We start from the raw sequence: 72089 nt of genomic DNA on the forward strand, positions 1-72089 counted from the left end.
AGGCTAACATTAAAAACTAAAAATTTAATTCATATCAGCATGACATACCTTCTTGTAAAATTTAAACAAATTGCAATTTATAAATTTATGTCTTGCTAAACTATATATCTTACCTCTAGTTAATCAAACTTCAGGGAGATAGTGATGAAGTACTGGATAATTTCAGTTATTTTCACCAGGAAGTCTAAAAATGGGATAAAACACATTGATATTATACTGCCTTCCAGGGCCCAGCTCAAAACGTCCTGAAGACTGAGGACTGGGGACTGCATGAAGGGGAGGCCACCTTAGTGGCTGCACCCACCCAGAGGCTGCCACCATCCTGCTCCTACTTCCAATTGCAAGAGTGGGCAAATGTGGGCCTAAATCCTGCCTGCCTTCTGGTGTCCAGATCAGAACCTCCTGAAGAAAGAGGACTGAGGACTGAAGGCAGAGGAGGACTCCCTAGTAGTCTCACCCACCCAGAGGCTACCACAATCCTGTTCCCACCTCCAACCACAAAGGTGGGCCAGTTTGGGCCTGTATCACATCTGCCTTCTGTGCCCTGCTTGGAACCTCCTGAGGAAAGAAGATTAAGGACTGATTGCAGGACAGGCCACCCTAGTGGTCCCACCTCCAATCACTCCAGGGGGCAAGTGTGAGCCTGTATCCTGCCTGTTTTCCGCCTGAGGAAAGAGGACTGAGGACTACAAGCAGGACAGGCCAACCTAGTAGTCCCGCACACCCGGAGGCTGCCAGCATCCTGGTCACACCTCCAACAAATGGAGGTGGCATAGATAGTCCTGTAACCTGCCTGCCTTCTGGTTCTACTCAGAGACACCTGAGGAAAAGGAATGAGGACTCCATGCAGGAGAGGCCACTCTAGTGGTGCTGCCCACCCAGAGGCCGCCAATATCCAGTTCCCACATCCAATCACTCCAGAGAGCAAGTGTGAGCCTGTATCCTGCCTGCTTTCTGGTGCCCATCTCAGAGATTCCTGAGTAAAGAAGACTGAGGACTGCATGGAGGAGAGGCCACAGTGGTAGTCCCGCCCACCCGGAGGCTGGCAGCTTCCTGGTCCCACCTCCAACCACGGGAGGGGGCAAGTATGGGCCTGTATCCTGCCTGCCTTCTGGTTCACTACTCAGAGACACCTAAGGAGAAGAACTGAAGTCTCCATGGGGGAGAGGCCACCTTAGTGGTGCTGCCCACCTGGAGGTGACAGCTTCCTGTTCTCACCTCCAATCCAGTGGGAAAGTGTGAGCCTGTATCCCACCTACTTTCTGTTGGCCTTCTCTGAAACTCCTGAGGAAAGAACACTAAGGACTTCATGTAGGAGGGGCCACCGTGCTAGTCCCGCCCACCTGGAGGCTGCCTGCTTCCTGGTCCCACCTCCAACCATGGGAGGGAGCAAGTGTGGGACTGTATTCTGCCCGCCTTCAGGTGCCCTCCTCAGAGCCACCTGAGGAAAGAGGCCTAAGGACTGCATGCAGGGGAGGCCACCCAATTGGTCCTGCCCACCTGGACACTGCCAGTATCCCCTTCCCACCTCCAAACACTGCAGGGGGCAAGTGTGGGCCTGTACACCTCCTGCATTCTGGTGCCCTTCTCTGAGCCTCCTGAGTCCTGAGGAAAGAGGACTGAGGACTACAAGCAGGAGAGGCCTCACTAGTGGCCCCACCCACCCAGAGGCTGCCATTATCCTCCACCCACCCAGAGGCTGCCATTATCCTGTTCCCACCTCCAGTCACTCCGGGGTGGAAGTGTGAGCCCATATCCCGCCTGTTTTCTGGTGCCCTTCTCTGAGACTCCAGGGGAAAGAGGACTGAGGACTGCATGCAGGGGAGGCTGCCCTAATAGTCCTGCATACCGGGACTCTGGCAGCTTCTGTGTCCCACCTCCAACCACAAGAGTGCACAAGTATGGGCCTGTATGCTGCCTGTCTGAGGGTGCCGTTCTCTTGAGACTCCTGAGGAAAGAAGACTGAGAACTGTATGCTGGAGAGATCACCGTGTAGTCCCGCCTACCCAGGGGCTGCTAGCTTCCGGTTCCCACCTCCAATCACTCTAGGGTGCAAGTGTGAGCCTGTATCCTGCCTGCTTTCTGGTAGCCATCTCTGAGACTCCTGAGGAAAGAGGACTGAGGACTCCATGCAGGAGGGGCCACCGTGCTAGTTCCGCTCACCTGGAGGCACCATGCTTCCTCGTCCCACCTCCAAACAAGGGAGGGGGCAAGTGTGGGACTTTATCCCGCCAGGCTTCAGGTGCTCTGTTGAGAACCACCTGAGGAAAAAGACCTAAGGACTGCATTCAGGGAAGGCCATCCTAGGGGTCCCGCCCACCTGGAGGCTGCCATTATCCAGTTCCCACCTCCAAACACTGCAGAGGGCAAGTGTGAGCCTGTATCCCGCCAGTTTTCTGATGGCCTTCTCTGAGACTCCTGAGGAAAGAGGACTGAGGACTGCATGCCAGAGGAGCCACCATAGTAGTTCGACCCACCAGGAGGCTGCAGCTGCAAGGTTCCTGGTTTCACCTCAACCAAGGGAGGAGGCAAGTGTGGGACTGTATGCCACCTGCCTTAGGGTGCCCTTCTCTGAGACTCCTGAGGAAAGAGGACTGAGGACTCCATGCAGGAGGGGCCACTGTGCTAGCTCTGCCCACCTGGAGGCACCATGCTTCCTTTTTCCACCTCCAAACAAGGGAGGGGGTAAGTGTGGGACTATATCCAGCCAGTCTTTGGGTGCTCTGTTGAGAGCCACCTGAGGAAAAAGACCTAAGGACTGCATTCAGGGAAGGCCATCCTAGGGGTCCTGCCCGCCTACCTAGAGGCTGCCAGTATCCTCTCCCAACCACAAAATATTGCAGAGGGCAAGTGTGGGCCTGTACAACTGAATTCTGGTGCCTTCTCTAAGACTCCTGAGTAAAGAGGACTAAGGACAGCATGCATGGGAGGCCACCCTACTTGTCCCACTACCAGGAGGCTGCCATCCATAATCATGTTCCCACCTCCAATCACTCCTGGGGTCAAGTGTGAGCCTCTATCCAACCTGTTTTCTGGTGCCCTTCTCCTGTGGAATGAGGATTGAAAACTGCATGCAGGGGAGGCCACCCTAGTAGTCCCACCCATCTGAAAGTTGGCAACTTCTGTGTCCCACCTCTAACCACAAGAGTGGGCAAGTGTGGGCGTGTATGCCGCCTACCTTAGGGTGACCTTCTCTGAGCCTCCTGAGGAAAGAGGACCGAGGACTGTATGCAGGAGAGTCCAACATAGAAGTTTTGCCCACTGGGAGGCTGGTAGCTTCCTGGTCCCACCTCCATAGATTGGAGGGGGCAAATGTGGGTCTGTGTCCTGCCTGCTTTCAGGTGCCCTGCTCACAGCCACCTCAGGAAAGTGGACTGAGGACTATATGCAGGGGAGCCTGCCCTAGTTGTACTGCCCACCTGGAGGATGCCAGAATCCTGTTCCCACTTCCAACCACAAGTGTGGGCCTGTATTCATCCTGCTTTCTGGTGCCCTTATCTGAGCATCCTGAGGAAAAAGGAGTGGAGACTGCAGGCAGATGAGGCTGCACTAGTGGTCCCACCCACCTGGAGGCTGTTACCATCCTGTTCCCACCTCCAAATACTCCACGGGGCAAGTGTGGGCCTATATCCTGCCTAACTTTGGGTGTCCTGCTCAGAGCCATCTGAGGAAAAAGGACCAAGGACTACACGCAGAGGAGGCTGCCCTGGTGGTCCTGCCTACATGGAGGATGCCAGCATCCTCTTCCCTCCTCCACTCACTCCTGATGACTAAGGACTGCATGCATTGGAGGCCACTCATTGCCCCCCCCAAACCAGGAAGCTTCCAGTGTCTTGGTCCCACCTCCAACCATGGGAGGGGCCAAGTGCAGGCCTTTATCCCTCCTGCCTTTGGTGCCCTGCTTGGAGCCTCCCGAGGAAAGAAAACTGAGGACTGCATGTAGAGGAGGCCACATCAGTGGTCTGCCCACCTGGAGGCTTCCAGTGTCCTGGTCCCACCTCCAACCACTGGAGGGAACAATTGTGGGCCTGGTGGGAGATATCATTCTGTAAATAAGTTGTCTTAATTGGTTAAAGGATAAAGCACTGTTGTCAAATAAGAAGGTTAGTTAGGCGGGACTACAAGACAAGAATTCTGGGAGATGTAGTAGGGAGGAATCAAGATGTAGGGACTTGAGAGAAAACATTCCGACCTTCTCTCCCCTAAGATAAGACAATTTGGTACCACTTAGATTAATAGTAATGGGTTAATATTTAAGACAGAGCTAGCCAATAAGAAACGCTAGTAACAAGCCAACAGTTTTATGTCTTAACACACATTCTGGGACCAGGCTGGTGAGAAACTGCTGGCAATTGTATCATTCCCGGGTCAAGGAAGAAATAAAGAATGAAATTAAAGACTTCTTACAATTCAATGGGAATGAAAATACAACATATCCAAACTTATGAAACACTTTAAAAGGAGTGCTAAAAGGAAAGTTCATTGCACTAAGTGCCCATATGAAGAAAATGGAGGATAGTCACACTAGAAAATGAACAGAACAACTGAAAGTCCTGGAACAAAAAGAAACAAATTCACCCTGGAGGAGTAGACACCAGGAAATAATCTATTTGAGGGCTGAAATCAATTAGGCAGAAACTAGGAAAACAACACAAAGAATCAATGTAACAAAGAGTTGGTTCATGGCAAAAAATCAACAAGATAGAAACACCTTTATCAAAACTAACCAAAAGACAGAGAGAACATGCAAATTAACAATGACAGAAATTAAAAGGGAGGCATAACAACAGAGTCATAAAAAATACAGAGAATCTTCAGGTCCTACTTTTAAAACCTTTGAAAATTCAAAGGAAATGGACAAATTTCTGGATAGCAATCACTTCCCAAAATTTAATCAAGACCAAATAAGCAATTTAAATAGACCTATTAACCTTTATGAAACTGAAGCAATCATCAAAAGTCTCCCAACCAAAAAAACCCAGGGACAGATGGCTTCAGTGTAGAATTCTGCCAGAAATTCAAAGAAAAGCTAATACCAATACTCCTGAAATTGTTTCACACAATAGAATCAGAGGTTTATTGCCAAACTATTTCTACGAGGCTACAAGTACCTTGGTACCAAAGTCACACAAAAACACAACTAAGAAAGAGAATTACAGACCAACATCCCTCATGAACATTTGATGCAAATATACTCAATAAAATATTGGCAAATCGAATACAAGAACACATCAGAGAAATCATCCAGGATGACCAAGTAGGATTCATCCCAGGGATACAAAAATGGTTCAACATATGGAAATCCAACAATGTAATCAACCATATAAGCAAACTGAAAGAGAAAACACACATGATCATCTCACTAGATGTTAAAAAAGCCTTTGACAAAATCTAATACCCACTTCATGATAAAGTTCTTAGAGAGTTCACAGATAACAGTAACATACCTAAATATAATAAAAACAATATACAGCAAATCAACAGCTAACATCAAACTAAATGAAGGGAAACTCAATGTAATTCCTCTAAAATCAGGAACAACACAAGGCTGCCCACTCTCTCCACATCTCTTCAATACTGTACTTGAAGTATTAGCTATAACAATACGTCAACACAAGGAGATCAAGGGGATACAAATTGGAAAGGAAGAAGTCAAACTTTCAAAATTTGCAGATGATATAGTTTACATAAGTGACCCGAACAACTCTACCAGGGAACAACTACAGCCGAGAAACACCTTCAACAAAGTGGCAGGATAAAAGATTAACTAAAAAAATAATAATAATAATAATCAGTAGCCCTATACACAGAAAATAAGGGGGCTGAGAAAACCAGGGAAAAATCACCCTTTACAATAGCCACAAACAACATAAATTATATTGGGGTAATGTTTACCAAGCAAGTGAAAGACCATATAATAAGAACTTTGAGTCTTTAAAGAAAGAAATTAAAGAAGATACCAGAAAATGGAAATATCTCCCATGCTCTTGGATACATAGGATCAACATAGTAAAAATGGCAATTTTGCCAAAAGCAATCTACAGATTCAATACAATCCCCATCAAAGTCCCAGCACAATTCTTCACAGACCATGAAAGAATAATTCTCAACAATATATAGATAAACAAAGACCCAGGATAGCCAAAACAACCCTGTTCAACAAAGGAACTTCTGGGGACATCACCATCCCTAACATCAAACTCTATTATAGTGCTATAGTTCTAAAAACAGCTTGGTATTGGCACAAAAATAAAAATGTAGACCAATCGAATTGAATTAAAAACCCTGATATTAACCCACATGTCTACGAACAAAGAAGCTAAATTCATACAATGGAAAAATGAAAGTATCTTAACAAATAGTTCTGGCATAACAGGATAATGCTGTGTAGAGGACTGCAGATAGATCCATATCTATCAACATGAACAAAACTTAAGTTCAAATGGATCAAAGAACTCAACATAAAACCAGGCACACTGGACCCCTTAGAAGAGAAACTGGGAGGTACCCTTGAACATATTGATAAAGAGGGCTGCTTCCTGAACATATCTACAGTAGCACACACTGAGATGAACAATTAATAAATGGAACCTCCTGAAACTGTAAAGCTTCTATAAGGCAAAGGACACAGTCAAAAGGACAAAACAGCAGCCCATCAACTGGGAAAAGATCTTCAGCAACCTCACATCTGACAGAGGCGTGATTTCCAAAATTTACAAAGAACTCAAGAAGCTAGTTACCAAAACACCAAATAATCCATTTAAAAAGGGAGGTACAAAACTAAATAGAGAATTCTTAGTGGAGGAATCTGAAATGGTTGAAAGACGCTTAAGGAAGTCCTCAGTATCCTTAGCCATTAGGGAAATGTAAATCAAAACAATTCCCAGATACCAACTTACGCCTGTCAGAATGGCTAAAATCAAAAACACCAAAGATAGTTTATGCTGGAGAGGATGTGGGAAAAGGGGCACATTCCTCCACTGCTGGTGGGAGTGCAAAGTCTTTTAGCCTCTTTAAAAATCAGTATGGAACTTCCTTAGGAACAATGGGAATTTGTCTAACTCAAGACCCAGTAATTCCACTCTTAGGCATAAACCCAAATAGATGCACATTCATGCAATAAAATCATCTGCTCAACTATGTTCATAGCAGCATTATTTGTTATAGCCAGAACCTGGAAGCAAGCTACATACACCTTAACTAAAGAATGGATAGAAAAAATGTGACATATTTACACAATGGAGTACTACACAGTGGAAAAAAACACAATTGAATCCTGAAATATGCATGGAAATGGATGTAACTAGATGAAACCATCTTTACTGAAGTAACACAGTAACAAAAAACAAACAAACACGGGATGTACCCACTCATATATGGATTTTAGACACAGAGCAAGGATTACTAACCTACAGTTCACACCACCAGGATAGCTAGGAAATAATTAGGACCCTAAGAGACACATACATGGTCTCCGGGAGAAGGGGAAAGGAACAAATTCTCCTGAGCAAATTAGGAGCATGAGGGAAGGTTAGAGGGAGTTAAGAGAAACAAAAAGGGAGAAGGGGGACATGAGGGAACAGAAAGATTGAGACAGGGAAAGAATAGAGGATAGCAAGAAAAGAGATACCATAATAGAGTGAGCCATTATAGATTTAAAGAGAAATCTGGCATTAAGGAAATGCCCAGAGATCTACAAGGATGAGCACAACTAACATCTAAGCAATAGTGGAGAGGCTGCCTTAAATACCCTTCCACAATAATGAGATTGATGATGCACTTATATGCCACCCTAGAGCCTTCATCTAGTAGCTGATGGAAGCAAAAGCAGACACAGTTAAACAATAGCAGAACTCCTGGAATGCAGTTCCATAGAGGGAAGAGTGATGTGTAAAGGGGTCAAAGCCAGGCTGGAGAGACCCATAGAATCAACTGACCTGAACAAGGGGGAGCTCATACACCCCAGTCTGATAGTGAGGAAACCAGCATAGAACTGACCCAGACCCCCTAAATGTCGAGTCTGTCAGGAGGACTGAGCAATCTATGGGGTCTCTAGTAATTGATCAGTATTTATCCCTAGTATATGATAATATGAATGGACTTTCAGAGCCCATCCCACATAGAGGGATAGTTTCTCAGCCTAGACACATGGGGGAGGGCCTAGACCCTGCCCAAAATGATATGACAAACTTGGAAGACTCTCCATGGAAGCCCTCAACCTCCCTGGGGAGAAGAAAGCAGATGGGCTGGGGTTTGGTGGGGGTAATATGGGAAGATGGCAGGGTATGAAAACTGGGATTGACATGTAAAACAACCTTGTTTCAAATTTAAATAAAAAAGAAAAAAATCAAAAAACAAACAAAAAACCCACATGGATATTACTGTCCCCTGTCTCCTTCCCCCTTCTTCGCTATTCCCTCTCTTTCTCCTCCTCATTCCCCTCTCATTCTTTCTCTTTCCCCATTCCTTCTCCCTCCCATCTGGTGCAAGGGATGGAATCCAGAGGTTTAGATGAGCAGTAAACCACTGAGCAATCAGTAGGACCTAAGGTTTTTCATATATAATGAATCATTGCCTAATTCTTATTAAGTTTTAATTAAGGACTTGCCTTAGAATGCACAATTGAATTTTATTAGCATATAAATTCACATTTTTGTTTTCTAGTAATATAAATACACAATCATTTGGGAAATAAAACTTTAAACCTTTGATGACCAAGTATGGAATTTGAGACATTTTACTGTAAAAGTGACTATCTCAAAATCACTTCTATATAAAACAGATAAATACTATTCAAAGAAATAGCTGCTATTTCTTAAAAAGAATACCTACACCTTAGCTTCTTATATTTCCACATTTTTCATACATTCCTATATTCAAGTTATCATTTAATTGAAAGTATTTTATTACTATGGTAATGTTATTTAACATTTAAGAATACCTATTATAGAAGATAGTGTTGTAAATGGAAATACTAATCTTCGGTAAACCTGTGATAACCTACCAACACAATTTTTAAAACTATATTATTTAAATAGGATGAAAAAATATGACCAAATCTTCATTATCAAGTCCATTTGAATGAAACAGACAATTAAAGTTCATAGGCTTTCACATTACAAACCTCTGTCTAATATATTGTTTCCTAGAGATAATCTTTCTTTTTGACTTAACTAGATCAGAATAAGAGCCGTTCTAGATGAGAACCACAGTTTGTGTGGGCATTCTGTTTCTTATGTGTAAGTTATTCAGTAATGAATATACAGTAGGAAAACATTTCATTTTAGTGTTCCTGAAAAAAGCAGGTATATCTAACTTCTGAGGAAACATTTTGAAATGAAAGTTAGATTTTTCCATCAATTAATGTGAAGTTAACTATTTCCTGAATATTTACTTTTAGTAAAAAATATAATTTTCACAATACATATCTACAAATCCAGCCCTACAGAAAGTTCTGGAAAAACACTCCAATCAAATGAATTTAACTATGCTAACAAAGACATAGGCAATAGATAATGGCACTTAAATAGACCTATAACCCCTACTGAAATAGAAGCAGTCATCTAAAGCCTTACAACCAAAAAAACCCCAGGGCCAGATGGCTTGAGTGCATAATTCTACCAGAAATTCAAGGAACAGCTAATAACAATACTCTTAAAATTGTTCCACACAATACAAACAGAAGGTTCATTATCAAACTCTTTTTATGAGGCCACAATCACCTTGTTACCCAAACCTCACAAAGACACAACTAAGAAAGAAAACTACAGACCAATATACCTGATGAACATCGATGCAAAAATACTCAATAAAATACTGGCAAACCGAATCCAAGAATACATCACAGAAATTATCCACCCTGACCAAGTAGGCTTCATCCCTGGATTGCAGGGATGGTATAACATATGAAACTCTATCAACATGATCCACCATATAAACAAACTGCAAAAGAAAAACCACATGATCATATCCATAGATGCTGAAAAAGTCTTCGACAAAATTCAACACCCTTTCATGATAAAGGTCTTGGAGAGATCAGGGATAACAGGAACATACCTAAACATAATAAGAGCAATATGCAACAAACCAATAGCCAACATCAAACTGAATGGAGAGAAGCTTAAGGCGGTTCCTCTAAAATCAGGAAAAAGACAAGGCTGCCCTATCTCTCCATATCTCTTCAAAATTGTACTTGAAGTTCTAGCTAAAGCTATAAGAAAACAAAAGTAGATCAAGGGGATCCAAATTGGAAAGGAAGAAGTCAAACTGTCTCTATTTGCAGACAATATAATAGTTTACATAAGCGACCCAATAAACTCTACCAGGGAACTCCTACAGCTTATTAATACCTTCAGCAAACTAGCAGGATACAAGATAAACTCAAAAAATCACTACTTTATTCAGACAACAAAGAGGCTGAGAAAGAAATCAGATAAAATCACCCTTTAAAATAGCCACAAACAACACAAAGTATCCTTGTGTAATGCTTACCAAACAAGTGAAAGACCTATATAATAAGAACTTTGTGGCTCTAAAGAAAAAATTAAAGAAGATACCAGAAAATGGAAAGATCTCCCATGTTCTTGGATAGGTAGGATAATTATAGTAAAAATGGCAATCTTGCCAAAAGCAATCTACAGATTCAACGCAATCCCCATTAAAATCCCACCATAATTCTTCACTGAACTTGAAAGGATAATAATCAACTTTATATGGAAAAACAAAAGACCCAGGATAGCCAAAACAACCCTGTACAATAAAAGACCTTCAGGAGGCATCACCATCTATGCCTTTAAGCTCTTCCACAGAGCTATAGTTCTGAAAACAGCCTGGTATTGGCACAAAAATAGACAGGTAGACCAATGGAATCTAATGGAAAACCCTGATATAAACTCACACACCTTATTAACACCTGATTTTTGGCAAAACAGTTAACAGAATACAATTGGGGGGGAGGAAAGCATCTTCAACAAATGGTGCTAGCAAAATTGGATGATGGTGTGTAGAAGACTGTAGATAGACCCATGTCTATCACCATGCACAAAATTCAAGTCCAAATGGACCAAAGATCTTCAACATAAATCCAGCCACATTGAATATCTTAGAAGAGAAATTGGGAGGTACCCTTGAACAAATTTGTATATGAGACCACTTCCTGAACATAACTCCAGAAGCACAGACACTAAGATTGACAAGTAATAAATGGGACCTCCTCAAACTTAGAAGCTTCTGTAAGGCAAAGGATATAGTGGACAAGACCAAATGGCTGCCCACAGACTGGGAAAAGATTTTCACCAATCCTGTATCTGACAAAGGGCTGATCTCCAAAAGATACAAAGAACTCAAGAAACTAGTCAACAAAACACCAAATAACTATTCAAAAATGGTGTACAGAACTGAAGAGAGAATTCTCAATAGAGGAAATCAAAAAGGCTGAAAGACACTTAAGAAAGTGGTCAACATCTTTAGCTATCAGGGAAATGCAAATCAAAACAACTTTGAGATACCATCTTACTCCTGACAGAATGGCTAAAATTAGAAACACCAATGACAACTTATGCTGAGGAGGATGTGGAGAAAGGGGAACACTCCTCCACTGCTGGTGGGAGTGCAAACTCGTACAGCCATTTTGGAGATCAGTATGGCGGTTACTCATTAAAATGGGAATCAGTTTACCACAGGACCCTGCAATCCCCTTCTTAGGCATATACCCAAATGATCCACATCCGTGCAAGAAAGACATGCACTCAACTATGTTCATAGCAGCAGTATCTGTAATAGCAAGAACCTGGAAGCAACCTAGATGTCCCTCAACTGAAGAATGGATAAAGAAAATGTAGCACATCTACACAATGGGATACTACTCTGCAGAAAAAATAAAATGGAATCTTGAAATTTGCAGGCAAGTATGGAACTTGAAGAAACCATCCTGAATGAGGTAACCCAGCCACAAAAAAGGAACATGTTAAGTTTTCGCTCATATATGGCTTTTAGAACCAAATCAAAGGATCACCAGCCTATAATTCACACCGCCAGAGGAACTAGGAAACAACATGGATTCTAAGGCATTCATATAAGGTCCCTCACCGAAGGGGGGAGGGACAAGTTCTCCACAGCACATGGGGAGTGGGGGGGCAGGGAGTGGAGAGGGAACTAGAAGAAAGAGAAGGGGAGGAGAGGAAAGCACATGGGAGTAGGAACATTGAGTCAGGGTAAGAATAGAGTACAGAGAAAAGAGAGAGAGAGAAAGGGAGGAAGAGAGAGAGAGAATATAAAAGAGGGAGCCATTATAGGATTGAAGATAAAACTGAACCTAAAGAAATGTCCAGAGACCTACAAGACTGACTCCAACTAACAAACTGATCAACAGTGGAAAGGCTACCATAAATGCCATTCTCTGATAACGAGATCAATGATTAACTTATCCACCATCATGGAATCCTCATCTGGTACCTTTTGGAAACAGAAGCAAACACCCACAACTAAACACTCAGTCAAACTAGAATCCAGATGCAGAGAGGGAGGACAAGACCAGTTTGCAGAAACGCATAGGAACAGCTGACCTGAACAAGGAGGAGCTAATGGGCCCCCAGACTGATAGCTGGGGATCCAGCATGGGACTGACTCAGACCACCTGAACATGGGTCTCAGCTAGAAGGCCTGAGCAGTCTAAGGGACCAAAGACAGTGGAACCAGGATATATTCCTGGTGTCAAAAGACCTTGCAGGCACATTCCCCCATGGAGTGATAGATCCTTAACCTAGAGACAGGAGAGAAGTCCTAGTCCCTACTTCAAATGACTTGACAGATTTAGATGACCCCTCCTGGATGGCATCACTCTACGTGTGCAGTGGGGGGGATGGGAGGGGAGAGTGGAAGAGGTGAATCTGAGAAAGGGAGAGAGGAAGAGAGGGGAAGAGTGAGAGAGGGTGGGAGGGAGGGAGGGAGAAAGGAGGGAGAAAAAGGGAACTGGGATCAATATGTAAAATAAAAAAAAATATAAAAAAGAATATACTTTACCATACGAAATAGTATTTGTTTTACATAAAGTAGTTATTTTTTACCCTGTATCTAAATATTCAAGTATATAACTCAGAAAATTATTGTATATACATAACGAGACACATGCCACAGTGAGTAACTGCAGCACTATTTATAATTGAAAAAAAGGCATATAACTGATTAATAGCTGGGCAGTGGTGGTGCATTCTTTTAATCTCAGTACTCGGGAGGCAGTCGTATCTCTGTGAGTTTGAGTCCAGCCTGGTCTACAGAACAAATTCCAGGACAGGCTCCAGAGCTACACAGAGAAACTCTGTTTCGAAAAGGCAAACAAAAACAAAAACCATGAAAACATGATAAAAGGAAAACAAGCTAAATGTTTGTGAAAAGATGAACAGATAAATATGAAATTCAGTATTTTATGGCAGATTATATATAAATGTTGATAAATTATATAGGTAGATCTCAAAATAATTTTTAAAAGTTGGTTTGACAACTGCATACCTAAGTGAAATATCCATGTTTTAAACTGCACAAAAGGCATTTTGTTTTAAAATACACACTTGTATACAGAAAATAGTATACAACACTTTATGAAAATAGCTGTTGCAGGAGCAAGTACTGAGAATATTCATAAGTATAGTCAAACAAAACTTAACCTCAGTATGGTGCTTCAATTTTTTTTAATGAAAGTACATGAAATAAAAAAATAACTTTTAATCTCTTGGAAAGAATTAAAATGGCTTATCAATAATTATTCATATTCTCTATATTTTAAATTTTTTTCCAGCGTAGAGAAATGGCTCAGCAGTTAAAAACATTTATTGCTCTTAACGAGGACCTTATTTTGGTTCCCAGAACCCACATCACGTGGCTCAGAATTTCCTGTAATTTCAACTCAGGGGAATCCAGGTCCATCTGGCCTCACAGGAACCTGCACACATGTGGTAAACATAAACTTATGTAGGTACACAAATATATAAAAAGTAAAACTAATAAGTATTTTTAATTATCATAAATTATTACTCATAAATCCAGAATACATGATACATAATAAATTATTACTCATAAATCCTAAAGATAAAATATATAAAGAATATGTTATAAAATGGATGGACTATGTATTCTTTTTTGTGGAGATTATATGAATATAAATTCAAATATGATTTACACAGTCTTACCAATTTTATTTACTTTAACTCAATAAATTTATACCTGTTCTTTCTTTATGTATTATTAATAGTCTATTATATTTGATTAAAGCCTTTTTAGTACTTGTGTAACTGGCATTCTCTACACATTACTTCTTTGTTGAAGCATGATTACCAGAAATGTCTAACTTTTCTACATACTAATGCACCATGTGTTTATATCATGTTTTTCACTTTTCTATACAAGTATCATTCCTAATGATGCATTTCTGTTAGATTTGGAGTGCAAAGATTATTGTGATTTCTCAGATCTTCTAATTTAAGAATTGTAATATGCTAGGTGGTGGTAGTGTATGCCTTTAATCCCAGCACTTGGGAGGCAGAAGCAGGCAGATTTCAGTGAGTTCAAGGCTGCCTGGTCTATAATACTAGTTCCTGGATGGCCAGGGCTGTTACATAGAGAAATCTTGTCTCAAAAACAAAAACAACAACAACAACAAAAATCTATTACTATAATATCTAATTCAAAAAATAAAACTATCAAATTTTTCCATACTTCAGCAAACAAAATCAGAATCTATACCAGTTAAATGAACTATTAAAGATGATTATGTATTAAGTTAAACACAGTCCTGAATGAGTGAGTCCGAATGCCCTGTTCTCTCCATAGTTTTCAAAGGAAACAGAAGTAAGGATGACTACAAAAATCTCTTTCATAGGCTGGGAGATGGCTCCATGGATAATATGCATGCTGTGCAAGTATTGGGACTAGAGTCCGGACTCCCAAAATCCACCTGAAAGCTGGACAGATATAGTAGCTACCTTAAATCCTAGCAAACAGGAAACAAAGACAGAGATCTCCAGGAAAAGCCAGCTAGACTAGCAGAAATTAGTGAGCACTGTTGATATAACAAGAGATTCTGTCTCAGTAAATAAAGAGTGATGAAGAAGACACTGGAGGCCAGCTGGGTCTCCAGAGTAAACATTCACACACAGGCACATGCACACACACACCTCTGTGGATTCTAATTTTACCAACTTGTGTGTGTGTGTGTGTGTGTGTGTGTGTGTGTGTGTGTGTGTGTGTATGTGTTGTGTGTGTGTGTGTAATTTCAAAAGTCAGACCAGGATAAAATGTATTTATATTGCTACTATTGTTGTCAACCTTGATAGCTTAATGTAGAGGCAATGTTACAGAATTGTCAAGTGAGATCACTCAGCTCTTAACTGGGAGTGATTCTGTCCCCAGAAGAAGATATGGTAATTATCTGGAGAAATATTTGGCTATCGTAACTTGGAGGGGGTTTACTGGTATGCATAGACTGAGGACAGAAATGATACTGAGGATTTTATCCTGCATAAGATAGCCCCCTCTCCAAATGCACTGTTCCATCTCAAATGCCTATAGCAACATCTAAGAAACCATTGCCCAGTGATAATATCTCCAAATCACTGAATATAATTACTGAATATATATATACACCCAATTTACTGAAAACAATCAAATACAGGAGGCTCAACAATTTATAAAGGATTTTAGGTATTGTTCTGATCAATTTACTAAATAAACTAATAAGAACCTTGATAATGATTTGATAGAGTTTTTGACTTGAGAATCAATATATGGTGAAGAGTTTTATGGTCAGAGCAAAGTAATAAAGTAATTCATTATCTATAGAATATAAGAATATGAGAGAATTTTAAAGAGCTATCTTTCCTTACTTCTTCTTCATTTGCACTTCCCAAAAAATCCTTTTACTTCTCCACTTAATTTTCTTCATGCGGTGCCTGCATGATAAAATAATAAAGGAAAAAGGTTTATTTAATAATGGGTTTCTCGGCACATCTATGTCTATATTAAACAATTTCTCAATCATGCAATTTCTAAAATTAATGTGGAACCATTCTCAAGTATAAAGTATCCCTAATAACAGCAAATGCTTTTCTCTTTCTTATCATATCATCTTTTAAGAATCAATCAAATCTTTTAGTGATAAAGTGTAATTTATTTTGATTATTCAAGTATTCAAATGGTTTCCTGACAGAGGGAAAATTTAAAGTCTTGATTGCTCTGTGAAAACCAGAGATTACTGAAAAAATATTCTTCTGATGATATATAGATGATCATCAAATATCACCCTTTATTATTTAAGTATGAATAAAATCTTTTGGGGGGGGGTTCAAGACAAGGTTTCTCTATGTAGCTTTGGAACCTGTCCTAGAACTCACTTTGTAGAGCACACTGGCCTTAAACCCGAAGAGATCCACCTGCCTCCACCTCCTAAGTGCTTGGATTAAAGGCATGTGCTACCACCATCCAGCAAGAATGAAATCTTAACACACACACAATAAATACATGCATGTCTTTTTGGGTATTTTTTTTTTGAGACAGGGTTTCTTTGAATAACAACCCTAGCTGTACTGCAACCCTCTGTTTAGAATACACTGGCCTTGAAACTCAGAGATCCACCTGCCTCTCCCTCCCAAGAGCTGGGACTAAGGGCTTTGACCAGAACACTTGGTGTTATTTTAATCCCTTTATATTTACAGTAATCTTACAATCAACTTTTCATTTGTCTCATGAATTCATTTCTCATTTCCTAATCATAAAATGAATGATTCTTTTTAGGTCACCTATGCTAATCAATCAAAGTTATTCCTTTTGTTTGTATTAGTTTTGTTAGTGCCATTTATTTTGAGAAGGTCATTTTTTTTTTTAAATCATCTTGTTATGTCGCCCTGGTTGGCCTAGATCTTACTATGTAGACCAGGCTGACCTCAACCTTGCAGCACTCTGACTCCTGCGTGCTAGCTTTCTAGGCCTGTGACACCATGCCTGACCATATTGCTGAGTGCTAGCTTTCTAGGCCTGTGACACCATGCCTGACCATATTGCTTGTGTTTAAACTATTTTTCATCTGGTCTTCTATTTGCTTTAGCAAATAGAGCTTTATCTCTTCAGTAGCTCTAATCTCTTTCATCAGTTACTTGAATAGTTTTTTGCTAGCACAATTTGCAAATAAAATCTGAAACTGCAGAACAAAATGTTTTTCTATTATGAACAGGAAAACTTCTCAGTTTATACTTCTCTAGCATTTCTAGAACAGAACTTATTTCTCTATAGAGAGTCTGGAAAGGCTACACACCAGCTGAAATAGTTCATTTTACTCTTATAGTAAATGGTTAGCTAGCAGAAAAAGCAATCAGCAGAAGTGGTCTCACTTGTGATTTCTCCTGCACTCCTGTATAGCCAACCTGCTGTAATACTCAAAAGAACTGCATTAGATACCTAGGAGAGGGAGTAGTAGCAACCCTATTTGTTCAAAACTTATTTAATCTTTTTTGAAGTTTTTTTTGGGGGGGTTATTGTTCTTTTTATTTTGTCTTATTTTCTTATTGGTAAATATGTTGATAATACCTTCCCAGGTTACCACACAATATGAACTATCAAATGAAATAATATGAGACACTTTATAAACGTTCAAATTCCATCTAAATTAAGCTATTACATTCAATAAAGAATTTATGATTATATATTAGAATATTCATTTCTACTTTGTAAGTACAGGAAAAGACAGACATTTGGATCCATCTCCAAATTTATTATATCATATAAGTTAGGGTTATCCACCTATAATTTTAACAAGGAAAGGAAAATCTGAGAAATATTGTGTAAAGCTACACTATTCTCATTCCTGGAGCATTCTTTCTTTTTGATTTCAATGGGGATTAGCTGTAAAATGAATCATTAAATTTTCTAGTCACTTCAAAATCATTTTCTAAAATGACACAAAACACTGTCATAATGCAATCAATTCAAATATTTAAATTTTAGTGGTTAAGATTATTTCATAAATATTTTCATTTAAAATGCGTATTCATGTAACTAACTCAATTATAAAACTAACCATGATTAATCATGAAAACCATTCAATTTTCTGATGAATTATTATAATTTCCCACATTGGCTTTGTTTAGGCCCAGTTTTAACTCATACAATAGCTACTGAATCATCTTAAGACACAGTATTCACTGTTTCTTTACATCTCCAATATTCCAGCAGAAAGTCATCTAAATTACAGTGCATCTTTCCAAACACAAGCAAATGAAGTTATCCATAATTTACTTATTCATATGTGACTTAGGTTGCCATATTTAAATCCTTATACTTAGCTTGGCCCCATAAGAAGCTAGGGATAACCATAAAAAAAGAAGCAATCTATTTGATGAAAGAGGGCAGTGGGTTTTGTTACACTTTTACCAGAAAGGTAAAAAACAATATTATCCAAAACAAAAAGAAATATGAATATAATGAGTAAATAAATTTGCCTAAGTTTACAAATTGATTTACAAACATCAATGGGCATTTTGAAAGTTACCCTTCATCAAAATATATGTTAAATGAACACATATATTCATAGAGGTTATATCAACCTAAAACAATCAATATTACCATCATAAGGAAAATGGATAAATTATGGTAAATTCATATAGTGAAATACTCTAGAGCAGCAAAGTGAATCCATCACCACTATACATTTTACTACAACCGAGAAACTTTATGATGAACTCAAAAGCAAGACAGGAGCACAAACAATATTTCATTTATATAAGAAAACACAAAAGCAAGCTACTATAATATATTAGTTGGAAATGCAAATACTATAGCAAAAGTATTTGTAAAACATGGGGAAATTAAACATCAACTCAAACAAGAGTCTGCTTCTGAAAAGAGGCTAAGCGTTAGAAGAGTATACTAAGTGTACACAGGTGAATTCATGGAAAATATGTTTCTTCCCTTAAATTAGATGTCAGGTCACAAATTAATTACTTTGTACGTCATATGCAGAAAATTGTGGTGCGTATAACTTAGAAATACTATTTAAAATGTATCAAACACATAATACAAGGATTCACGCTATAATGTATTTTCTGTATTTTTCTAATATGCTTTATAATCCTAACAGTCATTTTTTTAACAGTAGCCATTCTATCTAAACACACATACACATTAAGAAGTTTAATTTCTCTGGCTAAACTACTTTTAAAAAATAACTCACATAAAAACTCAGATATTCAAGAATACGAGGGTAACTTTGGTATTCAAGACAGCAAAGACCTTACACAAAATAAAAAATCTATTAAGTTTAGTACAGACTATATAACAGGTTTAAAAGATAGCAACAGCAAATGTTGTCTCTAAACATCTTTTAAAAAAATGATCTTATCCCAAGAAGATGCCTCAAGAAATGCTATAATTTGAAAACATTTAAAAGTTTAAGGTTTATTTTTAAATGTAACTCTGACAACTTCACAGCTTTATAAAACCTAGAAATGTTTAAGTTTTGGTGGATTGTTCTATGGTTTTACTGAAGAAAAATAATGTTAAAAATAATAAGTGCTAAGGCAAACTCCTTTAAAACATGTATCTTTACCTTACCTTTATCCTCCAAACTTAGCTTTTCAGCACTGAAACACAATTGTTTAACTGACACGGAAAACTTTATAATCAGTCTTGTTCTTCAACTATAAGCTGAGATACAAACCTATAAATATTCTTTATATTGTTCTGCCTTTTGAAATGATTTCTATACTGTAATTCCTCAGCGCCTTGTACTGAGAAAGTTGTTTTTTTTTTTGTTTGTTTGTTTTTGTTTTTAAAGAAGCCCCGACAGTTCAGTTCATAGATAGAAAACAGTCTGAAACTTATGGCAAACCACCTTAACACAAAACAATAAAATATTCACTTTTACAGCCAGTTTTTGTTTTTGAAAGGAAGTAATCCTGTGTATAAAAAGTGTATGACATTACACACTTTTCCACAGGTTGCATATAAAGATGTAGTAAATGCCGAACTTCTGAGATTGATCAATTATGATAATTACACCAACTTTCAAAGTAGTAGCTTAGTTCATATAATTTCTATGGTATTGAAATTGAAACACAATAATAATGCTTAAGATTCCCTCTTTTCCTAAGTCCAGAGAAGACATCTAATAAATTCACCTCAGCACATTTTCGTAAGCCGTAGAAACGCCAAGCATTATCTACTACTTATAACGCACTCCCACCCATTATAAAGAATTTATATTAATTTTATACCATACATCATCTATGCTGAAGAAAAATAAAACAATCCAACTAGTATGAAAAGGTATTTCATTGCAAATATTAGCTCTTAAGCTGAGCTTACTTTCCCCCCTTCCCCTTGAAGCCTAAAACACTTAGGCTCAGATCTACTTTAAAACCTCAACATTAGCAGCCACACTAACCCCTCAAGCCTCGATTTTACAGTCAGAAATTTTTAAAAGTACTTTAAAAGTCCTATACCTTTGTCTTCATCCTTTAAGACTTTAGCTCTGAGAAAAAGGGTTGGGGGGCGCCAAGGATAGTATAAATCTGAGGGACGAGGTAGGGCGGAAGGTTAAGCAGAGGTCCGCTTGACAAAAGAAAGAACTAGAAGGCTGGTGGGATGCCGGACCAGGTTAAGCGCAGTTATCCTGAGCGCACGTGAAGCATCTGAGGGGGCGGGACCTAAGCTTTCGCTCTCGGCCCTCCACCGCCCCCAAGCGACGGGAGCCCTTCCTAACCGAAGCTACTCACTGCAGCCATTTTGGCATCGTCCCAGTCCCGCCTCCCCGGCTCGCGGGACTCCACCCACCACGGGTTCTAAACCGAAACAGGAAGTGGGCTAGGAAACCCAGAAGCCTGGCACAACCTCGGCCTTCCGCTTGTCCTAGCTACCCACGACCCAGGACCTTCGGCCACCTCTGCCCTGTTCCGAATATTTAGCGAGCTCTCCCTCCCGCTCCCCGGGCCGCGAACTCGTGAGAACATGTCGAACATGGAGAGTATCCTTTGCGACAGTCGAGGTGCTACTGGGGCCCCGGGGGCCGGAGAAAGACGAAGACACGGGCTGGGTACACGCCCAGGGGGTTCGATTTTTTGGCCCACGAGTGGAGTGAGGGCGCTCTAGCGCGGATGGGTAGGCTCCAACGGCTAGGTTTGGCTTTTTTTTTTTTTTTTCCTCAGCGCTGTGGCTGCCACCGCCGCCGCCATCCTAGAATGTGGGGAGGGTCCGGGAAGCTGTGGACAGACGGAGATCGTTGAGCCCTTACCGCCTCTTGTTGAGGACTTCTGTCACCTGCCTTTTCAGTGAATTTTGGCATCTTTGAAATAGACAGGGAATGGTGTCAGAACAGAGGGGAGGCGGCTGAAGTTTGCCTATAATTTAGGGGCGGAGATGTAGGTTTTCAGTGCTCAACATGGATAAATAGCTTTGGGCGAACTGCCCTTTTCTGGATGCAGGTGATTGGTGATGAGGTTAAGCAATTGCTGAGAGCCCTCTGAACTAGCTGTGCTGGTTTTCTGCTCCTGCTGCCTGCTAATTTAACGCTTGAGGAAAGTAAGGCCATTCCTAAAGCCATTAAGTCCATCAGCCATACCTGTGTGGCCACTTAAGTAATTAGTAACAGCTGAGACTAAAGCTGCCTGGTGACGTCATGAAGATGAAATTGTTTTTCACTACTAAAATTCCATCAGCAACTCCATGTTGCTGTAATTCTTACTTCTTCCAGAAGTTGGCCTTAGAGACAATAAAGTAATTTGGTTTTTTTTCCAGTCCAAGGTGGCAAAATGATAAAATGTAGGTAACTGTTCAGTAGTACTTGTTCATTAGTTTATAAACCAGAAATGCAGTTAAACTTTTTGATGGATTAATCCTTATGTCACACAGAAAATATTGGCTCACATAACTTGTATAGAACTTGCTAAAATACTCCGAAAATTCAAATGTTACCCTTTGAGGAAGGGTGCAGATAGGTCATTTCATGACAAGAATAAATGACTAAGACAGGCTCAGTTTCTACTGCCCTTTAAAAACATAATGAATGGAGCGCAGTTTTAATAATATCATAAGGTGAAGAGCATTGAATTATGAGTCAGAAGCTCTGTTTCTCCCCCCAGTTCCAAAGGGAAATAAAACTAAGTTAGGGTATGGCATACATCCTCTGTCACCCTCTTGACTCATTTGGAAAGCTTATTATCTATTATCTGACCTTTCAACTCTACAAAGGTATTTTTAAGGTAAAAGGAAATCATAGTGCCTACCAAATTATATTTTTGTACATACACTGAAGTATGAGATATTTGAATAGCTTGAACATTGTTAGCTCTTTGCCTAGAAATTTTGAAAACATTCAAGTCAGTAGACTAAACTACATGCCTATATATCAGATACATGAGATTAAATATACTACTTCCATCTTTGGGCAGTTTTGGATCTGGTGGCCAGAAGTCACACAAACAAGAAAATAAATATCAATGCAAGGTAACTAATGTGTGGAGTTACTAAATGTTTTAAAAATGTTTGCACATTTTTGATTTTTACTGTGTGCATTTTTTTTTCCTGGCGATACTGTCTGTAGCCATGATTTTTTTCTAGGTGTTCCAACTTGAAGGAGGTTATGGACCAATGGTGTAGATAATAAGTACTGGACATACTCTGAGTTCAAAAAGGGAATTCTGGACTGCTATCACCCGGGGCTGTATTATACATAAAAATAGCTAACTCCTTAAAAATAGCTATTAGTAATTGGAGATTTTATGAATAACTTTAAATCCTAAAGCAAAGAGTTACACACTAGTATCAAACTTACCAGCATTGATAAATACACTATGGTATTTTTTTTTTTTTATCAAAGTACTGGCAATGTAAACAATCATTCTCAGTTTAAAGGGGATGGCATAGTTTATTCTGAAGTTAAATGTGAGTGGCCTAGGAACATAGGTTACCCCACACTCCATAGTATAATTTATTTTTTAAATAGTAAGGTAAGGAAGTTATAAATCAAGGCCCTTTTACAGTACATCAGTCGAGACATCAGCTAGGTGAGTTACAGCAAATTGGGAAAATCTCAGCTTTAGGCCGCAGATCACTCTGAGAACACTTTTGCCTGTTGGCTGGTGGAAGCTGCTGGTCTGTTCATACATTTCAAAAGGTTGTTATCTCTTAGTTACAGGCTGTTAGGTCAGACAGGGGTGGCCAAGGAATGGTTACTAAGGGGGCTAAAGATAGCCCAAGAGAAGTGGTAATTAGGCCCTGGATCTGCAAAATTCCAAGCTGTCTTGAGGTCAAGGGGATTCTAATTAGTTAAATCAGGCTTTCTGAGGATTCAATGGAAGGTAGAGCCACTTTACTTGAATTAACTCCAGGGTTTACAGAATTGTTAAATTGGTTCCTTGCCAGTGCATATGCAATCTATTTATGGCATGTGAAACCAACAGGATGCTGTCTTTTACAAAGAAGTAGTAAATGTTATTTGGGGGGTCTTCCTTTCCATACCATTTAAAAGCCAGTTCTGAACAATTCCCTGTGATAGTTCGAATGCAATATCTGACCTACGATACGTTTGAGTTCTTCTTTGTTTCTGTATTCATTAGTTATTCCATGTGTACCCATCTATAGGTTTATGTTTTTAAATTCATAAAATTATCTCTAAAGTTGATTTTAGTTCAGATGTTCTCACCTGATTCTTTGGTCACAAATTTACCTCCCTAAAACAACACACAGGAGTAATTAACGTGCTGGAAACTTGATAAAAGCATAGTGTCACTTAGCAAATACATGCTCTGTAGTTTGGTACCACTTTTGTATGCTAGGGCAGCTATTAATGGGATTTTTAAAAAGGATTCATTTGTAATTACTTGAATGTGTGTATGTGTATGTCTGGGTATGGTTACATGTGTGTTAGTACTCACAGAGGCCAAAGGAGAGTCAGATCCCCTGGAGCTGAAGTTAGAGATAAGTGTGAGTTACCTGCACAGGTGCTGAGAATTGAACTCTGGTCCTCTGCTGGAGTGGCAAATGATAATAATAACTGAGCCATCTCTCATGAGAACCTAGTATTCTCCCTGAATGTTGAGTCTTTATGGCCCTCCTTTGTATACTCAGATATTTACTTAAGTTTTCCTTACTTGAATGTTAATAAAATGCATGGATAGTTTTAAATTCTTAAAATGTTAACCTGTCTCTGGATCCCATCATGATTATGAAGCACATATATTACCCAACTGTAATGATTGCCAATATTGTGTTTAGTATTATTGAATCTTTGCTGATGAGTGAGTCTGGCCTTTAATTAGTTTCAAGGTTAAAACATGTTCCTTTTTCTAGTCCTTAAGGAAGTTGTTGCATGGTAAGAATTGCTATTTTCTTAAATATTTAACAAAATCCTCCAATGATACCATCACCTCTGTTCTTGTTACTTTTATTTTTTAAGTGTGAAAATATTCTAAAGTTTTGCATCAGAAATTCTGTGAATTCAGACTTTAGTTCATTTATTAATCTAGTACTATTCATTTTACAAGTGTTTTACAAATAGCTTTCAAGTGTTCTGACTTAACATATTATTTTGAAGTATCTTTATAATTATGTTCCTTTTCCTTATTCTATTTATGCCTCCTCTTTTTGGTTGAATAATCACTACACAGCAAATAATGTCAGATTTTAGAGGGAAATCAGTATTGGACATTTTTACCATTTTGTATTTTTGTTTTCCCCTCTTTGATTTTTGTTTTTGCCCTCTTATGGTCTTTAGGAACTTACTATATCTTTTTCCTGATTTTATGTGGTGAATGTTTACATCATTAATTTGCAGTCTTCCTTTGTGGCAGAGAGTCCCAATAAACTATATTTAATATCACATTCCAGTCATTTTGTTGTTACTCAATACTAAATATAGAAGACAGTTTTCCTTTTTAGTTATAGGTAGATAACTACTAAAATTTCAAACACAACTAATTCTTTTGTGTTTTTGAGACAGGGTTTCTCTGGGAAACAGTCCTGGCTATCCTGGACCTCACTCTGTAGACCAAGTTAGCCTTGAACTCACTAAGATCCGCCTGCCTCTGGCTCTGGAGTGCTGGTATGTGACACCACCACTGGGCCAAACACAACTTAAATTTTTTTACTAAACTTTAGATTCTTTCAGAAAAGTATGAAGAAAGCAAATATATTAAATACTAAGTTATGTTTTTTATATTTATTTCAGTTTTCATTTATGGCCCAATGGATAAATTTTCTATGTCTAATATGCTTAAAATGCATATTTAAAAACTGTTGGGGCAAGATTATCTTTTGTTTTACATGTCTTTTTTTTCTTATAAGTTTTGTAAATTTGGTTATGCTACAAAATAATGCATTTCATCATAGCAATACATATATATCATTGTATATTGTTCATATGCTTCCCATTAGCCTCTCTTTTCTCCTTCCTGCCTGGCTTCCTTTCTTCCCCTCAATAGTACCCCTTTCCGTGTTTTATTTTTATATGGTTAAAACCAAATTACACATATGAGTGAAAATATGCAATATTTTCTTGTATCCCATTATTTCTATTCTCCTTTTTAGTTCCCTTTTGACTTTCATGTAATATGTATATGTGTGTATTCTTGTATATTCCACATACAGAGAGAGAGAGAATTTGCAGGTATGCTATAGGTGTATTTCTTATAGCTTTGATTATTAGGCCAGGTTATGAATTTTTATGATGAGCCCTCTTTCTGAATTCTTTATACTTTACTGACTTTATATTGTTTTAATTAATACTAATAAACTCATGGCTCATTTTAGAATAGTGTTTTCTGTTTTTTTCTGTCTTTGCCTTTTAAAGTCCAGACTATAATTTGTTTCATTATTTTTTTTATTCATCATGATAGTTTGAAAATGTTTCTTTGTTGAATTTCCTTTCTTTTTTCATTTATTATTTGTGTGTGCATTACAGTACAAATGTAGCAGTACAGTACAAATAGTTAGTGTTTGAGAGTCAGCCTTTCTTACTGTTTCTGTTGCACTGTGTATTCCAGCCTAGCTGGCCTGAGAAATTCTGGGCAATTCTCTAGTCTTTTCTTCCTATCTCTCAGTGAGAGTTTTGGGATTACAGATGCATACCACCCTGTGCAGCTTTTTAAGGTAGGCTCTGAGAATGGAACTCTTTTTATATGGGCCAGTTTGGGGATGAAACTCAGGTCATCAGACTTGTTAAGCAAGCACTTTCCCTCTGAGCTATTTTGCCAGCCCAAATTTGGGGAAAGTTTCTATTTGGCCTTTTATCTCTAGATTCATTATATTTTGTTGCTTTCCTTTGAGTAGATAAATGGTTCACACTATTTTTCGCATTATTACTTTGGAAGTGGCATACTATTTCTTTAATGGTACCCTTGAAATTTTAACATGCAAAGTTAAATTTAATGAATAATGATTTACTTGTGAATGGTACAAAGGTTTTAACGTATTCAACTGACCCCATTCTTTGTCTTCAATGTTTTCATAATCTGTTTATGTTCTGCATTTTTAAACTTTAAAGTGGACATCACAATTCTCTAATGTAAGCAGCATTTCGTGGATGTAATTCTGAGCTCATCAAACATTTTGTTAGATTTACTTTAGTTTCTTGAGAGGCTAAGTTAATTATTAAAACATTCTGTATTTGCAAATTTGCCCACATGGTAAATTGTGAAAAACTAGCATAAATGATGTTTTATTCCAAAACCTGCCTAGATTAGTAAACACTTGGACTCTATGGTTTCCTATTTCCTACTTAGGAAAGGTAGGAAAGTATCTTCTGCTCTCTGTTTACTACCATATTTTCTGTATTTGTGTGCTTTCTGTTTGTAATTCTACTATTTAAACTTGTCCCCAACTATAGGCCCTGATGTGCTGATTAGTGTTTTTTAGTATGAGAAGGCTGTGTTGTGCCTTGTAGATAAGCTTTTTATATTAGGTAAGTTTTCAATTGTCAATTATAGTACTCTTAACTAAGAATTTGATATTAATGGATCAATAATATGTATTAAATAGGAGTTGTTAAAACAGAAATGCACATAAAATAAAGGTAAATATACATAATTGGTGAAAATGTATCACATAAGAACCAAACCCTAGATTCTCTATAGTGTTTGCTATTGGTATTTATGGAAGTTTGATAAACTATTACCACTTTGAATAGTGTATGACCATAAATCTTTGGTAATTAGTAGTTCTGCTCTGTTTGGCCATATCATTCGTAAATTGAACTTTTACTTGCTCTTTTAGGGTTATTTTAATATTTTTGATGTTTGGATGTTTATTAGATGTGAATTTACATTTATTTGGCCTGTGATCTTTCACACACTTATTTTTTTCCCCTAAGATTCCAGATTTTTAAAGTTTTTATTCTTACCTTATTGTTATATATGTAGAGTATTTTACCTGCATGTATATCTGCATTCATGCTTGTTCTATGGAAGTCAAAGGAAGGCATTGAATCCCATGAAACTGGAGTTACAGACAGTTGTGAGTTCCCATGTAGGTGCTGGGAATTAAACCTGGTTCTTCTGGAAGGGCCAGCAGTGCTCTTAGCCACAGAGCCATCTCTCTAGACCAAATATTCCAGGTAATGTAAGACCATTTTAGGGTACTTCTGTTGCTGTTTCTCTTCTTCTTATTGTAATTCAGATCTGTATTCCAGTTAGGTAATTTTCTCCTCAGTTTTCTTCAGTTTCTGTTTTAGCTTTTATTGTCAAAGTGACACAAGCTAGTCGTCTGGGAAGAGGGAAAGCTTGTAGGCAGCTCTTGCAAGCATTTTCTTGATGAATGATTGATGTGGGAGGGCCCAGCCCACCCTTTGCAGTGCCACCCCTTGGCAGGTTGCCCCAGGTGATAATAAGAAAGCAAGCTCAGCAAGCCTTGGGGAGCAAGCTGGTAAGCAGTGTTACACCATGGTCTCTGCTACAGGTCTCCACATTTTTGCTTTGGCTTCTCTCAGTAAGGGCTGTTGGTATCGTTTCTCAGAGCCTTCCAGTAGTGTGTCATTGAGTCATCCACCTTGTCTTCTGTAGTCGCCAATTGGTGCCAATTATTCAGTTGTTCCTTGCTCTTCAGCTCTTCATGACTTTGACACTCGAGAGTCTATAACAAATGAGGTGTTTTTCTTTTCTTTCTTTTTTCGTTTTTTTTTTTTTTTTTTTTTTTTTTTTTGGCAACAATGCCATGATACTAATGAGGACGTATATTTCTCAAGACATCATACAGAGAGTAAATAATATTGACATGCTGATGACATTAAAATTGGCTAAAATGCTATCTACAAAGATACTTCGGAGTAGTTTTTCTTTGTAATAATATTATATCTTCTTGATCTGGGGTGTAATATTATATCTTCTTGATCTGGGGTGAAATGAAGTTTAAAAGAAATAGCTTGTTCTCTTTCCTTAAAAATTTGGTGATTAATTAACTTAAGTTATAATATTATCTGATCATTTTTGAAATGATTTTAACATGAAGTTTGCAGGTCTTTATGCAAAGACTTTTTCACTAGTTAGCCTTAACCTATGTTTTCAGAACACTTATTTAACTTGAAGTTTGCTGCAAAAGAACTTAATAGGAATGCCAAGAAATGTGATAAAGAAGAAAAAGCTGAAAAGGCCAAGATAAAAAAGGTAGAATACTTTTACTTTCTTAATTCACAGAAGTACAAATAGATATAGGATACTTAATTGTATAGTGTCTCTTTGGAGAAATCATTATCCTACATAGTTGATAATGCCTTCTTTACTATGCTTAAATTTTGCTATGTATATGTGCAAATATAGCTTACAAAATTGTGTAATTCTTATATTACTTGCAAGTAAAAACTGTCCTTAGCTAATTTCATTCTTGAGAAGTCTTTTTAGCTGATTTTAATGTCTATACTTTCTAAACATTGCATATAATTAATGTGTATAGTGCTTCATATTTCCTACAAGTGACACAGGACACAGCAGGTAATTTCCCTCAGAGAAATAGTAAAAAGGATGAAAATAAGACTCAGCAAAAAAACCCCTAGGGTAGTCTTTGGTATTCAGTCTCAAGTGTCCTTTCTCAGTAGATTACATTGGGGGAAGCTTCATTTCTTATACTAGTGGTAACAAACCTGAAGCACTGACTAACAGAGACGCTCTGGACACAGGACTCTGGGGACAGGGTTATTAGTAATCAGTAACATTGGGACATTTTTGCCTAAAATATGCCAGAACTCCAGATCTCTCAAAGGAAATTAGTTGTTTGACACAAAATACCACTGTTTGCACAAACGTTTCAGACATAGTGAAACTTTTTTCATCAGTATATATTCATTGTATGTACTGATGAATTCCACACGTTTTCAAACAGGTATACCATGTATTTTGACAGTATTCATGCCACGACTTTCATTTCCCTTCCAACTCTAGTTCATTACCCTCAAATAGTCTCACTTCTACTTTCATGCCCTATATGCAGTTTTGAATTGTGTATCTATATAAGAGCTAGAAACTGCAAATGAGAAAATAGGCCTACACTGATTCATTAAAATAGTCATTTACTGTTAGGCTCTTCAATTGCATGCACTTTTGTTGTAGTCTTTATGAGACAGAGTTTCTCTATGTAGCCTTGGCTATCCTGTTACTTACTCTGTACAACAGATTGGCCTTGAACTCACAGAGATCCACCTGCCTCTGCCTCCCACATGCTGAGATTAAAGGTGACCACCACCACCACCTGGCTACAAAAATTCATTCTCCTTTATGGCTAAATAAACTCTGGTGAGTGTGTGTGTGTGTGTGTGTGTGTGTGTGTGTGTGTGTGTGTGTAAAATGATAGTGTTTTCCATCTTTTGGTGGATACCTAACCCAATTCAATAACTTGGCAATTTGAATAGAGGTATTCAAGATTTGACAGGGCCACAGGAACTCACAGAAACTACTGACTGCATGTACAATACCTGCACAAGCTCAAGAAAGAAGTCAGGAGTGTGTGGGGGGGAACGCAAAGTCTTATCTCTAGTTGAGGAGCTATATACAACTGATGACTTCTGGTAAAGAGTCAGTTTTCTTTAGGGATGTAGCCCAAGAGGCTATGAGCCAGAAGAGAGCCCTATACTTATGCACATATGAGCATTGTGGAGTAGACTTTGTGGCTTTAAAGAGAAAGAAGAAATTCGCAGGGAATAATGGAGGAAACAGCAGAGGAATTCTCCAACAATAAAATCATGTAAATACATAGGTATAAATCCTAATCAACATAGCATGCTTAAAGATATTATCTTTCAAAAGGTTTACTTTTAAATTTGGTACTGACCTTAGTAATTTGTATTTAGGGATAACATGCAGAACTTCTAAAAATGGCTTATAATCCAAGCAATAAATGGCATAACAAAATAAACAGGTTTCACGAGATAAAACTTTTTTTTACAAAGGTGCAGATAATTAAAAAAAAAAAAGTTCAACATTTCACCTTAGCTGCCCAGAATTGCCAACATTAACTAAACATCATAAATGCTAATGAGGATGTGGAGAAAATGGAATGAACCCTTACATATTGCTGGTAGGAATGTAAATTATTTGAGTCACTATGGAAATGACTCACAGAAGAACCAGCCACTCGATCCCTGTGGATATACTCAAGAACATACAACATTCATTCCTGCATATCTTTTGTGCTACAGCTAGAGTTGAGTAGTTGCTAGTAAGCTCATACTATTACTGCTGAACTGGGACTCTTGCCCTACTATATATTCCCACATAAAAACTAGAAACAGCAAGAAAGGTTTAAGAGAACTTTTCATAAAACCAGAGGTCAGAGAAAGGATTAAATGTCCTGGAAAAGGGAATAAATTGGGCAAACTTACTAAGGAAGAAATCAAGAACCAGTTATCCTCAGCCGTTGTTAATGCTTTTATTAGAAAGGGCATGAAAATTGTGTCCTGACTAGTGTTAGGTGTAAAACCTGCTTACTATTTGGACCAAGTAAGGAAGAAATAATTAACTATATCCATTAAACTTGGTTTTAACTTGTGCTCAATTAATGACTTATCTGTTGTCCAAAACTCATAATGATGTTTGAGATAGGTAATAGCAACCAGATTTAATACTATGAGTTTACCTTTTAGTTTTCATTTGCTTTGCACCAGAAACGAATAAATAATAGCATTTATTTTTGCCTTTTAGTTTTGTGGCCAGTTTTTTTTTTTTTTTTTTTTTTTTTTTTTTTGTGGCCCTAAGCTACTCTTTGGGTTCATTTTTTTTAAATCTTCTATTCATCTTACATACCAACCATTAACAGAACAGTGATGAATATGTTTTAAGTCATGCTTACATGAAAACATTTTTATTTTGTTATTTACTAGTTTATTTATTATTAGCTTAAAATGTATCCTTAGGATTGATTTTTAGCAATAACAGTGCTGCATAAGAGCATGCTTGATTTTTTTTAATCTTTCCAAATTATTACATGTGAAAAGACTTACGAGAATCACAATAATATGGTAATTGGTTATAATATATTTCCTTAATTTTTTTATTCTAATTTTCATTTCAATGATTGCATCATGCCTTCTTTCTTTGTAAACTTTAATTCCCCTTTCTCATTCTCAAATTTGACTGATACTCTTGCTTTCTAACTCATTGAGAAATATTTGATCAATGTAAATAGCTGCCTCAGTTGCCATAGTCTGTCCTTTTCCTCCTTTAAAAATAGATGTACTGGCCATGGTTCTAAGAATTAAAGGGAGTCTGCTCCTCATTTCTGCTAAGGCTTGGTCTAGGTATTATTACTCATATAACACTTTGTTTTACATTACCAGTTTTCTACTGTGTGCCAAATGAACTGTGTTATCACACAACCATCTTTAAACCTTTTGAAGCTCTTGTGTGAGAGCCTTTTCTGCCGCTTGATGCTCTCATGCTTTTAGCTGTTGTTTGTGTGAGGGTTTGTGGGGGAGGATGTTTTGTTTATTTCAGTTTTAGTACTAGGTAAACAATTGGCCACCAGGCTCTGTCCCCGTGCCTTTCTTGCATTTTTCCCCATTACTTGCAAACCCCTTTGAAATAGCTCCCTATTTTTAGGCAATTCCTCCTTCTTCAATTTTTGTTTTGTTCATTTATACTTAAAGCTCTACCTGAATAGAAACCAAGAACATCTATACTGCTCAATCCAATCAGTTCTTTTATTTGTTTTTGTTTTCCAAGACAGGGTTTCTCTATGAAACAGTCGTGGCTGTCCTGGAACTAGCTTTGTAGACCAGGATGGCCCCGAATTTACAGAGATCTGCCTACCTCTACCTCCCAAGTGCTAGGATTTAAGGCATGTGCCACCACCAAACGACTCCAGTCACCTGTTAATCCATATTTCATAAGAGTCATTAATAGTGTTTGTCAGAGTTCATTACTCCTTCCTTTAAACTTTCATGCTGTGGCCTTTAAGAAACCATAGTCACCAATGCCCACTCTAAGTCCATTTTAATATTGTTTTCTTTTGTTACTTTCATATTATGTTGACTCCAGAGGTGAGTTCACATAGTCCTCTAGATTTACGTGAATGGTGATGGGTAACTCTAGTTTAGCCTGTATACTTGAAGTGAAGACTCCTGTTTTCAAGTGCTTTATTGCTTCTACTTGGATGACCAAGGAAAAAAATATCAAACTTGAAATAGGGATCCTTCTGTCACATTCTCCAGTACAGCCTTTCTGGTTTGTCTGTAAGGCAATTTCTGTCCTTCAGACAAAACAAATAGCCTTAGAATAGCTTTGTGCTCAACCTCTTGTTCCATAGACTGCATCCAAGCCTTAGAAAATCTTTCAAAGGTATTTAGAATCTGATTACTTCTCACCAAGTCCAATGTACCTATCTCTTCCCAGGCCATTCTTATCTTAGCTCAGTTATTGCAAACAAGCTTCCAATTAGCCTTTGTCTTGACCCTGTTCCCATAATGCTATTGTTTTCCTCCTGGTGCTAGGAATTGAGCCTAATAACCATTATTCTTGTTAGACAAGGACTCTATGACACTGAGCTCCATCCCTCAACACCCATAAAAGTAATCTTAACACAGCAACCAGAGGAAGTATTTTAAGAGAAGTCATCATGTCAGTGTTCTACTCAAAATTATCTTGATCTGTTACCTCCAAGTAAAATGTCAGAGTTTAAAACTGGTTCCAAAGCCACATCTGATTTATTATGGACTTAATTTCTGATTTCCCTTTTTGTAAACTTCAGTTGTATTAACCTTCCTGCTGTTCATATACACTGTTTACAGTCTCTTCTCACTGGTGTTTTTCTGCCTTTTGTGCTAAATATCCATATGATTGCCTTTCTTTCTTCCTCTAGCTAAGATAGAAACCTTTTTGTATTTCATGTCTACTCACATGTCATTATGTTAAACAACCCTATCAGAGTCTGAAAATGCGAGAATCACAGGCCTAATCTTTTTTTTAATAATTTAAAACCTTTTTGAGATTATATTATCCCTCCCTTTCCTTCTCTCCAAGTCATCGCACATACCTCCTTATTTTCTTTCAAATTCATAGCCCCTTTTCCTTACTGTCAATATCTTCATTTCTCTCCCTGACACCTACTACTCTTTTGTTGAGATGGGGGAAGAGGTGCTGTCTCTCATTCTTATTATGTAGCCTTAAAAGGCCTGGAACTCAGCGATAGCCCTGCTTCTGCCTCCAATCCCAAGAGCTGGGATTAAAGGTATATGCCACATCTTTAACACACCCGTCACCTTTGCCATTTTCTATTTTAATTGTTTTGCTTATTATCAGACTCTGTTTAGATTGTATGTTCCATAAGAACCCAGGGATTTTTTTTTTTTTTTTTTTGGATTCACTAGTAAATCCCCAGTGCCCAAAATACTGTCTTGCATTTGCTAGATGCTAGGCCCTCAGCGGGAGTAACTGAGTTGAAAGACAAAGTCTTTTTAACCAAGATATTATTTTCCACTTCAATGCTGTATTCACATACAGGTGTTTCTTTTGTAGGAATCCTTAATTAGCTAAAATGCACAAATGTAATTAGGCAGCAAACAAGAAATCCTTGAATATATTAAACGAGAAAATGATTCAGTCAAGGAAGCAATTATTGTTGGAAGATAATAGCTACTTATCTCAATGAGAGGCAAACTTTTATGGAGTACATGCCTGCAGTCCCAGCTATTCAGGAGGCTCAGGCAGAAGGATTGAGAGTTCAAGGCCACCCTAGGTAACTTGAGGTGATCCTGTATCAAAATTAAAATATTCTAAAGTAGTAGAAATATATAAATCAATGATTTTTTTTAAAAAACTGGATATTTCAAAACCATAAGAAATTACCTTGAGGTACAAAATTACATTTCAAGCACAGTAAAATAAATAAAGGAGACTTCTATTTAAAAACTATATTCACATATAAAATAAAATACTAATCATTGATATAGGATAAGTTACATTACATGTAAAAAATGCATAGCTATTTAATGAGAAAAGTCTAAAAAGATGAATGCATGCAAAATACTCAGAAAAACTGTAAATCTACTTTATGTTATGTGAAAGATAATGGGTTTCATTATGAATTTTCTTTTTTATTATATGCTTATCTTGTAATGTATTTTGATATTTTCCTCTTCCCAATTTCTCCCAGATACTCCCACCTAACCACTTTCCCAGCATTAATTTAACTCTCCTTCTCTCTCCTCCTTTCTCTGTCTTTAAAAAGAAAAAAATCACAAAATGTTATTCCATGCCTGTATACAACATACTCGGTTATATCATTCCCTTTCTCCTTACTTTCCTCTCTCCTCCTACTGCCCTATTCTACTTCCATGTCTTTAAAAGTAAATCTAGACTCTGCTGTGTTCTCTTTCTGAATGTAGCTCATTAAAATTACCATTATGATGCTCACTTCTGTCCATTTTTGTGCAAATGTCATAACTGTACCCTTGATGGCTGAACATCTCTGTGGGTCTCTCCAGAGTGTGTGTGAAATACCACATTTCCTTTATCCATGTATCTCAGAGTAGGTATCTAAAGTAATTCCATAAGTTGGCTATTGTGAATAATACCATAGTAAGCAGTATTAAATGCTGCCTTTAGGTATGCCCAGGAGTAGTAAAACCAGATCATATGCTAGTTCTATTTTTAATTTTTAAGGAACCTCCTGAAAGGCTGGAGTACTTTACAGTATATGAATTCCTTTTCCCCATATACTCATGAGCATATTCCTAATGCCCTTTTATCAAAGAAATTCAATGAGGTACTGATTTTTCCTTTTTTCTTGTAATTTTTTTTTTCATGCAGTATATCCTGATTATGGATTCCCTTCCCCCAGCTCATCCTAGTTTCTCCCCACTTCCCTTCCCATCCAGATCCACTCCATTTCTGTCTCATTAGAAAACAAGCAAGCATCTAAGGAGTACTAATAAAATAAATTAAGATAAAACAGACAAGCTGGAATAGAACAACACAAACAGGAAAAAAGAACAAGCAGCAGCAGCACAAGAAACACACAGAGATACAGAGACACATGCATTCTCTCATACAGGTATCCCATAAAAACACAAAACGGAAGTCATGCTGTATATGCAAAGCACCTATAAGGTGTTAAAAAAAGTAAAATGCCTCCTCACTACATTATAAGACAAAGAACCTCCAAAGATGCCCTTGAGTTTTGTTTTGTGTTGGCCATCTACTGCTGAGCATGGGGCCTATAGAGTGGTTTGTTTCCCCAATGAGACTCCCTTGGAGAATACTAATTTTTCATTTGCAAGTGGTTATCAATTGGAACTAACTTCTGGTTGGGCCTGGGGGAATGTGTCCACTTCTGTCAGCTGTAGCACCCCATCTGGTACAGACCCATGCAGGCCTTGTATTTGCTGCCACAGTCTCTGAGTTCACATATAAGTCATTCGTATTGTGTTTAGAAGACCTTGATTCCTTGGTTTCCTGCATCTCCTCTGGCTCTTAAACTTTCTGCCTCCTTTTCCAATGGATTCCCTGTGCTCTGAGGGGAGGGATTCTATAGAAATATCCCATTTGGGGCTGAGTGTCCCAAGGTCTCTCATTCTCTGTATAATATCTCTCTGTGGGTCTCTCTTTATTTGTTCCTGGCTGCTACAGGAGGAAGCTTCTCTCATGAAGGCTGGGCAAAGCACTGATCCATGATTATAGCAAAATGTCACTGGGAGACATTTTGTTGTTACATTCCTCCAGTAGAACAATAGTATTTGGTTTTCCCTTAGGTCCCTGGCCTAATCTAGTTACCCAGCAATGTCAGGTATGGCTTCCATATCATTTAAAGGTACTACATTTTACTTCTTAGGCCATGATGGACTGCAACAATACCTGTGAATAAAACAGTAGTACTATTCTAAAAGAGAAAATTGTTATAAGCATCATAGGGAGAATAATTAAATTTGAATACATGTCTTGCATCCAGTAATTCAATAGCCTGGAATTTGTCTTATGAAAACATGTGGAAAGTGTGTAAAGCAAGTGCACGTGTGTGTGTGTGTGTGTGTGTGTGTGTGTGTGTGTGTGTGTGTGTGTACGTGTACGTACTAGGAGAGTTATAAAATTTCTAATTTTTAAGAAATGGGATCTAATTCTTGAATTTCTGTCATATCCGTAGTACCTATTTCACTTTGTTGTCTTATCTGAACTATTTAACATTTTTTTTCTTTAGAACAATTTGGTTTTCTTTTAGCTTTATCCCTGATCCAGGAAAAAGCTGGATTCCTGTTACATAGTCTTTTCATATATATATTCAGTAAAATCACACAGAAACTGCTTACTGTCTGTGTAACATCTAGAACCATTTTATGTATGCTCAGTAATTCACTACAATGACATTTGTATGATACAACCCTAAGAAATAATGGTGTAGTTATGTTTTTAATTTAAAGTGATGTTTCTATCATGAGAGAAAACAAGATTCAAAACAGTATGCTATGTGCCTGCTTTTGTTACAAATTATATAGTAATAAATTTATTTATATATTAAGATAGTATGAACTAAAATATTAACAAGGAAATATGGTGATATAATTAGGAGCAATTTTTAACTTTTAGTTTCTTTCTATTGTTTTTTTGTTTTGTTTTGTTTTGTCTGTGTTTTTGGTTTTCTTGTTTGTTTTGTTTTTTTGCAAGGTCTACGTTTTCCTCAAATTCAAGAGTCAGCTTGCCTCTGCCTCTCGAATGGTGGGATTAAAAGCAGGGGCCATTTCCAGCATATTCTAATTTCTTAAACTGTTTATACATGTATATTTTCTAATCAGGAGATTAAAAGAAAATAGGATTGTAAATTGTTATTTAACTATTATAATAATTAGCTGCCACAAGGCTAATTAAAACCTCTTAAAAGACTATAGTTAATTTGCTCTCATTTAATTTTTAAAAGTAGCTGTACTTATGCTCTTTGTTTTCACCAGTGTCTTAGTTTGCTGTTTTTCTTCAAAACTATTTTACTTCTCTCTAAAACAGGCCATTCAGAAAGGCAATACAGAAGTTGCAAGAATACATGCTGAAAATGCAATCCGTCAGAAAAACCAAGCAATCAATTTCTTGAGAATGAGTGCTAGGATTGATGCTGTGGCAGCTAGAGTTCAAACTGCAGTAACAATGGGCAAGGTATGACTAAGCATCTGGCAATAAAATAAAATTTGAATTTTGATGAGAGTAGGAAGACCTACAAAAATAGCATATCTGGGTGTTGATATAGAACTTCATGGAAAATGAGACTTAATAAGGAAAACTATTCTGGCAGTGGATTTTCCAACCATTTTATTAGCTATCTACTAAGAAATGTCAATAGTAGACAGTACCTAGACCTAGATACAGAATGTGGTTTTACTGTTAAGAAAGTGATAGACAACTTTCCTCAGTTGATATATAAACACATGTAAAAGATTACAACAGTTACATTTTACTAAATCAGTTTTCTGTTCCAAATAGGTGACAAAATCCATGGCAGGTGTAGTTAAATCTATGGATGCTACATTGAGAAGTATGAACCTTGAAAAGGTAAAAACATTTTCCATTATACTATGTTCAGATAGCATATTTTCGGGATACATTTTTCTTATGACCATATCTTTATAGATTTCAGCCTTAATGGACAAATTTGAACATCAGTTTGAAACATTGGATGTTCAAACACAACAAATGGAAGATACAATGAGTAGTACTACAACCCTAACAACACCACAGGTAAGAATAATGTCTTTACTTAGAACGGTTTCTTAAAGATGACTTGATCTGGTCATAGTGACAGATGCTTGTAATTTAAACTCTTAGCTCCCTAGTGCTTGGGAACTAAAGCAAGATTTCTGTGAGATCAAGCCTAGACTGAGTTATATAGTGGAAACCTGTCTCAAAACAAATAACCTGTTTTCAAAATGTAATATTTTATAAATATAAATCATCTTACCTTATAGGAATGCACTGTGTCTCAGATGGAGGTAGGCAGCTTGCTACTGCTGTGCCCTCAGATTCTTGAGAATGTTTTAGAGGATAGTGTTACCTAGCACCCAGCATACTTTGGAATTCTGCTGATTTTATTGGATCACACATGTAGAATCTAGTGCCTTTTTCCACGTGTTTGCTAATGCTCTTATATTAATAACATTAAACTTAAAAGTATGTAATATTTGGGTAACATTTTGCTGCATATACTGTTTAATGTTTAAATCAATGTCCACATATATATTCAGACATTTGATATTAATGGTTTAAAAAATGAAAAATTATTTTAGTGTTTAGAAATACATAATACATTGCTGTTACTATAGTTACTCCTTTGTAGTATAGTACACCAGACATTCTTGTTCCAGTCTTACTGTTAAATAGTACTAATTTGTCAATTTGTCAGCCTTTTCTGTAACCCAATCTGTTGTTGTTGTTGTTATTATTATTATTATTTCTGAGACAGGGTTTCTCTGTGTATCTTTGAAGCCTGTCCTGGAACTCAAGCTGTAGATCAGGCTGGATTCCAACTCACAGAGATCAGCCTACCTCTGCCTCCCAAGTGCTCGAATCAAAGGCATGTGCCACCACTGCCCAGCTTGTAACCCAATCTTATTTAGCCTCTAGTAACCATTATTCTACCCTCAACTTGCATATATAGTTGATATTGTACAGTACTTGACTTTCTCTGCCTACTTTATTTCACTTATCATTTTGTGTTCCACCATGTTGTGACAAATGATAGAATTTTATTCTTTTGATGGATTAAATAATATTTTTTTATATAGGACATGGTCTTTTTCTAGTCATTGGTTACTAGATACCTAATTTATTGCTATTTCATGGCTCTCGTGAATGTTATTGCAATGAGCGTGAGGGTACCTATGTCTCTTTAACATGCTATTTCCATGTCCCTGGAATATGTAACTAATAGATTACTCAGCCAAATAGTAGTTTAAGGAACTATTGTGCTATTTTCCATAATGGTCATATTAATTTGCATTCCACCAATAGTATATATGTCACCTTTTCCCTACATTTTCCTTAGGAAGATGTATTATGCCACTTTGAGTTGGCTTTATGATTTGTCAGATTTCAGAAACGCAATTAATTTAATGATGACTTGGATTGAATAAACATATTTGAATTTCCAGTCCTTTTCTCCTGCTAATTTACTTTGAGAATTGGATTAAGATACTGCCCTAAGGTTCTGAGAATGTAGCTTAGTTGGTAGAATGCATGTGTAACATGCACTATTTGTCCACTATCTTCTTTGATAGCTATCTATCTGTTATGAACAGTGCTTCTTTCTTATGACTTTTAAAACCTAAATTCTTCATATGAGAAAAATGATGTATGTGTCTTTCTGATTCTAATAATATTTCACCTAACATAATGATCTCCAATTCCACAAATTTTCCTGAAAATTAACATAATTTTGTTCTTGGTGTTTTAATATTCCCTGTGGGGTATATTTGCCACATTTGGGGGAGGTGAGACATGTTGATAGAAATAGAGACTTATTCTATAACATAGTTATTGTGGATAGTGTTCAAATAAAATGATGTGCCAGTGATTTTATTGTATGCTGACTTTAAATTCCTTCAGGCATTTATGCAGGAGTGGTATTATATGCTAATTGTATCTTTAAGTTTTGTGAGGAACCTCCTTAGTGGGTGCTATTAACTAATATATATCCTTACCAATGGTGAATAATTTTTTTTCACAAATTCTGGCTAACATTCTTGTTTTCTTTTTTTCTGAAAAAAATTTTTTCCTCACAATATATTCTGATCATGATTCCTCTATCCTCATCTCCTCCCAGATTCCCGCCTCCATTTTTCCCACTCACTCAATTCCATGCCCCTCCTCTTGCTCTCTCTCTCTTTCTCTCTTTAGAAAACGAAAGGCAAATAAAAAAGAACGCAAACCATTACAGAATAAAACAAGCAAATGAACAAAGGCGGGAAGGGAATCATGAGAAGCACATATACATGGAGACACACACAAACAAGTATATCTCCCCAAGCCCACACAATCAGAAACCATAATATAAAATAAAATATATCCTGGCAGAGCATTAGGAGGCAAAAACAATCTATAAAAATACCATTAAATTCATTTAAAATTGTCTGTCTACAGCTGGGCTTTAGGCTACCCTCAAACATTGTCTGTATACTCAGTGAGACTCCATTGGAGAAAACTAATTTTTCCTTTGTACTCAGGATTCAGGACATAGATGTTCAGAATTGAGATGTCATCTTGGTGGATCTTTTCTTTGATGGATATGAAATGTCCTTTCCCATCTCTTTGGTTAATTTTGGTTTGAAGTGTATTTTCTTAGAATATCTGCATGAACTTGCTTCTTGGAACAATTTGCTTGAAAAATGTTTTTCAAACCCTTTAAGGTAATGCCTATCTTTGATGTTGAGATGTGTTTATGATATGCAGCAGAAGGATGAATCTTGTTTTCACATCCATTCTGGTAATCTGTGTCTTTTTATTGGGAAATTGAGTTCATTGATATTGAGAGATATCAATGATGAATGAAGTTAACTGTTATTTAGTTGTAGTTGTTGATGGGTGTGTGTATGTGTGTGTGTATGTGTGTTTTCCTTCTTTGGGTTATGTTGGTGTGAGATTATTTATTGCCTGTTTTTGTGGGTGTAGTTAAACTTGTGTTGGAGTTTTCCTTCTATTATCTACTGTAGAACTGGTTTTATGGCTATATATTGTTTAAATTTAACTTTGTCATGAAATATCATGTTTTCTCCATCTATGGTGATTGAAAGTTTTGCTGGGTATAATAGTCTGAGCTGGCACCCATGGTCTCTTAGAGTCTGCAGCATATCTATCCAGGCCCATCTGGCTTTTAGTGTTCATTAAGAAGTCAGGTATAATTCTAATACATCTGCCTTTATGTGTAATTTGGTTGTTTTCTCTTGCAGCTTTTAATATTCTTTTTTGTTCTATGTGTTTAGTGTTTTAATTACTATGTGGTGAGTGGTCTTTCTTTTCTGGTCCAATATATTTGGTGTTCTGTAAGTTTCTTGTGCCTTTATAGACATGTGCTTCTTTAATTTGGGAAACCTTCTATGATTTTGTTCAAGATACTTTCTGGACCTTTAAGCTGGGAATCTTCTCCCTCTTTTATTTCTAATATTCTTGAATTTTGTTTCTTCATAGTGTCCTAAATTTCCTGGCTGTTTTGTGTCAGGAATTTTTTGTTCTATTTTGTCTTCAGTCTCTTGTATTCTGTTGGTGATGCTTGCATCTATAGTCCCTGTTTGCTTACCTAGATTTTCCATTTCTAGAATTCACTCAGTTTGTGTTTTCTTTATTGCTTCTTTTTCCCTTTTCAGATCTTGAACACTTTTATTTATGTCTGTCAACTATTTGTTTTCTCATGTTTTTCTTGGCATTCTTTAAAAGATTTATTTCCTCCAATTTTTTTGTCTTTTCCACAATTTCTTTTTAAGAAATTTTTATTCATCTCCTCTCTCTCTATATATATATGTGTGTGTGTGTGTGTGTGTGTATACATATGCATGTATACATATATATACATATACATATATGCATACATACATACATACATACATACATATATATATATCTTTCCTAGTATCCTTGAAATATTGGTGAAGTGACATTGAACCTTGTCAAGGTAGTTTCTGCATCTGTTTAGATTATCATGTGATTTATAGTGCTTAATTTGTGTGCTATGTTACATTTGTTGATTTGTATATGTTGAGCTGTCCTTGGCATCTCTGGAATGAAATTTACTTGATTATAGTATACAGTCTTTTTAATAATATTAATTCATTTCAGGAGACATTGGTGGCCACATTTAGCTTTCTGAATGTGTGTCCTTGTTAGGTACTTACCCAAGAGATACCCTAAGACTTCATACGGTGGTACCTAATATCTAGGCCACAAGTTGGCCCACAAGTCCACAGAAAGTGGGAGAAGCAAACAGAGTACAGAAATCTAAACTGGATGTAGAGAACCAAGGGAACCTGACACTTTACCTGTATGTCTCAGTGTTTCATATCCCACCTGGGGCCTAACTATCCTGTGATAGATAAAACTGGAAGTGAAGTAATTCACAGGCCTTAGCCTCAGAGCTCTGGCTCCTGTTTGTCAGCAAATAACACAGCAGGGAAGCCACTTTGGAGTCCCTTAGCCATGAACTCAGACCTAGCCATGTCCACTATGACATTAACTTGAAGGGATTTATACCTTTACTGGTATAAAGATAGCCCTGAGGCCACCATGCTCTTCATAGGCTACATCTTTTACTGCCTACATGTGATTCACAGATTGTTTCTGGGATTTATGAATTGTGATGGTCCCATGTTTTCAGGTCTCCCTAGAATAGTTCAGTCTCAAACAATAACCCATTATATATATTTTTTGAGAGGCCTTCTTACTATTTTTCACAATATCTGTTCAAGGAGTTACTTTTGAACCACAACAGTATTTAGAATTCTTTTTTGATATGTGCCATTCTTACTTGGGTTGTGATGATACCTCATTCTGATTTTGATTTGGTTTTACCATGGTTGGTGACATTGAACTTTTTTTTGTTTTTCATATGCCTATTTGAGATTTGTATGTCTTCTATTGAAAAATGTCTTATTTAGAACTATTGACCATTTTACTTGGTTTATTTGGCTTTATTTGGTGTGTGTGTGTGTGTGTTTTGTTTTTTGTTTTTTTAGTTCCTGGTATATTCTAGTATGGATAAGCAGCCAATGAATGTTTTCTCCTATTCTCCTGTCTCAACACTGCCATTTTTTCCTATATAGACATTTTCAGTGTGATGGAATCCTATGTGTCTATTTCTCTGTGCTTTGGATGTCATACCTAAAATATTTAAGAATTTCTTCTATATTTTCAAGTACTCTCAAAGTTTCATGTCTTATATTTATGTTTTTGTTACACTTTGAGTTGAACTTCATACAGCATGAAAGGAGGTTAAGTTTCTGTATTTTGAATGCATCTTCCCTAGCATCATGTATTGAAGTAGCTAACATTTCTCCAGTGTGTAATTCCAGTGCCTTTGTCAAAAAATCTTTTTAATGTAGTAATTGCATGAGTTTATTTCTATATGCCTATTCTGTTCCATTGGTTTTGGTTTCTTTCTTTTAGGCCAATACCTTACACTACTTTGGTTACTAGGTCTCAGTAGTATTTCTTGCAATCAGATGCTATTATCCTTCCAGCTATGATCTTTGTATACCTTACTTATTTGACTATATATATTGTTTTGCAGTTTTATTGAAATCCATTCATATGAATTTCAGGATTCTTTTTCCGATTCTGTGAATACAGCCATTACAATTTTGAGGAGTGCTACATAATACCTATTCCTCCTCCTCTATGTAAAACTTGTCCCTATCTTTACTTTTTAACTATTTTATAGCACTGCAATTAAATCATCCAGCAATTTTAAAAAAGGTTTTCTGGGCTTAGGGAGATGGCTCAGTATATAAGGTCACATGTCATACAAGCATGAGGATTTGAATTCAAGTACCCTGAGCCAGTGTACAAAGTTGGACATGGCATGAAATATGCATATAACCCATCGATTACAGTAGACAGAGACAGGAGAGATCCCTTGGGCATACTGACCTCCAGTCTACATACAGGTTCAATGAAAAAACCCTGTTTCAAGTGAATAAGGTGGAGAGAGATACAACAGAGCACCTGATGTCCTCCTCTGCCTTTACACTTGTATACAGGTACACATGCTTTACCCTACCCATGTCCTCACAAAGCATATATACACCTTTACACAGGCAATGCACAAAATGCTTTCCTTTTTTTTTTAATTTCCTTCCTGCCTTCTTGTAGAATTAATCTGTTTCTCATCAACAACTTAATAGCATGTACAATAATATTAGCAACTTTTGACCTTCTGTAATATTATTAGACATAGTGTTACACCTAGCCAGTTATGCACCATGAGGATGGAGAGAGACAACACTTATGGGTTCCAAAGATATACATCACCACATAAGCAGGTCACTGATCAATCAGGGCTGCAGGACAAGGAGTTAGGAGCCTTGTTTCCCCTGACAGCCCCAAACAAGGGCAGAAGTGGGGTTTATAAGCAGAAAGATCACAAACATTTGGTGCCAATTTCTATCAATCTAGATTTAGAGAGTAGGGGCTTGCTTGACTGTTCTGTCATTGTCAACTGACATACAATGCAAGCGTTTCAGTCCAACCAATCTGATTGATTTGTTCCTTCTGTGGTTACGAACAGCCATAATGTTTTAAAGAACTAAAGATGCATAACAACTATTTGCATGGTTTAGAGAAGAGGTTGATCAGTCATTGGGAAGTTATCAGCTCCTCTAGGGCTTGAGAACCTGAAATTGATTTCACCCTGCAGGTAAATGGAGTCTAAAGTCTAATGTCAGTACTCAGGCCAAGGTGCTTTGCCTCCTCCCTTCACTAGCTGAGTAAATGAAGAAACATATCCTGTAACCCAGGACTCCCACTTCCAAGTTTATACACTAAGAAGTTCCTGGTGTGTGAACAAACATGTCTCTCTCTCTCTCTCTCTCTCTCTCTCTCTCTCTCTCTCTCTCTCTCTCTCTCTCTCACACACACACACACACACACACACACACACGGATATTTAACCATCGTCTATGATGGAAATTAATAAAACACAAATGCCCAGAAATTGAGTATATATGCTAAATTTAGTATATTTAGATATTGCAAGTGTCCAGCAAATAATTATCTTGAATGGGCTATGTCCCTAGACAGCAATAAAATTAAATCTTAGAAGATTAAGGAAGGTAAGCTATAGAATAATACAATATAATATTTAAATTTCAGGACCCACTGCTACTTTAGATATTGAGTTTTAAAAAGACAATCATGTTTGTGTGTTTTATTATTTTATGAACCTTTTCTACATTTGCAAACGTTCTGAAGCAGGTGGAAATACAAGAGAAAGGAACCTTCCCAACAGGAAGGTTTGTCTCTTGCTTTAAACCATGCATTTGTTACTGGTAGAACTGAGGCCACATTTTAGAATTTCTTCTTGAATGCTCAAAGTTTTTATTATTAAACAGACCATATTTCTTGAGAACTCTTATACCACAGTAAATGTTTCACTATAGGACTGGGTATGATAGTGTGCACCTGTAAGCCTAGGACTTGGAAGCTGGAAAGCAGTTCCATGAATTATAGACCACCCACAATTGCATAGCAAATCAGTGTCCAGAAAGCAGCAACAAGAGCAAAATAACCAGAAATGTGTATGAGATTAATTCTACAATCTCTATAGACATCAAAACCCAAGGTTACTCATTTCCCTGTTTATAGTTCTATTGTCTCTATATAGCATATATACCTCTCATATAATTTAAATTGCCATTAATTACATGTAATGTCTAATACAATGTAAGTGCTATATAAATAGCTTTATGAGTTATAGAAATGATATTAAGGTAAAGTCTATAAGTTACAGGAACAATTTCTTCTCAGAATGTTTTTATTCTGCAATTGGTTAAGTCCATAATTGAAGCCTCATAAGGTTCTGCACCATAGGTACATACATTAGGTATATTTTGTCTATGATATTTCTTTCTAAAAAGTCATTTTGATGTTCTATTTATGTTGATTTACAGAATAATAAATCTAAGCTAAATTTAAATCTATTGCACATAACTAAAAGGATTATTATGGGATTTCTAACTTAGGTCACTCCCTTAGAGTGTTAGATTACTCAGAGATGTAAATTGTATGTGAATCTGACTGCCACTATTTTTCAGATAACTTCAGTGTTAGACTTAAATCTTAACATTCAGAAAATGGTTCTCTGAGATAGTTCAGCGCCCTCTTGTGGCATGAAAAATATTTTTAAAGTTTGCTTTAAAAGGTTTAGGGCAAGGAGTTTTTTGGGGGTGTTTTTTGTTTTTTGTTTTTTGTTTTTTTTAAGATTTATTATTATACCCATAATTGTGTGGAGGAGGCAACCCTGTACTAGTGAGTACATGTGCCTGTGGAGGACAGAGGCATCATATCCCCTAGGTATTAGAATTAAAGGCAGTGTGAGCCTCTGGCCATGGTTACTAGGAACTGAACTGCTGACTATCTCTTTCTAGCCCCCATTTTTATAGTTATAGATCAGGTTCCCATGCCAAACCATACCCAAAACCAACCCCCAAAGGTAATACTACAAAATTATGAATTTGTGTATTTTTTTTTTTTTTTAATTTCAGAACCAAGTGGATATGCTGCTTCAGGAAATGGCAGATGAAGCTGGGTAAGGTGTTGCTATTCCAGTGCTTTTGAATAATCTTGATTTGATATTTACAGGTTCCAAAATTTGATAATATGGAGTTAAGGTGTGGCTAAGATTTTTGCATACTTTATAAGAGGTCCTGGACTGAAGCATAAGCACTACTAGAAATTTGCTATGGATTGAAAAAATTATCTTTAAAACTATTCAGCTTTTGTTTTTGACCCTTTATAGAGTGTTTCAATGGCTTTCCTTTTTCTAGGCATTCTCACAAAAACATGACCTTTCAGACTATAAAACATATTCTTTAAAATCTTAGAGACAGTTCCATTCAGAGTATGATATTAAGAAGTAGATGGATATGATCAAAGGATAAAAGGATATCCATACATTTATTTTCTGTCTCCTATGCACAGCATATGTCAATGTATAGAAATTTTCTAAAGATTTGGGGGGAAAGACAGTGGTCAGGCCATTGACTCATAAGTCCAGTGTGAATCCTACAAACTGAACAATATGTATAAATTGGGCAAAATACAAAATATAAACATAGCAGCTGGTCATTTGTTTTCCTTAAGTAATCAGCACCCTTTTTCACACAGTTATTGCTATGTCTGGTGTCTGATAATGGACAAATTACTTCAGATTTTTCATATTTAGGGAAATAACTTGACCATGATATCTTTGTTACATACATCATGTTTTGTCACTGTTCTCTGTAGTAATATTTAGATAAATACCATAGTAATAAAAATAAAATGTTAGAAATTGAGTTATGGTAATGCCTTAAGAGTTTTCTTTCAAACCTAGTTTAATAAGATAAAATAAGGTTTACCTATTCTGCTTATGTTTTTCTTCAAGAAAGAGAAAACCTTAGTGTCTGAAGTAATTCGTGAGTAGAATGAACAGTGGGTAACATTTATGAATTTTTTTAGAAGAGTGACATATCAGTAAATTATGTCCATAGTAATAATTGCTAAATAAGTTTGCAGTGCTTAAAAATAATCTTTGCTGGGAGGTTGTGTACCATTTTGCTTCATTAGTATCGTGACAAGTCCACAGGCCAGCAGAGGGCGGTAGTACAAAGGGTGATTTTTTTTTTTTAAATTATTGTTATTATCATAAAGTAAACTCTGCACTGTTTGTTATAAGGCTCTGACTCCCTCTTAGGAATAAAAGACTAAGGACTTGGTTTTGTCCTTCCAAAAGACTAAGTGAGGGGATTTGGACTTGGAAAGATAGTGATAGATATTATACAATGAGCATTACCAACTGTCCTTACCTACTGTCTGTATTAAACAAAGATCAGTAGGCAACTTTATATGAGGCTAGAGCACCATTTCTCACCTTTAACAGTGTTGACATTTTGGAGTGATTAATATTAGGATCTGTTGTAAGCAGGATGTTAGCAGCATCCTGACCTCTACTCTCCAAAAGCCAGTAGCACCATTTCTCTCAGTTGTGTCAGCTAAGGCATGTCTCCAGACATTGTTATATATTCCTTGGGAAAATGAGACCAATAAAAGAAAGTAATTAACTCAGTAACTAAAGCAAGAGGAATACATATGGCCACTGATATATGTAAACATTAATGTCCACTATTAAGGATGTTTAGGTGTCTAGTTTTTTTTGAGTTAACTATTCTCATAATAAAATTTTAGTATATGTTTACCTTTCCAACAAAATCTGCCAGTATCATAATGACTTTTAAAATTACTGTCTTTCTTGTAGAGTATTCACACCAGAATGCATTGTTTTAGAGACAGAATAAATAGTTCATATTCTAAAGGAATAGTGCAATAGAGATTTAAGGGCATGGACCTTGGAGGTAAGCAAACAAACAAATCTAGTTCTATGCAGATGCTGTCTCATTCACTGGGAGGAATGAATGGAGGGAAAAGTATACTCAAGATACAGTGTATCAGAAAAGAATATTTTCAATAAACAGAAAATTATACTTAAGACAGTGAACCCCAGTTGTATAATTGGATGAAATTCTCAAGGCCCTCTGAATTGACTGGGCAACGCTTATATAACCTCACAGAGGCTGAAGCAGCAAGAACAGAACCTACTGTGTGTCCACCAGGTCCATTGCGTATATATTATAGCCTCAGCTTAGTAGTTGTATGAGACTCCTAAGTGTGAGAATGAGTGGACCTCCTTTTAGGGCTTTTTTCCTTCTGTTGGTTTGCCTTGTCTAGCCTTGATATGACGGCTCTTACTTTATCTTATTATATCTTATTTTGTTATGTTTTCTTGTTCTCTTGGAAGCCTATTCTTTTCTAATAGAGACAAAAAGGGAGTGGACCCAGAGGAGAGGGGGAGGTTGGGGAGAGAGAAAGACTGGGGGAGGAGTGGAGGGAGAGGAAACTATAACAATGATATATTGTATAAGAAAAGAATCTATTTTTCAATAAGTCGAAAATTATACTTAAGATTTAAAACATAAAAAACTAAATCTAAAATAAATAAAATGAAAAGCATGAAAACACTCCAAAAAGAAGAAGAAATAAATTCCTGGTTTCTACTAAGAGAATTCAGGAGCTGAACATGAAAATGGAAGTTAACACAAATATTACATGTGTGTCCTAAGGCTATATTTATTTTGACTATTTTGAATTTTTTTAACAATTAATTTGCCTTCACAGTGAAGGAGATAAATACTATCCGGGAAATAGAGTACAACAGATGATGATTTTTTTTTGGTCTTCTATTTAGTGCAGTAGATCATTTTGCCGTCTGTAATTAACTTTTTATTCCAATATACCACCTGTATGGATCACTATTTGAACTCAAGAAAAAATACTTCAAAATCATCAGTCAAGTATCCAAAATCAGTTTGAAGACATTCAACTTCTATTCACATGTAAACATGCTCATATTTTTATTTAAGGTGATAAAAGGTTATAGAACTCAAGTTTATAGTACCTATTTGATTATTATAAAATGTCTATATTAACATTTGTTTATTCTGATTGTTTTTAAATTAATCTTTAGCCTTGATCTCAATATGGAGCTTCCACAGGGTCAGACAGGATCTGTTGATGCAAGTGTTGCTTCTACAGAGCAGGTAGGGGTTGAATTTTATTTTGATACATATACTTGATTCATATTTAAATTAATAATTTGAAAAATGTATATTTTATATGAAATATATATATATTTGTATATAAGGAAATATATTCACTTTTTGTAAAGATTATTTTTCTACTATGACACATCATTAAAATGAACAAAACATAAACAGCTACTACTATCTATGTAATAGTGGGCGTTTTCAGTTTGCATGCACACTTCGTTTTTTAGATTGTTTTAGTAACCTTCATATCTGCTATACTACTTGATTCAATTTCTTTTGAGATATTTAAGACAACTAAATACCTAATGTTTATATATAAGTTTTAGAAACAAGTTTTTAAATTATATTTAAAATTTAAAAAGATTAAAAATTGTAGTGGTTTATATTTCTCACAGCCTTTGATGATTTGTCAATTTGGCTTCCTCTAGGATGAGCTGTCACAGAGGCTTGCTCGTCTTCGTGATCAAGTGTAACTTAAACAACTGGTGCTTCTGTTTCCTCAATGTGTGTCTGAAACATCTGTGTGTGTGTATATATATATATATAAAAACTAGAAAAATCACCATACATGACAGACTGAGCATTATTTATATATGATGTTTTCTTTTGCCTTGTGTATTTTGCAGTGCATTAAGAAATTCCGGGGAATTTCTACATTGGCAGATTTTATAGTTCTGTATATTATGTGTAAAGGTGTATGGGACATATTTTTGCAGATGTCTTTGACAAAGCTAGCAGTAGTTTTCTGTTTATACATCTTCCTCAAATATTAGAGCAAATATCTAGCATCAAAGTACTACTAAGTAAAGTAATTTTGTCAGAATAAAGGCTTTTTTTTTAATTGGAGGGAATTTTCAGTCATTGTGATGAAATGTGATTTTGTAAAAATAAAAACAGAAGCATGTTTATTTAATATGTTTACATAGCCCAAACCATCATATTTTAAGTATCATAAAGTAGACTTTTGGTTTCAATGGGATTTTTAAAAAGTATTTTTATTTTGAATGTGTGGTGGTTTTACCTGCATGTATAACTGTATACTACTTGTGTGCTTGGTGGCCACAGAGGCCAGAAGAGAACATTCAATCTCCTAGAGCTAGAGTTACAGACTGCTGTGAGCCAACATGTAGATACTGGATTTTGAACCCAGCTCTTCTGGAATAGCAGCCAGTGCTCTTATCTCTTGAGTCATATACCCAGCCATTTTGCTTAGTTTTGTTGTAGGTTTATTATTACTATTATTACTTTAGAGACAGCATGGGAATCATTGATCCTTCAGCCTTGGTGTCTTGGTGCATACCACCACACCCACCTCATTTTCTATGATTTATGGGTTTTTTTTCATTATGTGCACTAGTTGTTTTTCTATTGCTGTGATAAAACATCATCTCCAAAAGTGGCTGAAGAAGGAGTTCTTTTGGTTTATGATTCTGGAGGGATGAGGGTTCATCATGGTGGGGAGGCACAGCAGCAAGAACAAGAAGCTGAGCTGTCACATCTTCAGTAGCAAACACAAAGCAGAGAGAAGAGACTAGAACTGAGACAGGGCTTACAGCTCGCAAGACCTACCCCAGTGGCATACTTTGTTCAGCAAATTTTCACATTCCCCTAATTTCCCCAAACCTCATCCAACTGGGAAACAAGTATTCAGATGCATGAGCCCATGGACAACACTTCTCATTCATGCCACCACATTCTTCTCACTGTCTCCCATAGGCTTGTGGCCATATCATAATGTAAAATGTGCATAGTTCAACTTTAAAGGTGACCATAGTCTTTCTCAGTCCAAACACCATTTCAGATTCCAAAGTCCAACATCTCTTGTAAGACTCAAGGCAATATCTTAACTGTAGCCACCTATAAAATCTAAAAGCAAATAACATAGTTCCAACATACAATGGGACAAAATAAACATTGCCATTTTTAAAGGGAGGAAAGGGACCATAGTAAGGAAATCCTGGATTTCGGAAAGACTAAAACCTCATGGGGTGAACAAACTAAACCTGTAACACCATGTCTGATATCTGGGACTTGGATGGCTTAACCTTTCCAGCTTTGCTGTCTGCAACTGCCCGCTCTCCAATACCAATGTCTATGTTAGTCACTTTTCTGTTGCTGTGATTAAGCACAGTGGCAGTAAGCAACTTAGAGATGAAAGAGTTTATTTTGGCTTATAGCTACGGATAAGAAAGAGTTCATCAAGGCAGGGGAGGCTTGAAAGCAAGAGATGAGAGATCACATCTTCCATGGCAAATATGAAGCACACAGAGCAACCTAGGAGTGGGATAAGGCTATACACTCTCAATGCCTGTCGCTGGTGGCATATTTCTTCCTGTCAAGTTGCACAGTAATCTGTACCATAACCTTCCCAAACAACACAACCAACTGGTGATCATAGTTTCAAATATGTGAGCTTATGTGGGACCTATCTCATTCTAATCACCACATTATGTAAGGAGAAGCACAGTAAATACTTTGTTTTCAACAGCTGTTAAATTTTAAATTACTACAATTTTATCCAGTAATTTAATGATGAATATTGGTTAAATTTTTAAGACCTTTTTGTTGACAATGTATTATATAACCAGGGAAATTATGCAACATTAATCTGAAGAAATTAAGGCTTGTCTCTTTTAATTTTCTGTTTGCAACATATTATAGTTACACTCCCCAGAAAGTGCTTTTGTCCTGGCACCTCCTAGGCCATTGGGCCTGTCTAGATGAAGCTGAGTATCTCCTTCCTAGCCTCCAGCTGTCAGAAATTCATGAAAATAGACAATGAAAACAAACATTGTACTTTCTATGATAAATGCATGGCCATAGATGTAGCTGTTGAAGCTCTGGGTGAAGAGTGGACAGGTTATGTAGTCTGAATCTGTGATGAGAATGACAAACAAGGTTTTCCAATAAAGCAAGACATCTTAACCTATACCAGTGTTCTGCTGTTGAATAAAGGTCATTCTTGTTGTAGGCCAGGGCGAACTAGGAAGCGAAAGCCCAAATCTGTTCATGGCTACACTGTAAATTGTTGTGGGATATTTTGATTTCACTCTAACACTTCCAAGACTGACAATAAAGTTTACCTTAAATCCGAGGGCAGAACTAGCAACTAGCTGACCAGGATTAGCCATGGAGGTTTTCAAGGACTCAGGACATATAGAAAGACAGGAAGTGGTAGAGAGGGTCTTAGAAAGATTCGTAGGTCCTTTTGGTTTGAGGAGAGAGAGGAGGTCACTGGTAACTTCTCTATTGTTTAATTTGATTGATCATGTTTTTACTCCAATGTATGACTCCTAAGTTTTTAATTGATAAAAAAATAACTTAGATAAATGCTTCATCTGGCACCCATTCAAATGAAATTCTTTAACAGACTTAGTGGTTCATTTATTTAAACCCAATTCCTGTCATGCTGTATTTTAAAGGAGGTTAGTTTACATGATATTAATGTCAGTTTTCCATGTGATTATTGATTCATTTCCCAGAACCATTTTTTAAGACAATAACCTTTAAGAACAACAACAAAATGAGTAGAAGTAGCTGTGATAAAATGTTTTGTTCAGTCAGCCATTCAAACATCTTCCATCCTAGTGGAAGTTGGCTAAGGCACTACAAATGCAACCTTCTGTAACCCTAGTCCCAGGATAGCCCATCCATTCTTTTAATGTCTGGGTTTCTCCACACATGTGGGGTATGATGACCATGTCAGTCAGAATGAATGTGAGTAAATATTTTTGAAGTTATATTAACTCATCCTATTTTTTCATGGCAAGGATTTCTTGTGATTATAATTTCACCATCATAGTCATTTATTCAAAGATCAGACTTTTCTAATACTAATTGAAACAAATATGACAATTTGTTTTTTAAGCTGAAGAGAAAGAAGGGACAGGATATAACCATCTTCATTTTCTAGGTGGCTGAAGTTGAAGACTCTAAGGGATCTCTACAATACCAAGTCCAGCTCACCTTTGGGTTTTTACTACTTTCTCTGTTGCAGAGACTAATGGTATTCCTTGCCCACATGCCTCTTAGAAACTAAATTATTTTACCTGCTTCCCTGCATTGTCATGTACATTCAAATCAAAATTATGTACCATCTCCTATAGTTCTGTTTTCCCGCTATTTAATGTTCCTTCCTTAGAGGTAGTATTTTATTTATTTTACATACCATTCCCAGTTTCCGTTCCCTCCCCTCCTCCTATTCTCCATCCTTCTCCCTATCCTACCCCCATTTGCTCCTCGGAGAGGGTGAGGCCTCCCATGTGGAGTCAGTGAAGTCTGTCCTATCATCACATTGAAGCAGGACCAAGCCCCACCCCCACTGTGTGAAGGCTGAGTAAGGTATCTCTCCATAGGAAATGGTCTACAAAAGCCCATTTATGCACCTGATATAAATACTGGTCCCACTGCCAGTAGGCCCTCAAACTGCCCAAGCTATCCACTGTCACCTGCATTCAGGGGGCCTAATTTAGTCCTACGCAGATTCCCCAGCTGTCAGTCCAGAGTCAGTGAGCTCCCACTAGTTCTTGTCATCTGTGTCTGTGGGTTTCCCTATCATAGTCTTGACTCCTTTGCTCATACTCTTCCCTCTCTACGACTGGACTCCAGGAGCTTGGTTCAGTGCGTAGTTCAGTGCGTAGCAGTGAATCTGCATCTGCTTCCATCAGTTACTGACAATTAAGGTAATCCTCAATCTGATTACAGGGGAAGGCAAGCTCAGGCACCCTCTCCACTATTGCTTAGTTTTATCTGGAGGTATCCTTATGTATTCCTGAGAATTTTCCTAGTGCCAGGTTTCTCACTAATCCCATAATGGCTCCCTCTGTCAAGATATGTCTTTCCTTGCTCTCCCTCTCTGTACTTTCCCCAAGTTGACCATCCTGTTCATTCCCTCATGTTCTCCCCTTCCCTTTCTCTTCCTCTCTCCTTCCACTCTCCTCTCCCTCCCATGCTCTTACCTATTTCCCCTTCCTAGGCAGACCCATGTATGTTTCCCTCAGCATCTCTTAGAAGTACTTTTCATGAAAATTCCCTGAAATACATACAATATTAATAGCATCACCAACTTACTCCTTCAGTATGACGTTACCTACATTCAGCAACTCGAATGCCTGTTTCTAGCAAATGTAATAAGCCCAAGTCAATTTCTACTGGACTGGAGATTAACACATAAAGCCAAACTCCCAGAAATAGTGTTGGGTGAAATTGAAAGTCTAAGGCTGGGTACTATGAAAGGAATGCCTGGTATGGACTTGGGAAAGACATGGGAAGAATCTGTTGCAGTTAAGTTTTGTTAGTCTCTATTGCACACAGAGTCTGTCTTAGTCCCAATAGATGTAATTATTTCAACAACTGTCAGGGCTGGGACAGCCTATCTTAGTGCATTTGTTAGATCTTCATCACTCACACTAGGAAACTCCTTGATGTCTCTCTCTTTATTGAGAGAGAATTAGTTCCCGACTACCTTAGTATGTTGGGCAAGCTTTAGCCTACATGAACCTCATTTTAACCATTCTATAAAAATGTTCTATGTCAGTGACAGCTTTCAGATGTTGGGGTAATGTGAAGATTGGATATGGCAATGCTCATCAAACAGTGCTAGAAAGATTATTTGAAATTGATTGTGCTCTGTAACTAAGTACTATTTATAGGAACATTTGATAGGTTTCCTGCATGGGAACATACCCTACACAAACTAACAAGAACTCACTATAAAATTTTTCTGCTTTCCACAGGATATCTACTACCCAAAATATTTTAACAGAAGTTAAAAGTATCAGTAATCTTTCAGAGGTTAAAGCTAATGAATTATAGTGTCTTTCCAAGTATACTACTAAAAATGGCAGTCTCAGCATTACCCAAACAACTTGCTGTGAAAGAGTATTATTAAGCCATATTTAGTTAGTTGTAAATACTTGTAATCCTATTACTCAAGAAGCTGAAACAGGAAAAGTCGGAGTTTAACACCATTCAGGGCTACATGGTGAATTCCAAGCTGGCTTGTACTGTATCAGAAGACCTGTCTCAAAAGGAAGAAAAAAGAAAAGAAATATAAAGAAAAAGAAAACCCCAGTTCCATTAAAAATCTAATGTATGGTTGGAGAGGGACAGTCTTTTAACAGTCCTACAGAATATTCTGGTACATTCAAAAATTTGATTGGTTAATGCCTTAAAAAGAGTTTACCAATGTCTTTCCAATGACGGGACTTGAACTCAAGGCTTTACATATGCTAGATAAGTTCTCTGACAATAATTTCATCCCCAGCTCTTTTTTTCTCATTTTCAGTAGAAATAAAAATAGTTAAGATGTTGTAACTTCCCAATGTTACTTAGAATATGTGGTTAATTATATAGTACATCTTAGTTATTGTGACTAGATCCATGATTTTCATTACAAATGAACATTAACATTTTTTGAGGCCATTAATCCCAGCACTTCAGCTGCAGAGACAGATATATCTCTGAGTTAGAGACTGGACTAGTCTACTTATTGAGTTCCAGGCCATCCAAGACTACATAGCAAGATTTTGTCTCAAAAACAAACAAACAAACAAATAAATAAATAAAAGTCAAGGTTATACACCACACCAATTGCTACTAAAATTACTGGAAATTGGACACTTTGCTAAACTTTAAAAGTTCTCCAGTGATTTCAGGGTCAGTCTGCATTGAGAACATTTGTTCTGAAGCTTAAAAATTCTGTGTGTGTGGGGGGGCATATTCCTAAAAATACAAGTACATATGAATGTGTGTATTCCCAAAAAGCACAAGTACAACATATGTGTGCCTATATATTCCTAAAATCATAAGTACAATGTGGGTGTGTACATATATTCCTAAATATATAAGTACAGCATGCTGAGTCTGTATAATGTGACTTGTGTTTTTATTTTCAGGACTGACCATTAGGTATGGGATAACCAGTTGGTGTGCTATTCCCTGGGGAAAACTATTGTCCTGTTGTCAGCTTTCCTTTGTTGCCTATAGATCTTTGTGTAGGTTAACAACATTTAATTTAAAGTAGAGACCATGGACATCAACCAGCCATTGTATACCAAGTTGCAGTGAAACTAGGTACCTCCTCTCCTATTTAGGCTGGACGAGGCAACCCAGTATGAGAAATAGGGTCATAAAAGCCAAGGAAAGAGTCAGAGACAGCTACTGCTCCCTCCCACTGGTAGTCCCACAAAAGGCCAAGCTATACAGCTGTCAGTATATGCAGAAGGCCTAGGTCAGACTCATGCAGGCTCCCTGGTTGTCAGTTCAGTTTTTGAGAGATCCTATGAGACCATACTAGTTGATTCTGTGGGTTTCCTTGTGGTGTCCTTGATCCCTCTGGCTCCTACAGTCTTCTGAGGGACTCCCAAGCTCTACCTAATGTTTGGCTGTGGGTCTCTACATTTGTTTCCATCACTTACTAGATGAAAGCACTCTGATGACAGTTGGGATAGGCATCAATCTATATGTATAGCACAATATAATTTGGAATCATTACATTGACTTTTTTGCCAGTCATGTTTGGTTCTATCCTAGGTCTCTAGGCTATGCCTCCTCTAGGTCCTGGCCCTCAGGTGTCAGCTCCCTCTCATGGTCTGGGTCTCAACCTGAACCAGTCATTGGTTGGCTACTCTCAAAATTTCTGTGGAAAATTTTCTTAATTAGTACTTGATGGAGAAGGGCCCAGCCCATTGTGGGTGGTGCCATCCCTGGACTGGTAGTTCTGGGTTCTATAAAAAAGTAGGCTGAGCAAGCCATGGAGAGAAAGCCAGTAAGCAATACCCCTCCATGGTCTCTTCATCAGCTCCTGCCTTCAGGTTCCTGCCATGTTTGAGTGTCTGTCCTGACTTGCTTTGCTGACAAATAATAATGTGGAAATGTAGCCAAACAAAAACCCTTTCCTTCATAACTTAATTTTTGGTCATGGTATTTCTGAACAGCAATAATAGAAACCCTAAGACAACAGGCAAGTAAGTGAACTTCTTCGCACTTAATATATTAATTTGTAAAATATAAATTATTATATTATACAACAGAGTTCTTAAAGGAATATTTGAGGACATCTTTTCATTGAGCATTGTGATATTAAAGCATTAATTGATTAGGGTCAGAATCTGAGCCTCATTTTTTTTTTTTTTTTTTACCTGTCAACTCAGAGCAAAGATACTCTTCTAAGAATATTTTTTTTCTGGAATCAAATAATATAGAATCCAAGAATATACTTTGAAGTATGAATTAAACACTGTAGCTAAAAGAGGTTAGGAAGCCGCCTTCTGAAGGCAGAGATAAAGCATCACTGTTAGAATTAAAGGAATTCCTGGTATTATCAAATCCTTGGGCTAGAAAGGTGTTTAGCTGTTACTCATTTAACACGTTCATTGTTTATATGGTACAAATGGAAATTAGAGAGGAAATGACATATTTGAAGTCACGAGAAAATAGTAATGTAGCTAAGATGTGATTTGAAGATAACAGCGGATCTTGGATCCAAGGCTTTTACTGCCATTTCACATTCTGTACTCTCCTCTCTCCCTGACTCCTTCATTATTCAAGCTCTCTATATCCCAGGCTGTAAGCAAAGAGCTTGACTTAATATGAGCCATTACACTGCAGGAACTGCTTTTAAGAAGCCCTGTAAACTGTACAAATTGTATGCATCACAATTGTGGGGATCATGAACTGATAAGTGAATGGTGGCATATGTTTTACAGTTTGTGCTTAGAGACCTTTCTCATTTAGTTCAAACTGCTTCTCATTTCCTAACACCAAACAGAAAATTTTCATTTCAGTCTTCAATTATTTAGCTTCCAGATAAAATATAATTGATTTTGTGTGCTTGTTTTGACAATAGTTTAAAGGATTCAAAATGTGGGGGTTAATGAAGCAGAGGTAGACAGTGAGGTTGCTCAGCAGGTACAGAGAACTTATAGTACAAACGTAATGTCCTGAATTTGGTCTCTGGGACCCACATAAGAGAAGGAGAGAACCAACACCTCAGGGTTGTCATCTACACACACACACACACACACACACACACACACACACACACACCTTGGTGCTAAAAATAATTTAATAAGAATGGACTGAATTGGGGGATAGTATATTTAGTCTTAAAAATTAAGTGAAACATTATGCCATAGAAGCTGATAAAGTAACTGCAATGGAGAGATTTGTGCAGACACTTAGAAGTTTTATCTATGAGAAACAATCTTGATTTTTAAGATATGGTTTTAGAAATTCATCATTATCTTCAAGTGTCATTATCTGATGTCACACACAAAATTAATAATATCAAAAGAAAAAGGTTACCTGCATCTTTCTCCTTGCCCTATATACTAAAAATTGAAAAGTATTTAATGAATAATTGAAGAGTCAACATCTATCAAGATTTCCTTTAACATGTATCATGGGAAACCTTAATTTGCCCTCCATCCATGTTATACATTAGTTCCAGCCTGTTAGAAAAGACTGAGACGAATTGATATGACCTGGAAGTTGATAAAATCCATGACAGTTAAACACTAACTTTTTCTTCAAACATTTAACAAAGAATTACTTTGAAGACCCCAAAAGACCTATGCTCACATTTTCTGCAGGCAGACATAGTTTCCATGATTGAATGTTAATGTTCTATCATATTTCAATTGTTCAGGCAGTAAGTACTGATATTTATTATATTAATTCCAAAAGGATACATTATTTAGTAAATCAAAGGAGATTGTAAAATGCTGCTAGAACTATTTTTCTCAGAGTTAAGACATACCGCTTTCTCCCATGGATCCTTTGACCTTTTGTTTTTTTGTTTTTGTTTTTTTTTTGTTTGTTTGTTTGTTTGTTTGTTTTTTTGGTATTTAAAGTCTAAGCTGCAGTTTTAAGTGTGTTTGCTTCCAAAGAGCCACTTATCTGTAATATAATGAATACTTTTATCACATGGAATCAGTGGGATGCAGTACTGGCTGGAAGGTCCTGCTGATTAAATTGTCAGCAAATCTGTGACCTGGTTGACTCTAAGAAACTTGTAATTGTCCATACTGAGAACACACACACAAACATATACTAACATTTTAAAATTTTAATTGGCTTTCAGTAAACTGGAAGGACTTTATCAGCCTTGTCAACTGCTTACTTTCAAAACTGTCCACTTGTCTATTGCCATATTCAAGTGACTGTTGTGAAGACATCTCTGCTCCATTTTTAAGCATTACTTGTAAGATACTAATCACCTCAGTTTTTATTTGGTTAATGATATGATTGTATTCCCATGTCTATCATTTTCTAGCTTGTTATTTATTACTATATATGTGAGGTGAACATTTTAAAGGTAGTTTCAACTTATGTCTTACTTTTTTTCTTTATCCAGCCTTGACAGTCTCCCTTTTAATTGGGGACAATTAGGCTATCCTTAATTGTTGTGAGTAATGTCACTAAACCAGTGGCAGGTTTTGAAGGTTAGCAGCATATTTGGTTAAATTGATCCTCTTATTTTCCATTTTCTTCCTTCCATTTGTGTTCGGATTTGTTTAAATTAATGAAGCATTTTTTTTTTTTTTTGCAATAATGTCCTAGCAGCTTTTTATGCTTATTAGCTATAGTTAGAACCTATGTGAATATATATCATTTCATGTATAGTATAACTCCCATTTCTCCTCTCACCTTGCATTTTTGCTATATTATAAGCATATTATGTTTTATCATTTTTTAAAAAATATGCTGTCATATTTTAAAGAGATTTAAACAATTTTAATGATAGTTAATGTTAGTGTGACTAACATTATAAGTGTATTGCATTTGGGCACATTTGGATTTTCTTTGGATGCTGTTTTCCTTCCAATTCAAGTACTTCTATTAGCATTGCTTGTAACACTAATGAGATGAGTGAGTGCTTCCATTTTTCCGTGGCTTAAAGTCTTGCATCTTTAATCTTTGTCGGAAGCTATCCCAAGTCTGTACTTCAGTGGGGGAGTGTGGATGAGGGAAAGGCTTGCTTTAGATGCTGAAGAAAAGACAGAGAGACGGAATAAAAGTTGGGAAGGCAAATCAGTCAATACTGAAATGCGATGAGTTTATTTATCACCACTCTTATATACCATAACCAAAAATGGGAACACAGTATCATGTGTACAGAACAGGCATTTCTTTCTCATTTATTCTAAGGGTTCAGTAACTGCACCTTAGCTTCAACTTCTTGTTTCCTAGCCTTGAGAGTCAAGAGTAGTCACAGCTCAGGTACAACTTCTCCTTCCCTAGCCTTGAGGATCAGGAGTAGCCACATCTCAGATTCAGGTCTGTTGTTATTTAGAATAAGACAGCCAATCATCCTTCTGTAGCCACACCTTTGATCTTTAGGTCTTATGGCTTGCTGAGGACAGTTTTGAATGCTATATCCTTACACCCATAAATCTTGAAAAATATTTTCAGTTAGTATGATATTACAGATTGACAGAATTTTTCCTTTTCCACTCTGAAGGTCTTGCTACAGCATGATCCTGTGTTGCCCCTAAAAAGATAAACATGGTTAGCCTCATCTTTTTTGTCTCTGGATATAGTCATTTGTTCTCTGTCATATTTTAAAACTTATATCCTTTATCACATATGGTTACTATTCAGCATTATTATTTTTTATTTTTTTTTGATGTTTCTTGTGGTTGGGTTTCTTGAACTTCTTACATGGATATCTAAATTAATAATTTCACAGAATTTAGAAAAATCTTCAATTATGTTTCAAAATATACAGGAGATAGTACTGAATATGAGCAGCTGACATCCATAGCTTGTTCCCTCCCATATATAGACATGCTCCAAGAATATATCCTTTGTCTCCTTTGGTTTTACACCCTAACTAGGATTTAACAATATATGGCTGGTGGCCAATCTGTTCCTCAAGTCCTGTCCATACTAGCTCTTTAGAATAGCATCAGACAGTGTTGATTTCTGGAGACTTTTGCATTTTAAGAAATGTAGCTATTATGTAAATTTTCCTCTCATTTTTTTTTCTTTCTAGTTAGTTCCATTTATGAAGGACTGGTGGGCATTGCATTTGAAGCATTCATTCTTTGCTGCTTAACAAAAAAAAAAAAAGGAATCTATATGGTCCATATTTATTTATTTATTGTTGTTATGGTTGGAGTCTGGGGTGGTGCTGTGGGGAGGTGGTTATGTGAGTACAGGCACATATGTGCCGTGGCATGAGTATGAAGAGCAAAAGAAAATGTCAGGTTTTGGTCCTTATCTTATGCCTTATCTGAAATGGACTCACATTCTTGTCTTGTTTGCCTCTGCATAGGTCAGAGTAGCTATCTTATGAGCTCTATTCTCCCATCTGCCTAGCTGTTATGAGTAAGTTTTTCCACCAGCCTGGTCCCACAGCCGTGCCAGCCCCAAATAACACACAGAGACGCTGTATTAGATATACTTCTGTTGGCCAATTACTAGTGTTTATTATTGGCTAGCTCTGTATTAAATATTAACTCATTTCTATTAATCTAAGTACTTCTACTTGGTCTTATCTTACCAGAGAGAGGGCCCGGCATTCTACTCTCTCCGTCCTCTGTTGCTACTACTTCCTCTCTCCTCCTAGTCTCCTTGCTCTGCCTATCTTGCTTTCCTATTGGCCAACAGTGCTTTATTCATTAACCAATAAGAGAAACATATTTACAGAATGACATCTCCTATCTCCTGTAATGTGTATGGGTTTTTCTGCCTGCCGCCTCCCGGTCTTGTCCTGCCGCCAAGCCGCCAGCCCCAAATAATACACTGAGACTCTGTATTTAATACAATGCTGTTGGCCCGGTTACTTGTTTCTTATCGGCTAGCTCTGCCTTAATTATTAACCCATTTCTGCTGATCTATGTATTTCTCTTACCGGGGAGCCGGCGGCATACTGCTTTCTCCAGACTCTCCATCTTGACTCCTCCTTCCTACTTCCTATTTCCTCCTTGTCTCCTAGTCCCTCCTATCTTCCTTTCCTATTGGCCAACAGTGCTTTATTATTAACCAGTATGAGAAACATATACAGAATGACATCTCCCATCATCTCCTCTTTTCTGTCTAAATAAAAAGAAGGGTTTTAACCTTAACATAGCAAAATATATCATATAACAGTTATCAAATAAGAATCACAGTTAACACTATTTAGTCCATTAACATTTAGCAAGATTTGAAGAAAATATTCCATCATCTATCATATCTTTGTGTGTCTAAAGTCTAAGTAACTTATCTTTAATACTAAGGAAAACTGTAACCATAACTCTCTGTCTTCAAGTCCCTCAAAGACCACAGAAGGATAGTATAAACTCTAGAAATGACAGAGACAACTCACTGCCTGGTCACCCAAAGTTCTTTTGTAATCTTCCATCTTCAGCCCATAGGCCATAGTGTATCTGGCAGACTCTTCAGCAATGCAGGAAACTTTAAACTGTCTTCTTGTATTGGCAGTTTATCAGTCACTTTTCTCTGTGTCCTGAATACTGTCTCGCAGACTCTTCCATGAAGCAGGAACTCTGTAGTAATGTCCATCGTGAATCAGCAGTCACTTTTCTGTGGGCCCTGCATGTCCAGCACAAAGTCAAACAGTCCAGACAAGAGCAGTATTTTGTCCAAATGGCTAGTCTTGCCATATTGGAAGTAAACTCCATAACGTGTTTCTTTAATGTCCATCTTCCTTTTTTGACGCAGGTGGTGTTACCAGGAGCAATTATGTCTCATTGTCAAGTAAAACCCTAAACCATTTTAAATGCCATATTCTGTAGGTCTTTGAAAGGTTTGAAGAATTCCTATCTATCTTAAATACATCTCTGTGTATCTTGAAAACCCTAACTAAACTCTAAGCTTTGACTATCATAGGTAATTATCTATAATCTGTACTCCATTATACATTACATTTCTAACTAAGCTCAATAAACACAATACCTAAACAAGAGGAGAAATATACATATCACCTTATTGACCTTAAATTGTATCAATAAATGAAAATCTGTTCCAAAACAAAGTATTCATATCTATATCATAATTCCCTTTTTACCTTTAAAAAGATATTGGTTGTGATCATTAACCATTTATAACCAAGTCCATTTAAATGAAAACCAACATTTATAAACAATATTTGGGAATTTGGGCGTCGTTCTTTCCAAACTACTTCCTGCTGATAGGGGGCGCTGTCATGGGGATCCTAAGAAGTTGCAGAAATCTTGGCTGTAGTCTTCGAGGCTGCCTTGTCCAAGCTGTTTTTAATGTTGGATCATCAGCAACTGTTTCAGGGGGCCTGGCTTGATCAAACCACATTAGTCTGGAAGGAATCCACAGCTTTTCATTTTCTGTGGAAACAAAAATAGAAATCCTTTTCCCCAGTAACTTGTCCTTGAACTTAAATGTTGGAGTCAAAGCATTTTTAAAATATATAAATTGAATTAATCCAGCAGCATTTCCTTTATCAGTTGTTATTTTCTCAGCAGTCAAACAATGCAGAGACAACACAATAGCATACAGTAACCAGATTCTCTCTGAGCTTTTCATCTTTACGTGGCTTTATTATTACTCTGTTTATTTTACTTTTATTTTTTGAGACAGGGTTTCTCTGTGTAACTCTTATCTGTCCTGGAATTCACTCTGCATACCAGGTTTACTTTGAAATCACAGAGATCTGCTTGCCTCTGTCTCCCGGGTGCTGAGATTAAAGGCGTGTGCTACAACACCCAGTTCCTCTTTGTCTCTTTAACACCATTTTTTTTCATGTCTACGTATATTTTAAAACACACTGTAAACCTTTAGAGGTTTTTCTTAATATGAATCTGTCTTTACTGTAAATCTTTATCTTCGTCTGGCCACAAGTCTTTTATCTGATAAACAACAACATTGCTAAAATGATAGTCATAGCTGTGTCAGCTGCAGTTTACCAAAGATGGTGGCAGGTACTTTTACTGCCAGCACGGAAAGCTGTGCTCACCGCATTGGTCTGCGCTGCCACCCAGAATGCATGCTGCCGGCTTGGAGATGTGGTCACTGCCATTGCCATCTCTCATACACACCAATAAACTGTTAGCAGAGTTATTTAAAAGCCCTGTGCTTTTTTGCGGCTTTTGCTGAGTCAGGAATCCTCGCTTAAAGGAGCCGCGCGAATATCTGCTTGTCTCTAGCAAAGCAGAGTTCAACTGAGAAAAATGCTGCTACCAAGAAACCTTGCTTGTCTCTGTTCTTTTGTTTCTAAAACCCTTTTTTAAGCTTTTGTTAAATTTTAAGTGGAAGTTCTTATTAACCACGTTGGGCGCCATCTGTAACGAGTATGGTTTTTTCTGCCTGCCGCCTCCCGGTCTTGTCCTGCCGCCAAGCCGCCAGCCCCAAATAATACACTGAGACTCTGTATTTAATACAATGCTGTTGGCCCGGTTACTTGTTTCTTATCGGCTAGCTCTGCCTTAATTATTAACCCATTTCTGCTGATCTATGTATTTCTCTTACCGGGGAGCCGGCGGCATACTGCTTTCTCCAGACTCTCCATCTTGACTCCTCCTTCCTACTTCCTATTTCCTCCTTGTCTCCTAGTCCCTCCTATCTTCCTTTCCTATTGGCCAACAGTGCTTTATTATTAACCAGTATGAGAAACATATACAGAATGACATCTCCCATCAATCTCCTCTTTTCTGTCTAAAATAAAAAGGGTTTTAACCTTAGCATAGCAAAATATATCACACAACAGTTGTCAAATAAGAATCACAGTTAACAATATTTAGTTCAATAACATTTAGCAAGATTTAAAGAAAATATTTCATCATCTATCCTATCTTTGTGAGTCTAAAGTCCTATATGTAACTTATCTTTAATCCTAACTAAGGAAAACTATAATCATAACTATCTGTCTTCAAAAGCCACATAGGATAATATATAAACTCTAGAAATGACAGAGACATCTTGCCCGGTCAGTCACCCGAAGTTCTTCTGTAATGTTTCATCTTCAGCCCATAGACCATAGTGTGTCTGGCAGACTCCTCAGGAAAGCATGAAACTTTAAACTGTCCTCCTGTTGGCAGTTTGTCAGTCACTTCTCTGTGTGCTGTAGACTCTTCCATGGCAGACTCTTCAATGAAGCAGGAACGCTGTAGCAATGTCCATCTTGTATCAGCAGTCATTTTCCTGTGGGTCCTGCATATCCAGTTTATACAGCATGAAGTCAAACAGTCCAGACAAGAGCAGTATCTTGTCCAAGTCTTGTCATATTGAAAGCAAATTCCACAATGTGTTTGTTCAATGTCCATCATCCTTTCCGACACAGGTTTTGTTGCCAGGAGCAGTTGTGCCTCAATGATAAGAAAAACCCTAAGCCATTTTAAATGCCATATTCTATAGGTGTTTGAAAAGTTTGAAGAATGCCTATTATCTCAAGTACATCTCTGTATAGCTAGAAATCCTAATTAACTTAACTATAAGTTTTGACTATTATAGGTAATACCTAAAGTTTTAATTATTATAGGTAACTATCTAAAGTCTGTACTAAATTATACATTACATTTCTATATGAGCTATATAAACACAATATCTAAACAAGAGGATAAATGTACATATCACAAAATTGACCTTAAATTTGTATCAATAAATGAAAATCCATTCCAAAACAAAAGTATTCATATCTATACCATAATCCCCTTTTTACCTTTAAAGAGATTGGTTGTGGTCATTAACCATTTATATCCAACCCCATTTAAATGAAAACAAACATTTATAGACAATATTTGGGAATTTATATAGTTCTATCCAAACTGCTTCCTGCTGGTAGGGGTTGCTGTCATGGGTATCCTAAGAAGACGCAGAAATCCTGGCTTTAGTTGTCTGCAAGGCTCCCTTGCCCAAGCTGTTTTGAATGCTGGATCACCTGGGACACTGTTTTAGGGCGTCTGGCTTGATAAAACCATGTTAGTCTGGAAGGAATCCACAGCTTTTCATTTTCTGTGGAAACAAAAATAGAAATTCTTTTCTCCAGTAACCTGTCCTTACACTTAAAATTTTAAGTAAAAGCATTTTTAAAATATATAAATTGAATTAATCCAGCACTATTTCTTTTAACAGTTGTTATTTCCTCAGCAGTTAAACAATTTAAAGACAATACAATAGCATACCGTATCCAGACTCTTTTTGTGCTTTCCATCTTTACATGGCTATTTTATTACTCTCTTTCTTACACTTTTATTTTTTTTTTATTTTTTATTTTTTGAGACAGGGTTTCTTTGTGTAATTTTATCTGTCCTGGAATTGACTCTGTATACCAGGTTTACTTTGAAATCACAGAGATCTGTGTGCTTCTGTCTCCCGAGTGCTACCACACCTAACTACACTCTTTCTTTTTATTATTATTTTTTTAAACCATTGTATCCTGTTTCTTTTTCTCTCCCAACACCTTAAACACCTTAAACTTTGGAGATTTTTCTTAATCTGAATCTGTCTTTATTGTAAATCTTTATCTTTTTCTGGCCACAAGTCTTTTATCTGCTAAACAACATTGCTAAAATGAAAGCCACAACTGTTTTAGCCGCGGTCTATCCAAGATGGCAGGGGTAAGTTTACCGCCAGAACTGAGAGCTCTGCTCACTGCCTTGGTCTATGCTGCCATCCAGCAGCATGCTGCTGGCTTGGAGATGTGATCACTGCCACTGGCAGCTCTCGTTTACACCATGAAGTTGTTAGCAGAGCTCTTTAAATGCTTGAGGTTTTTTGCCCTTTATGCTGAGTCAGGAAATCTCCCTTAAAGGAACCGTGCAAGTCTTAGTTTTGCCAAAAACAAAAACAAAACATAGTCCAACTGAGAAAAATGTTGTTACCAAGAAGTCTTGCTTGTCTTTGTTCTTTTGTTTCTAAAACCCTTTCTTAAGCTTTTTTAAAAGTTTTAAGTGAAAGTTATTATTAGTCACGTTGAAGGCACCATTATGTTATTCCTGCCTTTTCTCCCTTCTTTCCTTCTTTCCTTCCTCTTCCTTCCTTCCTCTCCGTAATTTTCCTTTTATTTTTGAGGTAACTATTTTTAAACATTATTCCCTTTCTCCCCTCCAAACCCTCCCATGTACCACTTTACTGCTCTCCTTGAAATTCATGGCCTCATTATACACTGTTATTACATGCATGCATACATGTTTATATACATACATATGCCTGAACATAACCTGCTCAGTCCATATAATTATGCCTGTATATATGTTTTCATAGCTGACCATTTAGCAATGGACAACCAATTGGTATGATTTTCCATGGTGGATACTACCTCTCTTCCCAGCTTCCCTCAGTTACCTATAGTTCTTTTAGTAGGGTTGAGGCCTCATGAGCATTTCCCCATCCACTTCGGCATGTCACTTAGTGTCATCTTTGTTCAGCTCACATTTGGGCAGTCATATTATTAAGGCTTTATGGGTTTAGCTTCTGATATTACTAGAAAAAACAATTTCACAGCAAACTGCCTGATTCTTTGGCTCTTACAATCTTTTCCACGCCCTCTTCTGTAATGCCCCTGAACCTTCATTGTGGAAGAGTTTTGTAGATGTGTCCATTGGAACCAGGCTCCACTTTGCATTTTGATTGGCTGTGGTTTTCTGTAGTGCTGTCCTCTGTGCCAAAGAGAAGTTTCCTGTATGAGGGGTAAATACTACTTGTATCTGTGGACATGTTTATATATTTCCGTTATGGATTATGGTCGTTTAGTAAAATGGTGGTTGTAGATTCTCCTCCAAGATCCATGACTTCACTATCCCTGGATAGTTGTCTAGATTCCCAGTTCCAGAAATTATTTCCTTTTTGTTGAGAGTATCTTAAATCCAATTTGAGGGCTGTTGGTTACCACCAAGATATGTGTGCTCTCACTATGGTGATGGTCACTGATGTGCTTCATAGGTGTCATAGCTTGGCAGGACTCTTGGTTTCCCCTCCCCCATCTTTGGAAGCCTTTTGATGGTGTGTGCAGATAGGATATGCTGAAGAGTACAGGAGGATTACGAGTTCAAGACCAGCCTGGACTACTATATTTTTAAAATAGTTTTTATGCTTGTAGTATGAGTACTAGAGTTAGAGTCACGTGTTCCCATGCCAAGTTTTGACATGGATTCTGGAGTCCTCATGCTTGCTTAGCAAGTGCTTTAGCTGCTGATCCATCTCCCATCTCTACTGCTAGATATGTGTCATTACTTTTATTGATTCTTTGAAATTTTCCTACAATGTATTTGAGCATATTCACTTCCCTTGACTTCTCCATTTACAACTATTCCAATCTTTCAACTCTTACCAAACCAACTTGGAGATTATTTCTTTTCTTTTCTTTCTTTCTTTTTTTTAATTTTCTTTCCCCATCAAGTCTAACTTGAATTCTTTTCTTCCTTCCTTCCTTCCTTTCTTTTCTTTTTCTTTTCTTTTCTTTTTTTTTTTTTTTTCTTTTTTGGTTTTTCGAAACAGGGTTTCTCTGTATTGTTTTGGAGCCTATCCTGAAATTCGCTCTGTAGACCAGGCTGGCCTTGAATTCACAGAGACTTGCCTGCCTCTGCCTTCCGAGTGCTAGGATTAAAGATTAGGGCCTGCTCTGGTGTGTGGTCAGCCTCCTAAGGGTTACATCATTTTAAAAAAGCAAAATAAATAAATAAATAAATAAATAAATAAATAAATAAATAAATAAATGGAAACAACAACAACAACTTGGCCCTCCTTTTTCCAACAGCTATCAAGTGCTAAAAGCTCCTCAGCTAGACTCTGAAGACCATTCTACTTTTAGTTTCAGCAGTAACAGTTTAATCTTCTTAAGTTACTTTATTAAAAGTTTGTCCCTTGTCTTCCTTGCAGTTTTTAAGAATGAACTGTACATGGAATAATAGAATAGTATCACTGGTTCAAGTTCTCAGTTTGAGAACTTGTTTTATATATAGCATTGTTTTATAATATTCTGTGATTGTTCTTTGGAAACACACACTATAATATTTAGAGGCAGGGAGTCTTAATCTGCAGCCTCCCTCAAGTGGTCCAGCAAGGAAAACCGAAAGATAATTAAATTTTTAAAGATTTTACTTTATCTGAAAGAGAAAAAGTGTCAGATTTCCATCTCTAACTTCAGGGACAGGCTAGAGCAACAAGTCACATTTCCTTGCCCCAAGGCCATACAGCTGGAAATTGACAGGCCTGAGACAGAAACCTGTGGTTCAGACTTTCATTCTACTAATTTGTTTTTAATGTGTATAATAGCATCTACACTTACATTTCTTTCAGCTTGTGGCCTAAGTAAAATCGAATCTTAAGATCTAAATGAAAATATTGTTGCCATCTTTGTCTTTAAAATCAGCTTTTGATGACTAAATAACTCAGATGAAGACTTTGATAAGTGCCTCAAACAAATGAAGTGAATGTGATACCCACTTGAGCTCATCTACAGAGAGTCTTACTATTGAGACTGTGTGAGAGCCCATATATGCTTACAGACAGAAACTGATAAAAGCTGGTGATCTGCATTAGTAAATTCTTTGAGTCAAAATCGGTTTTTAATCTTTCCTTTCCCTTAAGAATTGTTATTACATTACAAAAAATGCTGCTGTTTGAACAAGCACTCCTTTTTTGAAGAACGTTCTGAGAATTTCAGATGCAGATAGTCAAAACATTTGGGTTTTCCAATGCAATTTTTTTTGAAAATCTAATTGGATACATAACAAATATTTACCACCTTTATTATTTGTGGAGATCCTTGAAAATAGTAGGAAACAGCCCTATGAATTGCTTTTGGCAGCAACCAGAAAACATAAGTAAGTATGTGTGCCAGTGATCAGACATACATTGTTTAGTTCACTGAGGATAATGCAGCATTCACTGAGTTATTTCAGAATTTTGTTTTTGCTTTAAATAGAAATAACTCAGTATTTCCTCATTGTGATCAAATAATGTATACTTCTCTGGTATATATTCATACATATTTGTTTATATATTCTCTGAATGAATTGGTTTTCTGTTAGGTGGGTGAAAAAACAAAATTGAGAGAGAACGAAAACAACTTGGAAGAGTCTTCCCAGTATCGGTGAGCATATTGGGGAGCCAGAGTCAGAAGACTCCAGAGATTTCAAGACAGCTGGTAACTATATTGAACAGTGAAAAGTTTGTCACACTTGTGGTGTGCTAATTGAAATCTCCTCAATGGAAAGTAGAAACACTAGTATGTGACCTAAACAGAACTTAAAATGGGGCTTCTGCAAATCAATTACCGTCTTCGTGCTGGTGAGCAGAAACATCCTGCAAGTCTGTGAAGACAGGCAGCTGAGGACTGACAGCAACAAATGGAAGCTACAGTGACTACTCCTCGTAGCTCCTGGGGTAACTGACCCCTTTAACCCCATGCGAAACACAAACAAAAGGAAAACAAGAGCTAAAAGAATCAGACAGTAAATCACCAAACTGAATTATGCAGTACTGATACAGGATGCTTCCAAACATTGATTAATGTCAGGTAGTAGATTAACGTGAGACACGGAGAAGTAAGACAGTCATGAAATCCATCTAGCTCAGACCTGTGAAGGTCAACATCTGCTTGCTGTCTTTCCCTTGATGCTGGGAAACACACAAAAATGGTTATATGCTTTCTTTCTATTGCTATCCTGCTAGATAATTGGTCGTTTATGTTTTCTCTCTTTAGAGGCTATTTTCTATGAGAATTATATATCACCTCCCCTTTGATTTCACCCATTTTAAAAGAATGAATGAAAAAATTGTTTTGACCTCTGTTTCATTGCAATGTAGTTGCACATTACATTGCAATGTAATTCCACAAGCCAGAGAAGAAAACCATATAATGAGGCCCATATGCTATTAATAGAAAAATTGGCACCCCAAATCTTGTCTAAAATAATGTCTACGAACTTTAAGACTGTATTTTAACTGACAAGTCAGGAAACTCAAACTTCGGTATCACTGGGATTTTGGAAAGTAGAAGAGAGAAAAAGGAAGGAGGAAGGAGGGAAAGAAGCAAGCAGGCAGTGACAAACTATTTCTTACATTCTACTTCACTTTGCTTACTGAGCATATGTCATTTTCTTCCCACCCAGGTATTCTCTCCGTCTGGACTGCTTCCTGGTAGAGATTTGGGTGTGCATGTAGGCTGTCACGTCTCAAGAATTTGATATGATCAAGATATGAATATTAAAGTTCCTAGCAAATTTGTTATTTATATTTTGTTAGGGTACCAAACAGGAAGGTAGTTGGTTTTTAAAAGTATACATGGTTAGGAGCTATGAGAGCCAGGTGGTGATGGAACATGCCTTCAATCCTAGCACTCAGGAGATTGAAGCAGTCAGATCCCTGAATTTGAGGCCAGCCTGGTCTACAGAGC

At 37.0% G+C, this 72089-nt stretch overlaps 1 protein-coding gene across 2 annotated transcripts; it reads left to right on the forward strand.

The window, feature by feature from the left end:
* The first annotated feature begins 20897 nt into the window (after positions 1 to 20897).
* Positions 20898 to 50669, forward strand: LOC127218266 (charged multivesicular body protein 1b-2). Of its 2 annotated transcripts, XM_051179298.1 has the most exons (8): positions 20898 to 21004; positions 28534 to 28631; positions 37443 to 37589; positions 37914 to 37982; positions 38061 to 38168; positions 46673 to 46716; positions 49690 to 49762; positions 50200 to 50669. In XM_051179298.1, exons 1-8 carry the CDS (start codon positions 20989 to 20991, stop codon positions 50242 to 50244), a joined length of 600 nt encoding a protein of 199 aa, XP_051035255.1. In that variant the 5' UTR covers positions 20898 to 20988; the 3' UTR covers positions 50245 to 50669. The 2 variants fall into 2 exon arrangements, with proteins under 2 accessions (XP_051035255.1, XP_051035257.1); XM_051179300.1 differs by lacking the exons at positions 20898 to 21004; positions 28534 to 28631 and adding an exon at positions 22378 to 22482.
* The last annotated feature ends 21420 nt before the right edge of the window (positions 50670 to 72089 follow it).

Source organism: Phodopus roborovskii, unplaced genomic scaffold, assembly GCF_943737965.1.
Source record: "Phodopus roborovskii unplaced genomic scaffold, PHOROB, whole genome shotgun sequence".
Taxonomy (NCBI): Eukaryota; Metazoa; Chordata; class Mammalia; order Rodentia; family Cricetidae; genus Phodopus; species Phodopus roborovskii.

Coding starts and splice junctions, on each gene's coding strand:
- LOC127218266 (XM_051179298.1), top strand. Junction 28,632..37,442: donor AAAAGGCCAAGATAAAAAAG/GTAGAATACTTT, acceptor TCTCTAAAACAG/GCCATTCAGAAAGGCAATAC. Junction 37,983..38,060: donor GAAGTATGAACCTTGAAAAG/GTAAAAACATTT, acceptor ATATCTTTATAG/ATTTCAGCCTTAATGGACAA.